Source organism: Polypterus senegalus, chromosome 4 (genome assembly GCF_016835505.1).
Source record: "Polypterus senegalus isolate Bchr_013 chromosome 4, ASM1683550v1, whole genome shotgun sequence".
In the NCBI taxonomy this organism is placed as follows: Eukaryota; Metazoa; Chordata; class Cladistia; order Polypteriformes; family Polypteridae; genus Polypterus; species Polypterus senegalus.
The window spans coordinates 208,170,657-208,242,745 of NC_053157.1; the positions used below are offsets into that span (position 1 = coordinate 208,170,657).

The 72,089-nt window shown below is 38.9% G+C and overlaps 1 protein-coding gene across 1 annotated transcript; it reads right to left on the reverse strand.

The window, feature by feature from the left end:
* Positions 1-16,814: 16,814 nt before the first annotated feature.
* Positions 16,815-49,247, reverse strand: emx1 (empty spiracles homeobox 1). The gene is made up of 3 exons (XM_039751911.1): positions 48,059-49,247; positions 41,089-41,273; positions 16,815-17,643 (listed from the first exon to the last, which is right to left on the reverse strand). The coding sequence occupies exons 1-3, from the start codon at positions 48,402-48,404 to the stop codon at positions 17,476-17,478; spliced, it is 699 nt and encodes a 232-aa protein (XP_039607845.1). The 5' UTR covers positions 48,405-49,247; the 3' UTR covers positions 16,815-17,475.
* Positions 49,248-72,089: the final 22,842 nt, after the last annotated feature.

The following is a 72,089-nucleotide window of genomic DNA, read 5'->3' on the forward strand; positions in this document are numbered from 1 at the left end:
TTGTATCATGGGTTATTCTCATCTATCTTATATTATGCAGGGGGATTATTGCAGGGAGAAAAGGGGCAAATACGAAAGTGTGAGAACCGCCGCTCTAATGCATTTCAACTCAAGATGAAGCAAACACCGTGGAGTTCACTCATCACTAGATGTGTCCATTTGTCATGCAATTCAAACCTCTGGGGCTAGAACCTTGATCTTGGACTTATTTAAAAGCTTATGACATGATCAATGCTGATGAAGCAAAAAAGTGACTTTGCAGAAAGAAAAAGAAGAGTATCTACATCTGCTGAACATAAAGCAAAGAGCAGAAGCTGATTGCATGAATAAGATGAAAAAGAATGACAGTCCCAGCATCCACAAAGTTATCAGGGTTTGCATCTTTCTTGAGGCAAAATGTCTAGATAAACTGATTGAGAAAGTGACATGGCTACTGAGTGTGAAGCAAATTACAGAAGTTGATTACATGATAGAAAAAAAATAGAATGACAGCTCTTCTTAATATGTATTAATGAATGTTTAGATGCTTTATTGTTGTTTTTGTTAATTTTGAGTTATTATGTTTCATGTTTTTATATTTTTTCTGCTGATGTAATATGTGATTTTAAAAAAATATTGTACTGTCCTTTTAAATCTACTGCTATTCCTTGTTTTTTGTGGGTGGAGCTCCTTGATGTCTCCATTCCTGGGTCCTCCCTCAGGCTATTTAAACTAATTGCTACAACCTAGGAGCAAGAACCATTGTCGTTTCTTGGAATCATAGTATGTTTTGTGTTACTCTGTCATGGATTTTCTGGCCTTATTCATTTTTCTACTCTTTATTAAATTCTGTAGCTGCATTTGTGTATTGAGACTTTGTTTGCTTTAGGATCACATTTTAGGCATCTGTTTCGAGTCTCTTTTGAGAGAGCTGTTCTTGGTGTTTTATGTTTTTTTATAATAAATATTATTTTTATAAATATTTTGTGCTTGCTTTATTTTTACATAAGGTGAGATTTACGGTTACCCTCCTCTTTTTGGACAGTACTAGCTGCTTTGCCAGCTCCTCATTTTTAGGTCCGCTCCCACACTCCTTTTGAAGGCCTTACCCATTTTTCCCTGGAGAAAAGTCCAAATCATAACACTACTGACCATTAAGCATATGCAGCATGGCAATCTTTGGGTCCTGGTGAACTACTGGGCCTGGAACCTTTATCTTGGGAATACCAAAGGTCGTTGTGTTTTCATATTTAACTGAAAACACTAAATAATAAACAAACAATGCATAAATAGTTAAACAAAAAATATGCAAAAAATAAATAAAAAAAACATAATAAAATAAAATACAAGTAGTCCCCAAGTTACGGACATCTGACATACAGCTTACGAATGGGGCCGCAGCTGCTCCTTCATCTGATGCAGGCTCCTCAGTAACTGCCACTCCATCATCTTTGGCCTGGGGATGCTGCAAGCAGTGGCTGGACAGAGGCTGGAGGGGGGTGGTTTCGCTGCGTGCACAGTGTAGTGTCCCTCGGCCGGCTCTGGTTGATGAATGGGGCAGTGGGGGCTGCACCCCATTCATTCTCAGTGGGCGGCTGGGTGCGTGGCAAGCACTTGTGCTCGTGTGCAGGATGGAGGCTTGATGGGGCGGAAAGGGGCATTTCACTGCCTGCCCACCACACAGCCTTGCAGTGTCCCTTGAACAGCCGTCCCATTCGTTCTCGGTGGGTGGCTGGTGATGCTGTAAGTGGTGACCCGGTTGTGGCTGAATGGAGGCTATTGAGGGTGAATGGGACGGCAGGGGGGCAGCATTATAGTATGACTAGGGTGGCTGCCTGAATGGGAGCGGTGGGGGGCAATTCACTACCCACCTTTGGCCGTACCATGTTCATTCTCGGTGGGTGGACGCTGCAGGCAGCATACTTTAGTGGAGGTGACTGTGAGGTGGGCTGGTGATGAATCGCCCCTCGCTGCCCCCAGTCATTCTCAATAGCAAGCCTGCTTGTACTGTTACGTTCATAACAGGAAGTTGTCTCTTGTCAGTACATCAGACGTGTTGACGATGGGTGCCTTCCTGCTGTGACAGCGTGTACAGTGCTGTACAGAAGAGCTCATCTTAACCTTTTGTCTTCACCCTCCAAGAATGTCTCTGAAACACAAATCTGATGCAAGTGCTGGTGATACAGTAAAGAAGAGAAAAACCATCATCATGGAAAATAAAGTAGAAATAATAAAAAGCTCTCTGAGGCATGAAACTCCATCATTCATTGGCAGAGCACTTGGTTACAGTCGGTCAACAATAGCATTTATTAAAATAATGTACCTGGTCCGACTTACATACAAATTCAACTTAAGAACAAACCTACCGTCCCTATCTCGTACGTAACCTGGGGACTGCCTGTACTAAATTATGTTTAACAAAGCAAAAGTACAGAAGTTTACATAAATATTTGCATGAGCCAGGGACCAAATCATATCTAAACTATAACAGTTGGTTTTATCAGCACAGTTGTTACTCATTCTGTTTTACTTTTTACTTTGCACCATTTTGATCTTGTTTTCACTTTATACTCTTTTTTTCTTTGCCATTGTGTCTGGCTGCAATGGAAGAATGCTGTAATAAAATGTTCAGTTTTCCACTGTGTTACGTCATAGCCCCTAGGACTCATTGTCACTAATGTACAGAGAGGAGCCAAAGCTCTTTAGAAGTTGAACAAGTTCTAATAGATTTTCTGGTTCTCTGCAACCCTAACCAGGATTAGCCAATTGAGATCACATTCTTAATGTCATAACCTCTTAGTTCCCCAGAGATTGATTCCTTTTAATCATTTTTAATAAAATGAAATGTGTAATTTTCATAAAATTCTCAAAATTAACAAAGTACACCATGAGTGTCTGCACCCATGATGATAAAAAGGTGGAGGTCTGCTACAATTTCTTGCTTAAGCTGTCTCATCAACTGAGCTGCTACATTGACAGCACCTGTAAAAACATGTTGCTTTTTCTCCCTCTTCCCCACTCATATAAACTTTGACACAGGAAGACAATTCACTACCTCTGTCCTCTGACCTCATCCCCACTCATCTGTCATAGACCCCAGAAATGTTTTCTTCTTACTTCAAATGTGCCCGTCTCCTACACCCTGCCTCTGAGACCTGTCAGTTGTTAGGTAAACCTTAATCCAGTGTTTCCAAAGGTTAATCCACCAAACCACTTTTCAATCATTAAACTGAATTCTGACCAACACCTGCAGGTTTCTCTCTTTTCCAAGGCTGTTAAACAATGGCTTTAGTTCTCTTTTAATGAATTCAGCAGATATTGCAGGGTACTTGTACTGTCCAGAGTCTTCTTCAGGTTGGTGAATGATACACCATCCCAACAGGCTAATGAGATTTGAATGGTGGAGGTACAATGAGTGATGAGGACATCTGGGTTCAAGACAGGGCCGGATGGGCACACGTCTGGATCCTGACATAAGATTGGGAATGTGATATCTAATCAACCTGTGCTAGCATTGTGTTTGAAATGTGTTAGGGTCGGGTTTGCTGTAATTTGGAATAACTTTTTCCTGACGTTTCCATTACTATTCCTGTGTCTAATTTAAGTTTTTGGCAATATCATTTGGCTCTCCCTGTTTTGGGTGCTGCCCTTTTGTGTGGTTGTTTTCTTGTGTGACATCATTTTGTGTCCCTGGGTGTTATGATGCTTTGTAGTTGATAGGCGTGCGATGTAAATACTGTGGGACCTGTGGTATCTAACTTCTTCTATATATATAATTCACTAAGGCAAGACAACCATGGAAAGCATGCCGAAAGGGGCGTGGATTCACTAAGCCACGGACAAGTGAGACACCTATGGCACACACAGAAAGGAGCCACGCCCACCAACTCCAAGACCATTGAATACGACGACAACTCACAGAGCCACGCCCACCAGCTCGGACGCGACGACACAGAAAAACCGCCGTTATTTATTTTCGTCTGTCATAGAGGTCACATGCAGCTCCAACCCACGTTGACTGTTAATAGAGGCATGTTTCTCGTGGAGGTGAATCGCCATATGCAGCGTGTAAAACTGTTTGCGAGGGGTATCCCATGGGATCCTTAAAACATTCCTTTACAACTGAGGTTAAAACACAATGAAGTGAGCAGTCTTTAAAAAATGAGTTTTCGGTTACGATGCACGACCGCATGCTCCATAGCAAACTGTTTTACACGCTACATACAGCAATTCGCATCCGCGACAAACATGCGTCTTCTTAGATGCTCCTGCACTTTGTTCACACCCCCCTCCCACCTCGCTACCACCGTGGTCGGGTGTCTTGGTGGATTATATATAGAAAGGCAGCCAAAACCGCACAGAGCAATGAAATGTATACGTGAGTCACAGGTGCATCTGGACTGTACAAAGATGACCACGACTCAAGTGACGAGTTGGAGGTGGGCACATGAGCAGGCAGTGTATACTGAATGAGAAATCAGCAGACTAGCATGACAGAGGGAGCGGAGTGGATGTTCTTCTCCTCTTCTCCCGTTCCACCCTCCGTGCCTGAGCGGCGCACGGACGATTGTGTGTTGGTTCGTTCCGCGCATTGGTTAAAACCCAATGAAGGAAGCAGTCTTTAAAAACCAATAAGCCCTGTGCCTCTGTTTCATTACCATCTCACCTGCTTCACCAATGCAGGCCCTGCAACAGTCGAGACGCTTTCTCGGCAGCTGATCTTCTCTGTGCCTGACGGGTTCACACAGAGGCACCACATGACCATGCGGTGTGTATGCTTTGAGAACGAGGGTGGACGCGACAGGACTATCTAAGAAGAGACATGTTTGTCATGGATGTAAATCGCTGTATGCAGCGTGTAAAACAATTTGTCGCGAATGTGAATCACTGTGTGCAGCATGTAAAACGCTGTATTGTATGTTGCCCTCTCCAGAGTTGCATCTTTTCATTCCCCTACAGTCGTATACACAATGAAGTAACCAGTCTTTAAAAACTGAGTTTTTGGTTACGACGCACGACCGCGTGCACCATAGCAAACTGTTTTACATGCTACATACAGCAATTCTAATCCGCAACAAACATGCGTCTTCTTAGATGCTCCTGCACTTTGTTCACACCCCCCTCCCACCTCGCTGCTACCGTGGTAGGGTGTCTTGGTGGATTATATATAGAAAGGCAGCCAAAACCGCACAGAGCAGTGAAAAGTCTACGTGAGTCACAGGTGCATCTGGACTGTGCAAAGACGACAACGACTCGAGTGACGAGTTGGAGGTGGGCACATGAGCAGACAGTGCATACTGGACGAGAAATCAGCAGACTAGCATGATGAAGGAGCGAGTGGACGTCCTTCTCCTCTCTTCCCGTTCCACCCTCCGCACCTGAGCGCTGCACGGACAATTGTGTGTTGGTTCGTTCCGTGAATTGTTACAATGTTGCTTTTCTTGCTGATTTATTACATTACTGATTTTTCAAATGTTAATTTTCTCCCTGTGCTTAAAAATTATTAAAAAACCGTCATGCTTATGCGGTGTATGGTATGCCGCGGGTTGGCTAGTTTGTAATATTCGAATAGCTTGTGAAGAAATATAAAGTGAATTATGTCTGCCATTACACCTTCAGTTTTACAGATGTTGGTGTTTATTATTTATTTAGCAGACACCATCATCCAGGGGTGACTTACAAAACAAGTTTTAATATATACAAGAATGATTAGAAGGTGCAAGCGGCAAAATCATCATAGAAGAAGATCAAAACCGAGCAACAGGGAGTACTTCACCTCTAAATAATTATACCTGCAACTAGACTAATACATAGTATGATATGCTGGTACATCAAACTGGATGCTCTGGGATGCATCGTTAGTGATGTACCCCAGGTTCATTGGGTATTTCAGGTCTTTCAACATCTGACACCTTCACCCAGGAGACCCAGCCAGGATTGACTAGGCCCTCGATTTGCATCTTAGTAGCAGTAGGCCATGGGTCACCCCTATTGAATCAAAGCCCTCTAGAGGATCTTTCCACAGCCTTGGTGATGATTTGGACAGATCTCATCATTGCTACTCCAGTGATGCCAAGCAGTCCCTATACTTTACAGAGTTAGCAGCCTATAAAGCCTCTACATCCTACTTCAACTGGCTGGCAGTGTGGTCACCAACCCTGTTTCCAGCGCTGTTCCAGTAGGTCTTCCTCTCATATGCCTCCTCCATGCTTTCTTCACAGTGCACTGTCAGTTTTATCATGTTCAATTGGGTCTAGGCCTCTAATAGAATGATTATGTCAAGTTGCAGTAATTTTGCAGTGGGGGATGCAAATTTGAGTTGCTTGCTCAGGTTCACCTTTAGCAGCCAGCCAGTCATATGCTGTTATGAGTAGGCACGTTGATGTTCTGAGATGTGAACGGGGCTGCTTTTCTGTTGTCACAAAAATGTGCTTTCTGAGAGAGGTGGCTATGTTTGCTGGCAATGATGGCTGAGTAGAAACTATTTGTCATTGCTTTCAGTGGCTGTTCATGTCTCCAGCAGTAGCATTCTTCTCCCAGGGCCTTTAAACAGCTGCTAAAAATGTTTTCCAGGGTCCCTTTCCAAGATCAGAGGTAGCAAGATGGGGTCTAACTCTTGCCCGAAACATGAAGATTTGCTGGGCTAGGTATGACATCAAAAACATTCTGAACTAAGAACTTTATGCAGTGGGGTTCCATCTACCAAATGTCAGACCATGTGCTCTTCCATTTCAGCATATTCTTCCACTTCGTCCAAGCCCCCTGCTGTCACAATCAAACCATACTGTTGGTACACTCTTCTTCCACACCTATTTGCGCCTCATCCTATACAATGTGCCTCTTTTCCTTGCCCTGGCCCTTATCAAATTAAGACTTGGGGAAGCTACCTAGCTCCAGTCTCTATATGCCACCATTCCCATTAGTTCCCTATACCTCAGCCATGACTCTGCCATCTTTAACTTGTTGAGGGCACTGTACTTCCTGCCTGTCTTAACCTTGACACCTGCTATTAAAACTTTGGGGTCCCTGTAGTCCCTATACTGCAGTACTTACCTTGTATGAGAGACAATATACTCTTCCATTATACTATTGAATAGTTGCTACAGCATATTAGCACTCCTTCACAAAGTTGAAGTGCTCAGGCTGAGCAAGAGACCTAGCCACCCTGCGGAGGCAGCTGCTAATATTTCTCTCCAATGTTTCAACTGTTGTTGTGGGGACCTCCTAAACCAGTAGAGGCCAGAGGATATATGGCAGTCCTGTCTTGTCCACAATGGTGAGCCAGGCTTGGTTGACATCTGGACAGCAGCTACATCTCTGAGGCTGCAGTCAAACACATTTCCCAGACTTTTCACTAGTTTCTCAGCGATGGATGGAATTTCAAAGCTGTCCAAGGAGAAGTGGAACCTTTAATCCACTTTGCCCTTTTTAACACCAGCAACCTGGATTTAGCTGGCTTGAAGCTCATCCTTCCCAGGTGAAGCACAGGTCCTAGAAAATGCATGCCATCATTCATTGGCAAAGCACCTGTTTACAATAATGTACCTGGTCCGACTTACATACAAATTCAACTTAAGAACAAACCTACCGTCCATATCTCGTATGTAACCTGGGGACTGCCTGTACTAAATTATGTTTAACAAAACAAAAGTACAGAAGTTTACTTAAAAATTTGCATGAGCCAGGGACCAAATCCTATCTAAACTATAACAGTTGGTTTTATCAGCACAGTTGTTACTCATTCTGTTTTACTTTTTACTTTGCATCACTGCCCAGAACTGATTTTGTTGTGGTTGTGAAGTCAACCATTAAGACTCTGATGGGGACTTTCACACGCCAGACTTGGACAGGGGGCCACTGTATTCCATCTCCACTGCTTTAACTACCGTATTCATGGCAGGAATGAAAAGAATGGAAGAGATTGCGCACCCAGTAATTATGCCCCTCCAGTCAATGCAGTTTCCACTAGCTTGTGGGACATTGACCCATATGCATTGGTAAGATCTAACCACAGCATGACCAGGTCTCCTTCTCTGATTAACTATGTGACTACTCCCGTGTGCTCCAGGTAGCTTGGGATACCTGAAATTCTGAACCAGTATAGATGTTACAATCAGAAGAGCCATGAAAGTCATAAAGTGACAATGTGGGGAGAAAGTGAAAGTACATTTTGAGCAGACTGAATCTAGGCACATGTGTCAAGGTCTACAGACAGTAACAGACTATAAAGTGGCTATTCCCACCACGGTGAGTACCAATATCTCTATTGTAGACAAGCTTGATATTTTCTATGTGCTCTTCAATGTGAATGTCCCCAATGCCACCCAGCAGTATAATAAACCTGCAGCGAGAGATCCACCCAGCACTGAAACAGCACTCACTCTGTCTGAACATGACATAAGCAGAGCGTTTAGTAAAATGAACACCAGAAAGGCAGCAGTTCCAGATGGCATTCCAGGGAGTTTGTTAAGATCTGTTCTTGGTAATATTTAATCTTTCTTTAACCTAGCCTGTCATGCCAACATTCTTTAAAAGATCCATTTAACAGTGTGATAATAAGCTCAGTTTGTTTAGAACAGGTCTTAGTAAAGAGGGACTTGAAAGACCCATTTTAAGCTTAGAAATGGGATAAGCATACAGTTTTCTGACCGTTTTGAAATGGTTCAGAAATGTTAAGTAAATAGTAACGATTTGAGATATAACAAGATTAAGCTTAGAATTGGACCTTTCTTAACATTAAGTTTTTCTTTTTTTTTGCTATTTTAATTTTCTTTTTTGTGTGAACTGTTTTACTTTGAAACTTAACTAAACTTTTAAAAATTAAGATATTTTGTCTGTGGAATCATTTCTGCGCGTCAGGCTTTTGTTGAATCCCATTTTTTTGATTTGAAGCTGCAGAACTTTGGTAATTTTGGGAAAACGCAGCTACAGGCACCGTTACAGCAACAAAAACCCACAAAATAATGATTGATTATGAGAAAATGGCATCATAATGATGTAAACAAAATAACAGTAAACATTAATGCCCATTTGATTAAAAGGTTAAATTAATCAAAATACAAAGTAGAAAATGAGCTGAGAATATATTCAAAATAAGAGGGAAAAATCATAAAATCTCTAGAAAAACTTAATCTATCAATAAATATTAAAATAGTAAAAGGGAAGGCAGCAACATTAGCTCTAAGAATAAATAAGAAAAGATTACACACTCAAAATGAAACAGAATTTTTAAGAGCGTTATGAGTCAATGGCCAATGCCAAAACAAGTCACAGAAGCACAAAATGGCTCCCGTATTTCTTTCAAGTGACTACGGCCTAATTAGCTGCAATAGCTGAGGACAACAGAACAATTCTGAACAGTTCCACCACTCCGGGCAAATTAAAACATAATGAACAATTACAGGGAGAACTAATTAGGAAACAAGTAAAAAAGAAAAGAGATAGAGCCTGGGATGAAGTATTTGATCAAGAATGTGACAGATACAAGGATATCAGCCAGCTTGATTGTTTAGCTGCTGGTGACAGCATTATCATTCTAGAAAGAAATGCCGTCATCGAAGTTTAATATGTGCGAGGGATACAATATCAAATGATTAGCATCATGCATTTTTTTTATAAATAAACCAACAAGATGAATTATATCAAACCTTTATTCAGGATTTGAATAGAATATTCAAAATAAATGACCAAAATACATTACTATTTTTAGAATCCACATTCGGTATTTCTGGTTGATGAATGAGAAAAAAATTCTCAGTGAACAAATTAAACTTTTTTCATTTATCTGATAAATTTTCATTAATACATACATGAGTTTCTTCCTTTGTGTTCTACAACATCTCCAAAAGGTTTTTTTCCTGAACCAGAAAAGCAGATAAACATTTTGTAAGACAAACACACAGCAAATTATGAATAATGTAACACATTGTGGTCAGTTGGAGGAGTTCCTATAGCCTTGGTTCTCACAATAACAAGGGGAAGACTTACTGTACATAAAAGTCAAAATCAATAAACCTGACTAGACAAACAGGCCAGGAATATAATTATTTTAAGGCTATTTATTTAAAAGAAACTAACAATGGAAAGAGGACTAGAAGGAGTGTGAAAACAGGCAATAATGAACAAAATTACAAAGTCTGTGCCCCTCAACTAAAAACAACTAAAGGGCTCTAGCTGTAGATCGGCTTTCTCCAGAGAACGCTCTTCTTCTCATCTCTCTCACCATCTTCTTTGATATCTATAGCATCTTCTCCGTACTATCATACATGCGTTCATCCAGATTACACTCCTAGCTGTGAGCTCACCACATCAAGTCCAAAAAGAGGCTTACGTTTCTTGTTTAGAATTTTATTTTTATTTTTGGGTCCCAGCCTGGGAATGTTCTTGGGTTCAGAAATGCTCTATGGATCCAAGGGATTTGTCTGGTGAACTTTCCCTATGTGTCCCTAAGGTGCTAAACCCCTTATTCTAATCTAAGGGTGAAACAACCCTGTAGTCACCTTATAATTCAAAGCAGGAGGCTACCTGTCAAGTAATTTGCCTCATTATTGATGATCTTCATATCCAGAGTAGCGAATTTCAGGAATTCTTCCTTTTCCAAAGTACTGGGCACATTAACATGGGCGTCTCATCTGGCACAGTGCCTAGCCAACTGCAAGTAAAGTTCTGACTATGTGTACTTTGACAACATTCACAAACACAAACATGATTCTCTGATTATGACAATTTCACCACGTTAACAGTTCCACAAATGGTCAAACCTGATACATTGCTGTCTGCAGATTAACTCTTCATTAAGGCTTGATTATAAAGAAGTGGTGAGGCGGCCTTCTGCTGTTATGCACCTAAAATCTGGAATAGCCTGCCAATAGGAATTCGCCAGGCAAATACAGTGGAGCACTTTAAAAAACTACTAAAAACACATTACTTTAACATGGCCTTTTTATAACTTCACTTTAACTTAATCCTGATACTCTGTATGTTCAATTCATCATAATAACTATTCATAGTGGCTCTACAATCCATACTGACCCCTACTCTCTCTTCTGTTTCTTTTTCTGGTTTCTTTGTGGTGGCGGCCTGCACCACCACCACCTACTCAAAGCATCATGATGCACCAACATTGATGGACTGAAAGCCAGAAGTCTACGTGACCATCATCATCAGGTCCTTCCATGAAAACCCTAAATACAAAGAGGACTGTTTGACTTATGTTAGGTAGATTGCCCAGAGGGGACTGGGCGGTCTCTTGGTCTGGAACCCCTACAGATTTTATTTTTTTTCTCCAGCCTTTGAAGTTTTTTTTTTTTTTCTGTCCACCCTGGCCATCGGACCTTACTCCTATTCTATGTTAATTAATGTTGACTTATGTTTATTTTTTATTGTGTCTTCTATTTTTCTTTTCATTTTGTAAAGCACTTTGAGCCACATTTTTTTGTATGAATATGTGCTTATAAATAAATGTTGATTGATTGATTGATTTGTAAGCGTGGCCTTGAATGTTCCAAAGATAGACCTGTAAACTCTGAATAGATGAAGGGCCGTCTCCAGAGATGGTGGGTTGTTTCTGGAATAACCTCTAATTCTGCAGGTGACAAAAATGGCTTCTTGAAAAATCAATGTGCTAAAGAGTCGTCTTTTCTGTGTTGCACAAAATTTTCCTTCAGTAATTTTTAAATCTTAGCTTGATAAAAAGCAGAGGATGTGCACTTAAGAACCAATAGTAATTACCAAAACAGATTTCAATATACTTTCTCCAAACTGACAGTAATATTTATTAGGCAGTTGAGTTTCCAATTTCAAAACCAGAATTTCAAGGAATTTCTGGGGTTTAAAAAAATTTTTTTGGAGTGGAAAACAAATATTACTACTCCTGAAAGTCTTGTTCACACTTCTGTGCTTATCTGTGTTCTTTTAATGGCTGTATAAAGCATGTAATCCATACCACGCTGGTAAAATCAGATTTATTTTTGCCTCTCTTTCACATCACAAGACACTCTAAAACACCCCATCATACACATTGCTTTGTTTTCTCAATGGGAAAACTCAGTAAACAGAAAGTCACCAAAACTGCCAAAACCCACCGCCCTGCCTTTAATTAGCAACCACCTTATCCTAGTTGAGGATATGCTTATTTCCAGTCAATTTCATTTGTTCCACTGAGATTATTTTTTTAATATCAATTGCCATAAAGACACATGAAGAATTAATGCCTGAAAATATTTCTAGATAGGAACTAAATACCTTTCTTCTTTTGTGAATGGCATGAATTTCATTGGAAAGAGAAACACAATTTATTTAGTACATTTTTTTTTCCAAGCCAGACACTGACTTTCACTGCAATGTAAATTTCTTTCCAATGTATCATTTGAGTGCTGATGAAGTGTTCACAGGCTGACAGCCGATAGCTCTGACCTCTGAATTCAAGCAATGTGCAGATGTAATTGAAAAGTAAAAAAAAAAAAAAAAGTTAGATTATATTGTAAAGTGTATTAAATAAAGGTACATTATGCTCAGACTCCATAATGCATTACTAAAATTTCTTGTAAAACTGTCTTCTCCAAAGTACTACAAAACAAAGGAATTTGGCTAGAAAAGGGAATTCAATCCAATGTAGTTTGTCCATCTGTACTCATTTACTTTTTCACAAAACTTTATCAAGTAGAGAAGGTTCTCTAAATGCGACTGTCTTCTATACTACTTGGTAACATATTCCACCTACAGTATGTACAGCTATTATTAGCTCAAAACGTTATGGAGAGAATAGTAGCACTGTGCATCCCAGGACCACAGGGCATGTCTTACTCTGAACTCTTTAGTTCTCAGCAGAGGTAGTTACATGTGGGCACAATCCATGTCTTCAGAACTCTCAGAAACATTAATAAAGTTGATTCAACAAAATTTCTTTAGTTAGATTAGGAATCGTGTCTCTGGGAAACATTACAGTACTGTGCATTTAACTTGGAATTCAGTAAGGTCTTCAAAAGGGACACCAAAATCTGAAACAAACTACCAAGTCAAGTAGAGGCATTTCTGACCATTCTGAAAGACATGTACAGATGTGGACAAATTTGTTGATACCATTTCAACTCATTGAAAGAGTGCTGTATGTCTCCTGAAAAGTGTTTAAATGAAAAGTAACTGTCCCATGTCTACCTGTATGTCTTTCATTTGGCATCAAAAAAAGCAAGTATGAAAAGAGATCAAGTATTACTTATTCATAAAGATACTCTAAAATGGCCTGGACACATTTGTTGGAATCCCTAGAAAGGACCATAAATGCTTGCATTATAATGGATTTTCAGACTAACTGTTTTCTTTCATTTGTACCAGACTTATCTGCAAAATAATCATTCAGTCTGTTAAAATGGTGAAAGGATGTCAATCTGCTGTTTGGCATCATCATGTGTCCCACACTGAACATGGACCAGAGAAAGCAAAGGAGAGTATTGTCTGAGGAGATCAGAAAGTAAATTATAGTTTGTGAAAGGCAAAGGCTAGAAGACCATCTCCAAGCGGCTTGATGTTCTGTGACAACAGCTGCAAATATTATTAGGATGTTTCAGGTCCATGGGACTGTAGCCATCCCCCCTGGATGTGGTCACAAGAGTAAAATTAATCTCAGAATGGGCAGAAGGATAATGAAAATGAGAAAATGAAAAAAGACATAAAAGTTGAATTTAAAGGTGAAGGGCTGTCAGTGTCCGATCACACAATCCACCATTTTAAGTGGCAGTAGACTCAGTGGAATAAGACCCACAAGGACGCCACTGTTGAAGGAAAAACAATAAGGCAAGACTGGAATTTGTTAAAATGCATATTGGCAAGCCGCAATGCTTCTTGGAGAATGTCCTTTGGACAGATGAGCTGAAACTGGAGCTTTTTGTCATGTCACATCAGCTCTACATCCACAGACACAAAGGAAGCTTTCAAACAAAAGACCACCATATCTAGTGTGAAATGTGGAGGAGGCTCGGCTATGTTTGGGGCTGCTTTGCTGCATCTGGCACAGGGTGCTTTGAAAGTGTGCAGAATCAACTCAAGACTATCAAGACATTGAAATGTACTGCCCAGTGTCAGAAAGCTCTGCCTCAGTCACAGGTCATGGATCTCCAAGAGGATAATGACCAAAAACACACAGTTGAAAGCACCCAGGAATTGCTAAGAACAAAACATTGGGCTATTCTGAAGTGGCCTTTTAGAAGCCCTGATTTGAATCCTATCAAGCAGCTATGGAAAAAACTGAAACTTGCAGTCTGGAGAAGGTATCCTTCAAACTTGACACAGCTGGAGAATTTTTCTCAGGAAGAGTGGGCCGAACTAACTGTGAAGAGGAGTAGAAGTCTCATTGAGAGCTCCAGGAACCACTTGTCTGCAATGATTGCAAACAAAATATTAGGTTAATGGTCCCATCATTTTTGTCCATGCCATTTTCATTTGTGTTATTATTTGGAATATTCTGTTGAATTAAAACTCTAAACGAAAGTCTGAGTTTTCTTAAATACAGAATAAATAATGATGGGTGCCTATTTCTTTTGTCAGTTTCAAGTTAATTCAGAGACAATTATAGGTTCTTCTTTTTTTGTGGAGGGGTACCAACAAATTTGTCTCCATCCGAGATACAGGAGAACTTAGCTTCTGTCTAGCCAGATGTGTCTGATGAGCAGTACTTTTTACTTTGTATATATTCATATTTGTCCACATCTAGTCATTTCTCTTTACGGTTTAATGTTTTCACTACTAGAGATGCAATACCAGCTAATTTTTGGGCTCAATGTACAGCAGTGCAGTTCTAGACATGTTTCATCTCCTAGTCATGAACTTTATTTTTTATCAATCCATGTAAAATATGCTCCAGTTCACCTTGAAACTGGATATTGTACATGTCTTTCATGATTAATTATCCAAAATTTATCAGGGGCTAGATGAGCCAGAATAACAATACTGGAGCTTTTCTAAGGGTTTGCCCTCTAAGGTTTCAAGAACCGGGAGCATAACTGACCAAGAGATGTGGAAACAGGAGGAAGGATTACATCAGGTAAGCTTTCTAATAAATACAATGAAGTTCTGTACTTTTATCCAATCTAATTATCATGGTGACATGTGACAAGTGGATTGAGACTGTTATTTTAAAAAGCTTCAACAAGAACATGAGAACTCATGATGGTAAATTTCATACACATGTTAGAAAGTTTAACTTCACAGAGAGAAGCATAAACACATGGAATAAGTTACCAAAAAGTGTGGTAGACAGTGAGAATTTATGGACCTACAAAACTCAACTTGATGTTATTTTGGAAGAATTAAGTGGCTGTCAAGCTTTATTGGGCTGAATGACCTGTCCTTGTCTAAATCTTTCTAATGTTGGTTGAACTTGAAAGTAAAGATAAGGATTTTGAATACATGACAAAACTACTTCCACCAAAACATGCTTGCCCGACCCATAATCTCATTCCCACTCTTCATTTTCTTTATTCCTGTCCTGGGCAGCATTCAGGAAAAAATATCTCTCTTATTGTCCCTCAATAGATAGACTAATGACTGTTGGACATAAAGATCTTTTGTAGGAAAAAGTCCACTTCACTTAAGTTTAGCAAACCCTTAGAAATATATGAAATTTGACAAAAAAGAGAACATCATTCAGACCATCAAGCTTGTTTGTGCTGCTAACAGCTAAACTTTCCAAATATCTCATCCAGATTGTTCTTAAAGGTTGTCAAGGTTTCTGTTTCAACTCAGTAGTTTGTTCCAGATTCCCACAACTCTTTAACTAAAGAAGTGATTCCTAGCTACAGTTCTAAATGCACTTCCCCTTAATTTCCATTGATGTCTTCAAGTATGTGAATCACTCTTACTACCATTAAATCAAAGCTAAAGGTAACAGTAATTAAAGGATTAAGTTGATCAGACGTCCTAAGCCTGTATCTATCACTTCAAGATATCCACTTTCTGAACCTGCTATTTCCATAGAGGGTGACAGAGCTGTGGTGTTTACAAAAGTGGCAGCTGTCCTACAAGTTAACCAATCATAAACATGTAAGTGTTAATTTATGCAGTAGATCAAAGCAGAGTGGCCAATCAATCAGAGTGGTAGCATATCTGATTAAATTCAGTTCGATTTCTGCATAGCACTCTTCATGGAGTTCAGCATATCTTCGGCATCTTTGGGGAAGATGCACACAAGCACATGGAGAACATGCAGACTCAGTCCTCAAGCCTGTGGATCTAAGAGCAGAGACAGAACAATACAGTCGGCTGAGTCACCCTGCCACAAAGGCCATTTATTTTCTACAATGCCAATCCGATAAACTGTTTAATCACTAGGGTTCATTTTATAAGTTATAAAGTAACAGCCATAATATTGATGAAGCAAAGCCTCAACCAATCGATCAAATAATTAACTCATTAATTTAATAAAATGATTAAAAAATCAGCCAACAAATTTCATTAATAAATTAATCAAGCAATCAATGAGCCATTCAATTAATAATTGCTTGGTTAATTAACTGATTGATTAATTGATTAAGCCACTTTCAGGAACAATTCAGCATGTATCCTATGGGTTGAACATAATAAATGCATATACAAAGAAGGTTTTTTTTATGTCTGTTTATTTTCACGTCCCCTGATACTACACAGGCAGATATCATTGCAGACCCCTGAATTGATTTGAAGAAGGTTTTTAAAAGGAAAAAAAAAGACATTCTGCACTTGAAGTAAATGAGTAGCACATTCATGGCTGAGCAGTCAGTAATAAAAGATTACACGAGAAAAAAAAATCAAGTATGTAAATTCTTCCAAAAAAAAAAATTATTCCCCCCCCCATCTGTTGTTCACCCCCATCCCCCCACCCTCCCTCGCCCTTTGATATATTTCTGTTCACCAACTGGCGTTCGGGTAAATGATAATAAGGGATCTTGGGAGGACATGATTGGCGAACCTTGGCCACAAATAAGCTCAAGTCCAGTCGACCTTAGTTTCTTATGCTTTCACTACCTGAATGGAAGGTGACATTAACTTGTTAGGTGTGAGCATGAACATTGCCAGGATGCCTTTGAAAAGCTGTAGTAGTCATTCGCTCTGGACTGTTTGAGCTCCTCAATCACCCGGGGCAGTGACAGATATTCAGGGATGGGTCCATGTTAGCCCCGAATGACCACTCAGTGTCTCTTTGCACTTTACCACATGCTCCTCGTAGTTTGGTTGAAAGGAGGTGCCCAAGGTTAGAATTCATAGGAAATGTCCTTCATTTTCTGTTTCTCCTGGCTCAAGCCCTTGAACAGCCTGCTAGGTTGACAATCCACACGCACTTCTCCAAGTCCGATCCCATCCACTCCTTTCCATTCCTGCAGGCATGTATTTCAATATATTTATTTATATAGAATATATCATACAATATTTTATAATAAATAGTGCTTTGCACCAGGAAATGTCTTCACGTGGACGAGGAGTCTCCTTGGAGGCAGAGTTCTCTGGAGCCCTCTGTTTAGGGGCTGGTCAGTCCTCAGATGTGACATCAATGTCCTCTGAACTGGACTGTTTGGTGGCAATCCTCCATCTGTTAATGTGGTGGGAGCCCTTCTTCTTCTGCTGAGACTCTGGGCCTTCCTCTTCCATTTTCTGCCTCTTGTACTTTGTCCTTCTGTTTTGAAACCACACTTTCACCTGTGAAGAAGGAAAAAAAAGCAAGGGGTCAGCATCATTGTCCTGTGTTTTATTTGCTTCCACATGGTAAGATGCCTGGCAGGACAATAGTATCTGCTCAATCTGCATAATCTCTTAGCTGTTCTGAATTTGCATCTGACATTGGGAGGCTGGTAAATAAAAATGCAAAATTTGAACAATGCTAGCCACGGCATCTGATGGGCTCTGCCCATCCACTGGCCATTTTGGGTTGCAAGGGGCTGTATATGGAACTGTGCCTGCTTGACAGGCCTTATTAAAGAGAAATAAGCCTAAGATCATTCAATCAATATGAGAGATGAATGGCTGTACTAAATAAAATATGCTCTCAAAATTAATGACAAGTCAAACCCATTTAAACAGTAGCTGCAAGCATGGCCGAAGTCGACTTGATCACGGCAATACAATTTCATATGAGGATAATTGAAGCCAATCTTTATCTAGAAACCCAAGTCCCAGAACTGCTTTGGCTGAAAATATGAGGGGTGGCAGTCAGGTGGGGGTCATGAACTGTACCTATATATAAGTTATGAAGTTAAAAAGTGAATAACCACCTTCACACAACCCTGTTCACACCATAACGTCTCAGTATTCCTCAAGAAATGCATCTCACCTAAGTATGTCCAGTTCAGCCATTTCCAAGTCCCTCAAATGAACTCTCTCAATATATTAAATACTACAGTGCATGCAGCTCATACACAGTCATTTTTAATGCTGTCAATGCACACATAATAAAACATTCTCCTGATCTTTTTATTTTATGTGCACTTACTTGAGTACTTGACTTAGAACATATGGAAATCGAACAAATGCTGGCACATTTTCTCAGTACAATATAATGTCTGGTCATACCATGGCAGAGAATTGAGCTAGTTATGAAATGTATAAGAAAACTTTGTGTTACTGAGGTTCAAGACGTGTATAGGTGTTCCTTGTGGGCTTTGTTTTACTAATTGGTGGTGTTGCTGCTTCACAATAAGGTGGTCTTGGTTCACATCTTGGTTCCTTTCTTCATGGAGTTTGCATGTTCTCTTGGTGTCCATATGGGGTTCCTCCCAGAGTCCAAAGACATGCAGGTTAGGTGGATTGACGACATTTATTTGGCACTCGTGAGTGTGTCAAGGCTTGTCTGTCATCTTTTGTCATCTGAATATAGTTGAGGCTCTTTATTCTGTTAGTTTTCACGATGTCATCACTCTTTGGAGCCTAAAGATATTTACATACCACATAGTGCTTTATATTTAATTCTGCATATCTGCGAACACATAGAGTGCTCTGTTCTAATGGCTGATGTGCTGAATGAAAACAGAGTAAACACTGTGATGAAAGTTATCATGAACAAATATTTTTGATTAATTAGGTTATTTTAATTGATGGGTTATTTTTTTCTTTAGATATAAAGCACTCTAATCAGTTAATTATTATGTAAAGTGACCAAATACTCACTGGTAGTCTGTAGCGGCACTTCTTGATTTTGCCATTAAGAGTACTGGGAGTCTTTTTCATGTGTATTGTGAGTTTTGAAATTGGCCAGTACTTGAAAAGTGTAGTACCAGCACTTCTCACAACCTCCTGGTAGTGTAATACACTTGTTAATTGGGCTGTTGTCTCCTTTAAATTGTAGGTTTTTCAAGCATTAAATCCATGAATATTGGCACTTGTGTATCTACAAAGGAGTGCCCCATAGCTGGCAAAACAGAAACATTATGATACTGTCACTTTTTACCATCTTATTATTACACTTTTTCAGACCCTTTATGTTTTGAAATTGTATAATAAGAGGACGAGGTTGGGAGCATGAGCAGATTAGAGGGCGTTGCTGCACCCACTGCACAGCAATCCACCTGGAGTGAGATCCAAGTGCAGCCATGCCATGCGTGACCCCTCAGCACCACATAAGGTTTTTTACAGTAGCATAGGAAGTGTAAGATTTTTATGTCTATTTGTTAAATTTATTTTAAAGTCATTACTTAAACTATAAAGTAGAGTAGAGTAGAGGAGTGATGGAGTGTAGCAGCCAAACCAGAGCATAAGGTGGGTCAAGACTTTAAAGGTTGTGGTTGCACTGGTTTTTGATTACAAAATTATAAAAACCGCTACAAACTTTCATGTGCCAACCAATTTAGATTTCTAAGGTATGCATAAAATGTGAGTTTAGATCTTAATGTTTGTAAAATGCTACATGTACTGGGAGATTGTATTGGTTAATTAATCTTCTGAAGCTCCTGAGATCCTAACGTTATGATCCAATTAGGAGAGGCAGGTATAAAGGCAGGGATTAATCACTTGGGAGATAGTGAAGCCAAGGTTAGAGTTTCAGCCATTTAAAAGACAGAGGGAAACTACAACCATAAAGCTGGCGTAGGGTTATCTGAACATCGGTGTACTCTGTGGAATAATTACCCATGTCAAAGTACCAAAATGCTTCTTTCCTCCTACTTTCAGCCTGTCTTCTGACTCTGTACTCATTATGTGTTCTGTTTGTTGGACTCGCTCATTATTGTAATAACTAGTTAAACAGTTTTGTGGTTTGCCAAGGTAAAAAATGTTTCCACAGACAATCTTCAGAGAAAGAGAGATGAGAGAAAGAAATAGGAAGATGCTGAGAGCAGCAGGAGAGGTCCTGTGTATTCCAGTGGAGGAATGTGTAGGCAGTAAGCCTGTGTTTGAGCCAAAACTCCCAGAAAGGGAAACATGCAAGGTTACCAGAGTATGCAATGGAGAAAAGCAGCCTGGAATTAATCATATTTTGCTCCATCATGATGCTCGAGGGCAGAATACCTAGTCTCTGGAAGGGAGGATTAACAATCTATGTAGAAAGAGTGAGGCCTTGGAAATAGCAACCATTCTTGGAAGGCACATGGGTTTAATTATACTAAGTGCCATTAGAAGATGCAGCAGCCAAGTGTCTATGGTGCAAATGGATGGATGGATGGATGGATGGATAGTGGGTCTGACTGAAAATGACCTGAAATGAGGTTTACCCCTTAACTACCCGCACCATTTCTCATCTCAAAAGTACTCATGCGTTGTACTTTATGTACCAGTGATAAATGCCTATTTATATGCACGCTGTGAGGTTATAATATAAATAATATAAAATATAGCAAAAATTTTAAATTGCACATGTTTTTAACGCACCATATTACTGAATAGTATGACACAGTCTAGGACTATCTGAAAATAAACCTGATCCACTTCTCATTCGTCACTGGTCACACTTTCGTCCACCACGGGATTTGCACATGTATCACATTTCACTTCAGTTGTTGAGTGTTCTTTGCAGACAAAGTCGTTGCAATAAAAACATCTCATTGTTGTCATACATACGTAAGTACTTGAGCGGTGTACCAAATGCACCATATGAAATTTGGGACTGTGCATCCACTCATAAAACCGGCTGGAGGCACACAGTAGAGAAACCACTGCGACACTGAACACTTAATGAATCAAGCTGAGGATAGATGGTGGATGCTGCCGGTAGGTTCAAGGAAAAAGACGGGTACAAGTAAATCGAGATCGGTGTACAAAATACACAAGCGCGAGTTGTTAAGGGTTAAAATGAACTCATAAAAAGAAGACTATTTAGTTCAGAGTCAGTAGGAGAGTGGGTTAAAATCACAACTGGCAGGAGGAAGCAGAGGACAAAGTCTGAGAGAGAGAGAGACAGAGAGAGAGAGAGAGACCCAAAAGGAAACAGGAGTGTTAGGTTGTGGTACTTTGGTGGTCAATCAAGCAGTCCACCCCACCAGATGGGTGGGAATTTAAGACAAGATTAGCCAAGCTGAGAATTAGAACAGGATGGAAAAATTAGAGAAGATGTAGTGAAATACTCTTTGACAAAAGGACAGCTGCCAAGACAAAAAGAAAAATATAGAGGATGGTGGTGAGACCAGCAATGTTACACGGTGCAGAAATTTGGTGAACTAGAAGGTAGACTGAAAGTATGCAAGTTCCAGAGATTAAAATGATGCAAAGAATGTGTGGAGTGAACAAAGTGGATTGAGTAGAAAATAAATCCAAAAGGCAACGTCTAAAGTGGAAAGGGACATGGTGGAAGATCATGGAGAGAAGACCTCAGTGAGATTTGAGACCTGTGGAGACAATTGTGCTAAGGAGGAAATTAGAGATGGAGTTGCCAAGAGAAAGAAGGATACAAAGACTGAAAACCCAATGGAATGATATACAACGGACTGGGCATAATAACGGAAACAAAAGGTGACAGAAACAGAGATAGACTGACACTGTGGTGACCCAAGATAAGGGAAAAGCCAGAAAGAAAGACGTAGAAGAACTAAGTATCTCAAAACTGGAAAATGAAAACTATTAATGTGTTTTAATTAATGTGTTTTTAATCAAAGTGGCAATCAATCCAGTCTCAGAAGACACAGTGGCCATTGAGACTGCTAGACATGGATGTTTGTTGGATGTGTAAGATGTGTTTATGAACTTTGAGCATAGATTCATAGCATTACATTCTCTCTTGTCCTGGTTTTTCTCTAAATACTCAGCCTTTCCTCCAGTATTCCAGAGAGATGTCAATTAAGTCAATCAGAGACTCTAAACGTATATTGAATGGGTGGACCTTGGGATAGACTGGTCATCCAGGGATTGGTTGCTAACTTGTGCCCAATACTGTACTGCCTGGATAGACACAAGCCCCCTTGACCACAAACTGGTTAAGAAGGTTAAAAAATGAATGAATGGATGGCTGCAATACAAAAAGAAACATCTGTATCGAACTGGTTAAAGAACAACATGTTATAAGAAGAACATACTTTTGAAAAGCTGTGCAAGTTCTAAGACGTCACCTTTTTATTATATCTGAATAAATGCTGACACAGTAGCCTAATGACTTACTAAATGGTGACTGCTAGTTTCTACACAAAACAATAAACAATTGCAAAGCTGTTAGACTCCCACCCATAATTATTTGAAAAATGTGTTTCACCCACCCTGGATAACTGACTAAGGGCTTGGTAATGAGCTACACTGGATTAAGTGCACATGACAATAAATATGAACTTGAACTGGTGCAGTGCATTAAAATGAAGCCCTTACCAAATTACAGTAAGTCATAACTCCAGAACACAGCTAGAGCTCTTGCTTAATGGCAGGGTCATGAAAACAATTAAATCATCAAGTTCATGCTTCATGTTCTACACACAGTTGCACCTTAATCTGTACTTCATCATTACTCATCCAGCTTTTGAATACATTTCGAAAGAAAGAAACGCCTTTTCTGGGTTATACTTCTCTCTGGCACTCTCCTATTGACAATATAGTAATCTACATGACAAACATAATCAGGTTTGGGGTTACTTTTATAAGAGAAACCAAGACAGGAACGTTGGTATTGGCCACTTACGCAAATCGACTGTTTCTTTGTGTAGTGCTACACTGTCATGATGCCCTTGATCTGTCAATTTTTAGTGGCTACAACTTTATGAACCCAAGTGGACTTGTCACTGTCCATGATCAGCCAGGGGAGGGAAGCGGTTAAAAAATGGTGACATATATACAGTACATGTTGTATTACAAATCAAGGGAAACAACGCAGTGGTTTTGGTCTGAGACAATTATAATTGGTCCATTTTTAATGAATACAACTTTATGAGACGCTGATGGTTCTTCAGTGTGCATAATCAAGCTGGGGACTTGCCATGTTCTTCCTGGAACTCCACACACACCAGTTCTAATCTTTTTGTTTTCTTTACTTTTGTTTTTCCTCTATTTGTTGATTAAATTGCCCCTTTACTTTCAGAATAGACCCTCCAGTCACCACTAATTACTCAGGCATGCTGCTGATTGTGGAGTGTTTAGCATTGTCACCTCACAAACAAGAGGCTTGGTGTTGCATTCAGTCACATGTTCTCCATGTGGAGCAGCAGTAGACTGCCTTCTTAATTTAAACCAACCAGGTCAAGAGGTAACCTAGAACTGAGCCAATGGTCCAAACCCTCAGCATCGCCTGAACATGCCTGGTGGTGGGCAGGTGCTTGTCGCACAAATTACATGGATTGAGTGTTTGTGCTTGATCTCCTTGCTTGTGTCATGCCCCTTCAACTATAATGCATTCTTTAGAGTGAAATCCTCCAAACTCCGAACCTTATAACAGTATTGCAAATTTCTAGTAAGCATTTTGCTTTATGCTTATTAGTGGATCTGCCTTAAGAATAGATTTTTCTACTGAGTACCTTTAGGCTTATAATTTTGAACTAGCATTTTGCCTTTGTTTATTGACAGCACTTGTGATTTTGTATTCATGATAATTTGTTGTTAGAAACAATTATTGTATTATTTATTTATTGGGACTGAGATTTAGAGTTTATGTTTTTTGAGCTTTGTGTTTTATCATTTCAGCTAAGAATCTACCATCATTTCAGTTTACCCCTTTAGTTAATTTTATTTTCTAGTCTCCTGTTTCATATTTAAGTAATTTGCTTCACATTATTAACTTGCAATAGTAATTTTTTAAATACATTTTCTTGTTAAATATGTTAATGTTAAATAACCATATCAATGAATTATTGTTTTTGAAACAGAATTTAAGTCAAGTTTTAATATTGTAAGTTACTCTACTCACTGCAGGTTGAGGATAAATCCTTGCATTACCAAAGTGATAAAAATGACTAAAACAACTGTTTCTAACAAATAAATCCAACAAACTGTTTTACAATAAATACATAATATGACATACGGACCCTTATAGGCTGCACAGAATCAGACAGGATATGGAATAGTTGACAGTATAGTGCCACTACTGTTCAGGTGCCAATTCAGAACAGGTTATTCCTAAGCTCACTAGTTCACTTGTCAGGCCTTGTCACAAGCATTACGTGTACTTTTCATTATCATATTACAAAATGGACATAACAGCATTAGAGGAACACCTCCGAAAGAGCAACCAGATTATGTTATGCTCAAGTGCTATGGGACCACTGGTTTCCTGGTGAAAAATTTGATTTCAACACCCTTCTCAGTGGTAGTTGAGTGGTAATGTAATTTTGACCTCTCATCTCTTTCAATAAAATAAAATAATGAAAAAATAATAACCAGTTTAGTAGGAAATTGCTTTTTTGTCAGATATACTTGGAGCAATTTGACATACTTTTAATGTGTTTGCTTCCTTTTCAAAAACAAAATTACATGTTTAGTTGTATTTTGTGCAAACTGAGTAGCAAGTTAAAAGCCTTTCTCTGAAAACACGAACCAGAAATTCCAAGCTGAGGCGTCACAAGTGGTAACTCTGAAAATTCTAATAGTGAATGAGCACAGCATGAAAGTCTGAAAAAGATGAACCTCTTCAGCTTAAGCAAACAAAGATTAAGCAGTGACATCACAGAATTGTTTGAAAATGTCATAGGATCAAATGATGTGAATGCCAGCAGTGTCTAACGGTAAATTTTGCAAAAGAGCATTTTTTCTTCTTGCAGAGGACCATGAATATGTGGAACAGGTTTTCAGGTAGGTTATAGTAGTTGAAGGCAAAACTTTGGAATCCTTTAAAGCTCTTGTATTTTAAATGATTGCTAAATAGGAGTCGATGAACTATGTCAAATAGCATTTTCTCATTGAACCTTTTCTTAAATGACAATGCATTCAATGCTGGAGTACATTTTTGTCTCGAGTGCCCCCAATTAACAGTTAATTTAGTGTTTTGTGTTGATGTTTATAAACTGCCTTGGCCTCTGAAACATTTCCTGTTTTACATATGCTTATATCAAAGAGTTGTACCAAAAATATTAACCATATTGGAATTACCAAGAACAACCTAACGCTATTATAATATTTCACAGAAGTATAACTACTTGTTCCATTTATTGCCTCACATGTAATACATTCTTGTTTATCAGAGTGGGGACATGATGCCTGTTGGATAAACATGCAGATAAGAATGTCACTGTTACACCACAACACTACAACTATACTTGAATAAGAGTTAACTTTGTCTGCCTCAGTTATTTGCTTATAGTTCATCTATCCATTATCCAACCCACTATATCCTAACTACAGGGTCACGGGGATCTGCTGGAGCCAAACCCAGCCAACACAGGGTGCAAGGCAGGAAACAAACCCCGGGCAGGGTGCGTACACACACACACACCCACCACACACTAGGGACAATTTAGAATCGCCAATGCACCTAACCTGCGTGTCTTTGGACTGTGGGAGGAAACCCATGCAGACACGGGGAGGCTTATAGTTCAGTGAGGGAAAATGGCTGATGAGGATGAGTTTTTTCAACAACATGTGGTGATTGAATTTCTTATGAAGGAGGAAAGGCTCATAGGTGACCCTCATATGACTTCACTGTTTATGACCAAAGTATTTCTGGCATTTCTTGAATGAAAACCACCAAACTGCAAATGTGGATTAAAGATAGATGGAAAACAACTACAAAACAACTCAATATATCAGTACCTGGGAATAATAATAGGTGAAGATGGAAAGATAGATGAAGAAATTAGAAACAGACTAAACAAGGCAAATAAAGTATACTATTAAATTAACAACACCCTAATCAGGAAGAAAGAATCAAGTATAAAAGCAATCTGTGTCAATCTATATATGTAGCAACCATATTATATGCTGCAGAATCTTGAGAAATACTGGATAAACCAACATCTAAAATAACAGCAGTGGAAACAAAGTATTTAATATATAGGTAAAACTGAAATACAGAATTTAATAAGGAATAAAATTTGTGAAGATCTGGAAATGCACCCTCTTGCAGAAATCATTAAAATTATTTAGAAACCGAAAGTGATATGGGCATATAAGGTTGAATGAAACATGGTGTCCCAAAACGGTACTCAAAAGACCAAGCGGAAGACCTTGAAGGGTATGGAAAGAAAAACTGAAAGAAGCAGGCAGGAAGAGTGGGATGATCATGGAACAAATGAAGGTCCTAGCAAAAGGCAGAATAAAACATAATTGTTGGCTCAAGACTCCAACACCGTAAGGTATAATGGGACTAAAGGAAGTAAATAAAGTACGTAAGTGTATGCACTAGCAGTATCAGACAAATCGATTAGAACCATAGAGGTCACCCAACAGCTGCCTGTACAGTGAGCATCTCAGTAAAAATCTTTACCCTACTACAACAGTATGCAGGTTTAATCGAGGTGTTGTAATTTCCTATTCATATGATTACTGGAATGGAAAATGAATATACTCCTTACATTTTGTGTGAGACAATTAATATCAATATGCCATGGTGGATAGGGCCTGAATTTGAAAGTTGGCCTGACCACATTGTTTGAACGTTCTACTCCAAAGGGAACACAAAGCCCTGTGTGCTAGAAGCAACTGAAATGAACCATTAATGGTTTTGCCCACTGGTGTATGGGAGACAGGGTTCAAATAAGACAAAGGGTAAAGCATGCAAACTTTCTGTGTACAATATGAATATTCTCGCTATTTTGATTCTTGGTTTTCCTTGAACATCTCAAAAACATCCAAGTTCGGCTGAGTGTGTATGGAAGAATGTGCCTTGCGATAGCACTGGCATGACATCTATGGTTGATTTCAGCCTTGTTCCTAGTGCTTCTGGGTTTTTCTTTGTCACCCAATGATACTGAATTAGATTATGCAAAGTCCAAATATGGGTGGATTAACAATTAAAATTTACTATATTGATTGACACATTTAGTAGGAGAGCTTCTTATTACTTTACTGGTTGGCAAAAACTACACAATAGACCAACCACAGCTTGATGTAGGCTAAAAAATATAAAAAACCCTAAATAAAAATGAACACTTGTGTTTCATTCTTCTTTGGTCCTCTGCTGCCTCATACGGGATGGCTGTTGAGTTCTAAAAACTGTTTTACAAACATTTCTGGGATTCAGGATGGCCTGCTGAAACTGTGGCCTCAGATTTGGGGAAAGGAGGTGATCTTCACTTTAGCAGTAAATTCACTCCATTCTTGTGTGCGCGTCAACCAATTTCTATGACCCGATTCTGGACACTTAGTATCTGCTAGGCCAGGATCAGCCTCTGTGTTGATTCTCACAGAGATGACACTCAACCAATCATAATTCTTTGTTCATCAGTAGGACTAGTAATATGTGTTTAGGGTCAGGTAGCACAGTTCACTGTTTTTGTTGTCTTTTCAAATATTAACCTTATATTTGTCTTCAAAAATAACTCTGTAGTTAATGAAGCTCTCAGTGTCTTGGATGCAGAACATTTGTACATGCTTCCTCGTCCTCGTGGCAACTCTGGGTCTTCAAAGATGTGCAGTGTAGATTAACTGTTAGAACGGACAAGTGTGACTGGGCCCTATGGTGACCTGTTCCCTTGTATCTGATTAATCTTGGATGGGTACCCCTGTGACCCTGAATTCCATTAAGTAAGTTCAAAAATGAGTTTAAAAATGTTAAGTGATTAGTTTTTCTAATATGTTGCTAGATAGCAGTGCTACCCTAAAATATTTTATAGGGTCATTACAGTCAAGTGCACAGAGTACAGGGAACAGGGCCATCGTAACAGCATTATAGGCCCTCGGGCAAAGCAGTGCACTGGGGCAACCTACCTACACAACCACTCAGCAAGTCACAACATACATAGATTAGCCTGGGGGTCCCCGGGCAACTGCCTAGCGTGCCCATGTGTTAAGACGGCCCTGATAGTGAAATTCATTCTTGAATGTGCCAGTGCTACATCGCAAGTCTGTAAAGTTTCGCACTGTAGGATATCCAAAGATACACAGCACTAATGGACCGCGTCCAGCCTTGTGTCTGATATACTGTAGTTATGGTAGACTGAAGCACTCATGACTTTGATACAGACTAAGTCACTTCAACAATGGATGGATGTAGTTTTAAAATGGTATAAATACAATATATTTCAATAGTCTGTTTTTATTCTACTTTAACTATTTGCTTTCCATCTTACTGGCTCGACTCATTTTGGATATTAATAATGAAGGTGCTTCCATAGTACTTCAGCAGGGTCATCTTCAGTACTTCTTTCTCATTGTATATTATTTTGTATATAATACACAGATATCTGTATACATACAATACTATGTATAGATATGTAAGATACAAAAACACACGTACATACATAAATATGCATACATATTCATATATTTGCACAGACACACAGCACATTTGCATATTAACCATATATCTTGTGTATTTTCGTGGAATGAGATTTTTGTGTACTTTTATGACTTATGGAGTAATGCAATGACCTGTAAAACACATTATTTGATCCTTACCACTGGCTCACTTTATGACTGTTCAGAATTCCCTCTATCTTTCAGTTGTAGAAATAAAGCAAAAATTATACTACGGCAGTTGATAAGGTAGCAGAGCCTCCCTAAATTGACGGCAGCTTATCCATTTCAGGGAGGACTACCATTAGACCACTTTACATGCAAAGATGGAGCCAATTGAGCATCTGCCAAAGCTTTTGAGCTTGAAGGGGGAGTTTGTGTTAACCTTGTTGGGCTTGTTTGCTTTAGTGGTGGAGTGAGTAGACATGAGAGACTCTAAATAAGAGCCAGTGCTAACTATACTGGAATCCTTCTCTTGTTTTTTTTTTTTTCTTTTTACATAAATGTTTAGGAAGTGGGAGCATAGATGTCCAAGTCAGAATTTCACTGTACTCTGTAAATGTGACAGTACCACCACCACCACTACTGCTATGATAGAGTCACAAAAGCCTGGTGCCTTCTGTATATTTGTGGGAATGAGACAGGAACCACCGCACGAACACAGTCCATCACTCATGAAGGGCCAGCTTGGGCTTGTTAATAACTTACAGTTGTCTCCATTTCTACGTCTCTAAGGAAAATGTCTAGTAAATAATTAACTGTAAGACAGCAAACACAGCATCTGCCATACAGTGTTAGACGTTTTCATTATATGCAATTACAGTAACAGAAATGACCTGCTAGGATATGCCTAAGAATTGAAAACTGCCTGCTATTTCAAGCAATCCGCTGGGGGTATGCGTGGGGGAATAGCAGCCTTGGATGATTATGGTCAGATTATTACCTCCGTGGGTCAATAGCTTTGACTGGGCCAAAGAACTAGTATTCATAATCCAGAACAGTTACCAAGTGTTATACTACAAATCTCTGTAAAGTGCAGCCAGATTGCCATCCTTCCTTATAATTAACAAATTGGACATTGCAGCCAAGTGACTTTAACAAAGCCAATTTCAAGTTGCATGATGAGCAAAAACATAACAAAATGTGACATCCAGTTCAGAGTCCCAGGGGCCTGAGTCTGTTCTGGTTACACTGGGCACTGAGCTGGAAACAACGCAGAGTGCCCGTCCATGATAGGGCCCACTCATGCAAACACATCTGCATCGCTAATTCAACTAACCAGTGGTCTTAGAAAACGTGAGGTGAAAACCATTGTTTCTGAAGGTAAACCCACTCAAACATGTGGAGAACATGCAAACAAAGCAAGGACAAGAGTTCCAGGGAACTGGATGCATGGGCCTGCAGCGCTAACCACTACCCTGGCTTAACAAAAAGAGCTAGGAAATCAGGTCTAAAGCCAGGGCACAAATGCACACCCTCACCCTTTCCACTCCTTCTGATGGCGACTTTTACGCTTTTTTGTTCTAAAATGAAGTCATTTAAGTCTGCTTGTGTTTCATTTATTTTAACAGGGTGACACAAGAAAAGATCTGTGTGTGCTTGACTTTCGGGCCTATTAAAAACAATGCAAGTTGGCATGAAAGTCACGACTCAATTACTTTCATCATTTGGTTCATTCATTGACGTGGTTATGAGAACATCTCGTCTGACTTGTGGGTCCATTGCTCAGCGGAATGACCATGGGCAGCTTTAAATCAAGTAAGAGATGCTTGGACCGAAGGCTACATCATTATCCGACCAAACAAGAAGCAGAACTGCAAGAACTCAGAAGTTATTGGTAATACGAGAAGTTTGGTTTTATCTGTTCCCTTTAAATTTTAATTGCATTCCTTATGTGTGCATGCATGTAGAAGTGTGTATGGCTAAGAAATTGCGGTAATTACAATTAGGATGACCAGAAATCGCAGCTAAAGGTAAAGGCAGGTAATAAGAAAGGAAATATATACAGTAGATTATTTTCGACATCCCATCCTAAGTAAGTAAAAAAAAACCTAATTATGAATAGTTACACACCTCCGGGCAAAAGTTTGTTTAAGCTTTTACTCTGCGGCTAATATTACTATCGATCTAGTTAAGCAGTCATTTTTGTTTCAGAGAGTCGATGGCAGACTGTTATACAGTGCGGTGTGACACGACAACAGATGAGCTGGAGAAGGCTAAGCAAACGATTACCAGTCCAAGTGATCGGTGTTACCGAAGAAAATGCATTCGTCATCGTCGTCATCGCCGGGTGGCAGCTGTGCGCATGTGCAGTGGGCTGCCCTCCTGCATCACGGATTCGGCTTCTTTAAATTCCAATCCCTCGCCCTGTCTGGAGTTCGCACTTTCTCGCCCCATCTGTACAGGTTTTACTCCTACATCAGCAGTTTAGGCTAACGGATGAATCTAAATTGGAGGGTCAGTGCGGATGTGACGGACTACAGTTTCCTGCTTTACTCTCACTTTTGCCGGGACTGGCTTTGAAAATTTTATGTTTTAGAAAAAATATAAGTAGAAGTCGACTACAGTTTTAAAAATAAAGGTGTCAAAGTCGCTCTTCAGGGTGGTACCATCAGGTTCCCAAAAAGACCATCCATCCACATAAACGGTTCCAGAAAGAACCTATACATCTCTAACAAGTTCCATAAATAATCGCGAATAGATGATGAAAGGACTGTCAAGTGCCACAGAGCTCGTGGTTTTACAATAACAATTCTGCAGATAAGAAACCGGACTACGTTCAGTTTTTCTTGATCTGTATGTATCCGGCTATGACTTTCGTGGGCAGGATGTTGTTTACATTAAAACTTCTAACTTTTCTAATGAAGCTGTTTCTGGCGGACGTAACCCCTAGCGCTTAAACGAGGCACTGCTCTTTTTCAACAATCCACGAGAGTTCATGAAATCCTTGAGGCGGAAAGTGGGATCAGCCGTGCCTCACAATCGACATCGGCCTTCAAAGCCAGGTCATTCCTGCGCTATAGAGAGTAAGTTTTCTGCTTTGTCCACTTTTTAAAGCCCAAAAAATCAAATTCATATGCAACGAATTCCTCTGAGAATTAATACACATTGCAGTAAAGTGCCATTATCCATCCATCCCGCTATATCCTAACTACTGGGTCACGGGGGTCTGTTGGAGCCAATCCCACCCAACACAGGGCGCAAGGCAGGAAACATACCCCGGGCAGGGCGCCAGCCCACCGCAGAAAGTGCCATTAAAGAACCGTTATTTTTACGTGTACAAGGTTTACGTTTTGTTTTCTTTTTATTAATATATAACTTTAAATAGGTGTAAAGAAAGGCTGCCTACAGCGCTGAGAAGAACAGAAGGTATGAGACGCAATGTCTCGGCTGTTGGGATGGATTTTAGAGATGTTAGTCCATCACAGAGTTAAAAGTCCTGATAAAGGTTATACAACCGGAGCTCTGTATCTGTAATCACCGTTTATTTTCAGCGTGGCAAAATCTTTCCATTTTTTACTCAGCTATCTGAATTGTCATTTATGACTCCTTTCATTCTTCTCCACTCCTTTGTGAATGGCTTTATATTTTTCATTTTTCCTTTTCTCGACAACTGCAGTCCAAAAGCAGGAAGCTGCCCGCAGGGCCATCTTACCAGCATCAAAGGCCCTATAGGGCAAAGTAGTGCGCTCTGGCCCCTGTTTTGACAGCAAAACAGAAACATATAGGCATCTCAAATATTGTGGGCCCCTATGCTCCTGGGGTCCCAGTCCAGTGTCTATTGTGCCCACACGTTAGACGGCTCTCGGCGCCACCAATTCTTGTGTTTTGTACCCTTGGATTTCCTCCCACATGTCAAGTGGACGGACAACATCAAACCAGTGTGCCAGTGCGTGTGCGCCTGTAACGACCTACACTCTTAGAAATAAAAGTGCCAGAGAGGTTCTTCAGAGCGATGCCATAGCTAATCATCTATGTGAAGGTTCCAGAAAGAATTTTAATTTATTTAGACCTGGTACAAATTCCATAAATATCTGTGTATAGATTGTAACTGAGGACTTCAGCTATACTTACAATGACAGGCTAAGTTCAGATGTTCTTCATCTGTTATTCTTTTGATATCAAAAATTTGTTTTGTTCACATATTAGGAACCTTTGCAAACTCCAAAGAACCATTTAAACATCCATATGAATGACATGGTTAATTAGTCAAGAAATGCATGGTGGTGCCAGAAAGCACACAACCAAATAAGGCGCCGTTATTTTTACGAGGGTAGCTCCGTCCCGTCCAGGGCGGGTTTCTTCTATCTTACCTCCATTACTGTTGGAACAGAATACATAGATACATTAATGCCTAATAGTTACAGGCACAGTAATGGAAATAACCTGTTCAGCTCTCCGAGATATTCTTTGATTCGACATCCTCGACTTTGGCGTGAAATTGTGTGTGGAAGTCAAACAGTAATGGAAAAGGAAATATCACCTTTTAAACAGTTTGACACAAATGCACGCGATGTCGGTTAGCGCGTATTTTGTTAATTTATTAAGTGGAAGAAAATAAAACATTTTGTTTCTATATAATTACTCATTAAATCTTGCAGAATGGGTAATAGTTCATCGCTCAATTCTGATCAGGCCTAAGCGAGGCTAAAGGAGGTCGCATAAAGCGCCTTTACCGGTGATGATGGTGTATGTGAAAGGCGCTATAAACAAAAAAGAAATCGGTTGGTCGCTCGATTGTCATAAATCGTTTAAGCCATTTTGTCGTTTCTAGTTCGTACTTAATAATTAACAACGCAATCCCAAAACCGTTTAATCTGAATAAGAATTGCAGGGGCGGAGCCTATCGGTGGCAGGACTGGTCAGTGGCGCCCTTTGTGCTGCCTATTTCAGGCTTGTAGCCCTTGATCTCCGAGAGCCCTTCCAGTCACCCGTTCAGTGCTCGTATGCCTATAGCCGCTGATCTAGCCCTGTTTTCAGCCGTTTACCGTTTTGACTGCGGCTGCTAAAATCGTGAAGAACTTAAGGATGAAAAATATATAACGAAATCTCCTAGGGGGGCACTCCACGAATGTCAACAGCACGTAAACTTCAAGGGCACATCACCGGCGGGCTGGGGCAAAAGCCCATATAACTACAGTAAAAGCGACGCCCCTGGCATCGGCTAACCCTGGCCCGGTCCATTTCCGGAAGCTAATTTGGAACCGCCATTAACCAATCCAGCCGTCATTATGTTAAATTAGAGTTGCGAATGCTTGTCTGCTGCCTTTTGGAAATTCAGTTCTGAGCTGCGGGATGGAGAGCGAAATTGGAGGCCTGCCGGAGATCGGGATGGGGGGGGTGCTGCAGGAGGCTCGGCTTGGCGCGGTGTCACGGCTCTTCAAACTCCGCTCGATTCATTTAAATGCGTCGGTCGTTAATTCCATAACTGCAGTGGAAAGCAATTTACACTGCATCATAATATTTCCACACGATTCCAAGTGCCTCGGCATCTCTTTTGCATTTACGCGCATTTAAAAGCCTCTATTCGCAGGCCTGTCAGGACGAGTACTTCTGGATGGCTAAAACAGCCAATTTCTGTCGTCCCGATCCCCAATCCCACACACCCCCCAAGGTACGATTTTTTTTTTTTTTAGCTTTACTGTTTAACTCCCTGGAATCCTTCTTTTAAATGTTGAACCACTTCACAAAACGTGTATTTTGACCCCTCATTAAAAATAAGAGCTCGCTCATGCGCTGCATTTCTGTTATTTGCCATGCACCTTGCACACAACTGGTGTAAATTACCTACGTATTAGAATTCAAAATTAGCTATCGCCCCGGTCAAACAGCAACAGTAAAAACTGTGAATTAAATGCTAATCACTCAAAGATAACCATAATGAATTATGTAGACACCGACAACACAGCAACCATTAGTTAAGACGCGATGGCGAGGAAGCTCAGAACGTTCTTTACCCCCAAATCCGAGCAGTTCCTCGTAACTTGGCAGCCTCCAAATTGATAGCTGATTTTTGGAATTGCTATATCTAGCTAAGCTGTTTTGTACACATGGAGATGTAGAGACGCACATACATTTAAAACTAAACACTCTTTAAAATAACGGTTCTATAATGGCATTTCAACGGAGTGTGTGGTTCCTCGTTAAGCCATCGCTTGACAAATAACTATTTCATTCTGGCAAGGATTGTTTGTCTATGAAATCGGTACTTTAGGCTTTGAAACGGATCCTAATATGGGGACCAAACAGAAATCTTGAATTTATAGTAACAGATCCAGAAAACCTGAACTTAGCCTGAGTTACTCTCCTTTTGAAACCATGAGCCCGTTTTAATTTTACAAATCTTATCTATTCGTGATCATTTATGAACCCTATTATGGATCTAAAGGTTACTTTCATGATCCGTGTTCTTTTGGGAACCAAAAATGGTTCATCTATGACATTGCTCTGAAGAACCACTCTGGCACCTTTATTTTTAAGAATATAGGATGAATACAATACAATACAATTTATTTTTGTATACCCTAAAATCACACAAGTGCCGCAATGGGCTTTAACAGACCCTGCCTCTTGACAGCCCCCCCAGCCTTGACTCTCTAAGAAGACAAGAAAAAACTCCCCATAAAAAAAAACCTTGTAGGGAAAAAATGGAAGAAACCTTGGGAAAGGCAGTTCAAAGAAAGACCAGGTAGGTTAGGGGTGCAGTGGGTATCAAAAAGAAGGGAGTTAATACAATACACTACACAGAACTGAACAAATCCTCAATACAGTATAAAATAAAAATTTTAGAAGTACGTAGCAGAATTTAACAGTAGATGATATCCCATAATATGATTTGGATATGTTTAGAGTCCTGGAGACCTCATCCATCAAGCTGCCTCCCCCATTTGGCCATTCTACAGCTGAAACAGTGCTGGTCCAGCCAATATAATGAAAGGACCCCTCTTTCCCACGATTCCTGCGATCCTCCATCAGAGATGACTTTACCTTAGGCAGGCAAAACAACTTTGCAGATAGACCGTGGCACCAAGTGCCACATTTGAATCATTGCTGTCCCATTCTTCAGTCCTCTTTAATACAATCTCCAGAAACAACCAGTAATGGAAATTTCCTTTAAAAGGTTGATTTTTCCATTTTTCCTATATACTATCAGTCAGTCATTATCCAACCTGCTATATCCTAACACAGGGTCACGGGAATCTGCTGGAGCCAATCCCAGCCAGCACAGGGTGCAAGGCAGGAACAAATCCCCGGGCAGGGTACCAGCCAACCACAGGACATGCACACACACACACACACATACACAAACCAAGCATACACACTAGAGACAATTTAGAATCGCCAATCCACTTAGCCTACTATGGGAGGAAACCGGAGCACCCGGAGGAAACCCATGCAGATACGGGGAGAACATGCAAACTCCACGCAGGGAGGAACTGGGAAGCGAACCCAGGCCTCCTAACTGCGCGGCAGCAACGCTACCACCGTGCCACCCTCTGCATAATATACTAGTTTTATTTTTGCTTGAACCAGCCAAACAGTGCCCTTCATATAGCAAACCAGCAAGAGGTGCGTTACAGTCAACCGATTTGCACATTTCCCATATTTACATAGACGAATAGTTGTGAAGAGTTCTATAAACAAGTGAGGTGAACTCAGTTTAACTGAATTTCATGTGTTTCAGAGTTTCAATGAGAATGGAAACTCTAGTCTATGCTTCCTTGGACCAAAGCAATAAAGCAAAGTCCAGTGCACGCTGGTATATCAAGTTCATTGTTGTAATTCAGACAGTATCTGAGGAATCTGAATTGTTATTGAACATGCCAACACCAAGTACACTCTTGTTACACATCTTTTAAATAAGTCAGATTCTCCCAGATCTGAAGAAATAAACACTAGTGGGCATGTTGGCCTTTGGACTGAAATCAGTATTCAAGCATAGGTCGTTTGTAAAGGCTTACTTCCATGGTGTTCTCTAACAGAGAGTGATAGCCGACATGCTGATTAAGTTGAAAGTGCCAGGTCAACCGGCAAGTGGAAACTGTGAGTGTGGCCCCTGTGATAAGACAGCGCCCTGTCCAGGGTCTGCTTCTGACTTGCACCCAGTCCAGCTGGGATGTTCTCTGGCGGTGGGTTTAAAATTGTAGTGTTTTTTCTTCTTGAGCTTGTTAGGATTTTTTTTTTTTTTTAACCAAAATACACACATTACAAATAAATTAATACCATTCAAGGTAGTTTCAGAATACACTGTGGCTGGATGATGAGCTCTCCAGATTTTTTCAGTGTTTTAGTTCTTTCAGGACAGTGAACCCACGCTGGTTTATTTTCACCAACACATTATTTTTTTTCCTCTTAGCTATTACAAACTATCCTATAAATAAATACCACTGCAAATAACCATTTAGTTTATAGTTAACTGTTCAGTTTTCAAAGGTATTCTATTATGCAAGCCCTCAGTCAGATTTGAAAGGGCCTTTACAACATACATGATGAATGATTTCTCTTAAGGCTCTCATCAAAGCATTTTCTCGAGGAGAGAAAAAAAAATATTTCTGTAAGCCAAAAATGATAATTGTCACACCTTCTAGTTTAGAGAGGGTGCTTAAGTCAATCAAACAGATAAGGCAACAAAGAAGCCGTCACTCAGAAGTCCAAACAGGCCATTAGGAGATCAGAATACGGCTGACTGATGAGAGTCAATTAAAATGAGGCTCTGCATACGTAGACAGGGCCGCACAAAGCCTGCAGTTCTGGATGTGTGGGTTGTTGTGTGTTTACCCCTCTCAAGGTTGCACACCCAGCACAAAGGTGACACGGAACCCATGTGGTATACCACTGCATCACACGGATCAGAAACTAACCAAGCAAGGACATTTACATGTTAGAGTTCATGCAATTTGTGGTGTCTTACTTCAAAAGGGAAATATGGAAGAACTGTCTTGGAAGAACAAGGCTGTCTACTGCCTTGTAGCCAGGGCTACTTGGATAACCTTTGGCTTCCTGAACCCTGAACTTCATTAACTGGATTTGAGAATGAATGAAGGAATACTGATGCTGTGCTTCACTGATGCCATACACAAATATCACACAAACATCAGGAGAGCTTCAGAAGTAAGCAGATGCTATACCAGCAGACATGGACAAGGACAAAGAGGAGATTGAAACAATAGGTGAAATAACAGTCCCCCAAAGGGAACACTTTCCATACCCTCACATTGGAGTAGTATACCATCACCAATTCAGCTCTTTGGGCTGGGAAGAAAACTCGAGTTTCTGAAACTACTGATGATATTCAAACTTTCAAAAATACATACTTCATAGACACTCACATAGAAGGAGAGGATTTACTTAGCTCTGCAGTAGTTAATATGTCTGACTTTAAGCTCTGGCCATGTCCGTATCTTTGTGGACATTCTTTGTGAGCTCTTGTGGGTTTTCTCTTTGCACTTCAGTTTCATCTTTCTGATGTTATCATGAGGGGTGTAGTTTCTAAGTCAGCTCACTACCAGGTAAACTACTAGAGGGCATGCATGACACCTGAGTAAGTTGCTCCACATTCATGTTTGATCCTTGCCTTGTGCTCAGTGCTTCCAGGCTACGTAAAATAAGTTCAAAATGTTTAAAGATAGACCAACAGGGTAACGCTGCTGTAGATGTGCCCTATTGGCGCATGCACATTACATGTAATGCTATACCAGCTCAGTGCACAGTGCAAAGTGTCTGGCAGCTCACTAGGGCTCATGGGTTGTGTAGTGTGGTTTTAAGTATGGTGTGCACAGTACATTAGTAAAGGGGAAAGTGAGCAATTAGCCAAATGTGGCTATCTTCTCAGTAAATCAGCAACTGTAACATTATGAATGTTCCAGAACATGCACACCGACCAAGTACTTAGCTGCAGTGTTGTGTTCACTTAACACCAGGGGTTCAACATTTCTCATGGAAGCTGTCATACAGTTCTCACACAAGTCCTCAGTGTGTCAAATGGGGAGTCACGCAGCCATGCTGTCAACAATCTGTGAACGGTTTTCACACACAGTTCATTGCACCTCTTCAGTTTGTATCGTTACTAGATGACCACTTCTGTTTTGATCTTTACAAGATTCTGTTCTCTCTTTAAGCCTCCATGCCATGTAAACACAACAATGCAGCTAAGTGCTTGGTTTTGTGTGCCTGCTGTAACATCTGTAGCATTTCAGTTGCTAGTTTACCAAGAAGATGACAAAATTTCATTTTTTTTTTACACAAAAGTGGACATTTTTAATTAACTGACACCTTACTTTTTTACCCTGCTAAAGAACTTAGAAATATGTGAAGGCTTGGCTCTATAGTCAGAGCTATTATAACACTTCATATAGTACACCATACACCAGTAGCCCATAACCATAGCTCATCAAATCATTGGCCAGTATCAGAATTTACTGACCATATCAAGTTTATTTTTCTCTGCCAATATATACATTATAAACATTTATCACACATGCACTTGGGAGACAACCTCAGGGCTTTTCAAGTGGTAATTCTACTCTGCCTTAGAGGGTGGCACTGTCACTTAGTACCTCTCCTCTTCCTCACTCTGTAGAATGGGAGACTGAAGGACAAGCACCTACGACTTCTCTTCCACCTACTGGCATCCTGTACCTGCCACTTCTGTCTGTCCTGCCTTATAAGCAGCTTCATTACCATCTTGGAGCAGTAAAACTAACAACCTGTGGTGTATGAGAAGGCATTTCCACAACTGTGGCATGTTTTGCCTATCCTTTAATTAACATGAGGATCATGTTCAGGTGCCCCAGCCAATTACGATCTCTCTCTCTTTTTTTAATCTATCTATCTATCTATCTATCTATCTATACCTGCCAAATAATACAAAGAGTACACAACACAAAGCATTTGTTGTATATTGTTTGTATTATTTGACAGGTACTGTATCACATATCTATAATCTGCTTCTTGCAACTTAGAGAATGTGGTAGATGTTTGTCAACTGGTTGACCAACCACAGGCATAACCATCCAGATAATCAGATTGTGACCTATATATATATATATATATATATATATATATATATATATATATATATATATATATATATATATATATATATATAGTATAAGAAAGCACGGTTTGGCTGGTTCAAGCAAAAATAAAACTAGCATATTATGTAGGGGGCCGCACGTTGGCGCAGTGGGTAGCGCTGCTGCCTCGCAGTTAGGAGACCCGGGATCGCTTCCTGGGTCCTCCCTGCGTGGAGTTTGCATGTTCTCCCTGTGTCTGCGTGGGTTTCCTCCGGCTGCTCCAGTTTCCACCCACAGTCCACAGACATGCAGGTTAGGTGCATTGGCGATCCTAAATTGTCCCTAGTGTGTGTGTGTGCGCACCCTGTGGTGGGCTGGCACCCTGCCTGGGGTTTGTTTCCTGCCTTGTGCCCTGTGTTTGCTGGGATTGGCTCCAGCAGGCCCTCGTGACCCTGTAGTTAGGATATAGCGGGTTGGATAAAGGATGGATGGATGGATGAATATATATATATATTCACACACAAAACATAACAGTTTCATTGAAATCATAATCCATTTCATTGTGATGGAGGTCAGCAGCAGGACTCTGCCTGTTCACACAGGGTCAGTTTGAAATCCCTTTAGAGCCAACACAAAACCCCCCTAACACACAGGGAGAACATGTCAACTTGACATGACCAACAACAGGGGTGGGATTTGATTCGTTGGGCAGAACTGCAATGTGTCCCTCTCCTCTTACTACAGTACATTGTAATGTTCAAGGATGGGTCCTGCCAAGGTATTTGTAGATGGCTAGAAGGGGGTGGAGTCATCTGGAGACATCCTCCATTAAACAAGGCTGTGTGGAGTGCGGAGATGAGGGTGGGAAAGCACTTATGTCTCAGGCATGCATATATAAACATGCACTGCATATATAACAAACTTATGTCTCTGCATCTTTCTATATGGAACACTTCCCTATTGCTACAAAGGATGCAAATAAAAGCTTTTTTGAGTGAGTTGTCGCCGTTTACTCAAGCTACGTTGACTCTTATAGTCTTAGGAATATGTTTAGTGTGCAAAGTTAACTTGCATTATAATCAGAATTCCAATAAGAAAAACGCAAAAAAAAATAATAAAAATAATCAATCAACCAATCAAAAACCCGCATGTGCTCAAAATAAGATAATTCGCCCACAGTCTAGAACATAGAGGACATCACATATCGTTCCCAAATGTCGAGGCTTCTCAACGTTTTGCACAGACAGTCGACCCCCGATGGCGTGGGGCTGCTCTGTACGGATGCCTATTTGTGGCAGTGGGTTTCTTTTCCTAATCGTGAGTGTTGCACCTCTGCGGCTCCTACCTGTGTTTCGGACAGGCTCAGGCTATTGGCCAGCTGCTTCCTCTCGGCTCCCACCACGTAATGGTTTTTCTCGAAAGCTCTTTCCAGTCGTAGTAGCTGTGATGGTGAGAAGGCAGTTCGGATGCGCTTCGGCTTCCTGGCAAAGGGACCGTGCAGCAGCAAACTTTCCTGGGAAACTTCACTTCCTGAGAAGACAAACACAGGGGAGAGTCAGTCCCGCCGCAGTCCCACGGGTTTGGTTTGCGCGCCTGCTTATTGGTGTTTAATGTAGTAGAAATAAGCCGCGGGGGGCAAACACCCCCACTCATTAGTTTCAAGTTTATTAACGCGTCGACCACGTAACACTCCACCTTACTACCTTTTATCATCTCCCACTTTTTTTTATCAAGAGACTCATCAGTCATATGTTGACTACTTTGAGCGCGTGCTCGGTGGATATGTGATTATTTCATAACACACTTCATTAGAGTGGCCGACGGACTCTTAAACTCTTGAAGATTTCAAGTTGCCTCAAGGGTCTTTCTCATTTTTTTTTCTTAAGCCCACTTTTCTTTTTGCCTTTCAATCCGTAGCCCCCGGTATTCAAATCTAAGAGTCTCTTTTGTGTTTCTTAACCTGACAGTTTCTTCCCTCGATTGTACTGAACTAAATGGCACTTGGGACGGGCCAGATCCACCCAATTAACACCAAAACTCACTTCAAGTGGGAGACGATAAAGGAAAAAAAATCTAGCCGACGATTCGCTTAGACTCTGTTAAAAAGACAATTCTTGGCTAATCTCCAAATTGTGTAAAACGCGCCAAAGTCACTTCACAAATGCGCTGGCAGTTGCTGTCTTTGTGGAAATGTGTGTAACGTATCTAATACATTCCCAGGGGCTGCAAGTGCACAATGCCGGCGATGGAGGATTGTAGTTGGAAGTCGGGACGCCTTCTTTATGCATACTTCTCTTTTTTTTTTTTCTAGCCACTAATTTATACACTGTGTTTACAGCGTGTCTGTTGAGCTGGGAATACATTTGTGCGCTGCTCGACAATTGAAAATGCTCGCAGAAAAGGTACAAGTCGCGTCCAATAACTCTCTTGTCATACAGTGCTGCAGTTAAACAGAGCCGTCTGGATGAAACGTAGGAGGTCATTCCTGCAATGCGAAGGCGGAGAATCATTTATTTCAATTGTACAAATAAATAAACGAATTAGTGGCTACGAAAAGTCAGATGTGATTATCACTTCATAACATTAGCAAGCTACCAAAAAGCACGCCTACACTTCATCGGTCACTTTGTTGCACAATTAACGACACCTCCGCCTAAAGCCATAAGACCCGTTTTTTAATTCATTTTCAAGTACACATAATATATACTGTTACCAAAAGTCTAGGAATCTGGCTTATAATATAATTTACATGTAAAAGTTATTGTTAAGAGCACCTTTGAAAACCTAATTTGATCTATCTATCTATCTAATTTTGTTTCTTTCGAAATAAAATACTGTTGTTATTTTTCCATTACAATGCAAACAAATAAAATACTCCTGTTTTACTATTTTGCAGTGACTCTGACAGCTCCAATTAGACACAATCGAACGTCTCACGCCTTTGCCTCCATGATTTTAATGTCCTTTATCCGCACTCGGTATTACTCTCGTGATTCGTATAATTAAAGCTGTTGAAGTACGTATTAACAAATACTATTCGTTCAGTTAGTGCACCGTTACCCCAACATCTAATTAGTAGCATGGTTAGCGCTTCTCGCCTCAATTTTGACGTTAACGTACTGACTTGCTCTTTGAATGATAAAGTTTCACGGGACAATCTTAAAGCTTCTAACTTTTTATTTTTTTTGCTCTGTATGGACCTTTTTTCTTTTGAAAATGCACGTTGAAGTTGCTGTCTTCTCGGAAATGTTTATTATTATTATTAGTAGTAGTAGTAGTAGTAGCATATTTTTTAGGTGTAGCCTTACTGCAGTTACCAAACCAGTATTCATAATGGAGCAAATTTTAAAAACGACATAGGTGCATCCCAACAATCTCATGTGAAAGAAAGGCTTAATCAAATATGTTTTGGGCTCTGAAAAACAAATAGTGGTTTAATTATTAAGTACAGAAAATAAACGATATATTTTGCCATTTTGAACGAAAATTAACGCTTCTTATGAAAAGCTTTACACACACAATTAAAAGTGAAAGTGTCAAAGTCATTATGCTGAGTGACGCCATAGAGAAACAATTGTTGGTTCCCAAAAGAAACATCCATATAAAGACCAGAAAACTCTTTTTTTTTTTAACGAGATTTGTAAAATATATAGTAAGCAGGGTTGAGATTTTTAAAGGACTCTTCGTGCATTCAACAACACAGATTAAATGTTGTTTTTTTCTCAATCTGTTAATATCCTGCTACATATACATTTCTGCGTTGTCCACAGATTATAGGAAACTTTTCAAGACAGTCTGACAGACACACACAATTCAGATTCTAAGAGTCTTTTCCCCAATTGAAATTGTTCTTTGCCAAACAAGCCACACAACCCACTAAAGTACAATTAAAGATCTGTAGAGAAAAGCCAAGCAAAATTATACCTTTTATTGGCTAACTAAAAAGATTACAATATGCAAGCTTTCGAGGCAACTCAGGCTCCTTCTTCGGGCAAGATGTAATCTGTAAATTCTAAGAGTACACAGGCGCGCAAACAAATTATATAAAGGACTGGACTAGTAGTCTTTCGTTTAATGTTTTTAACTGCACACTTATGTTGAGACAAATACAATATAATTTACAATAAAAATAAGTAAATATGATGTAAAAATCACGTATATGGTATCAATAAAACCGGCAGTGAGTGATATAAGTTCAGTTTTTGACGTTTATTTACAAATATTCACAAACCATAACGCACAAATCCTTTTTGTTTTCTCTGGTAACCATAAAATTGAGTGTCGATGAACTAAAATAAAGTGTAAAACCAGCACGACGAATACAGACTTTATTATAAATGTTTACATATCTTCAGCTGATGAGGGAAATTCCTTCGGTGAACTGATCGCAGTTAATGTTAACACAAGGTGTTAAGCACGTGGTGATATATTAATAAAGGAGAAATAATTAATAGCAGCAACACCATTTTTAGAGGGAGCAGAACGCAACACATGTTCGGCTCCAATGTTTAAACTAGCCTGAATACTCAGGTGCTCCAATTTCAATTATAAACGCATACTGTGTTCCTATATCTGGCTTTGCCAGCATATTTTAAAAGCGACGAATATGTTAAAAAAATTAAGGAAAACAAACAAACAAAACAAAACGTGCAATGAACGGTTTTATTCATATGAAATCTATCTATCTATCTATCTATCTATCTATCTATCTATCTATCTATCTATCTATCTATCTATCTATCTATCTATCTATCGTTAAGATATAGCGCTTTTCTCGTCTATGTATAATTATTTTCTGAGCTGCACATTCTTGTACGCATAAATGCATTTTAATTAACTTCAGCTTGTAGTTATCCATACCATCTCAATGTTCAAATTTTACTTTCTACTATTATTCATAAATTAGGAAAAAATCATTGATGCTGAAAAAACACTATATATTATTAATTTATATTGACAAATAAACACGTGGAGTCACTTCTGTGACAACCACTTTATGTATTTAACAACTTTAATACATATAAGTATTATTTTTTTACAGGCCATATAAAAATGCATTAAATTATGTACAATGTAAATGTGAAATACCTTAAGTTGTACTATATCGGGCCTTCACACATAATGATTGCATTTATTATTTTAGAAATGCTGTCATTAATTTGGACGTTTTCTCGTGTCTCTACAAACGGTGTTTATTTATTTATTTTCTTTTTATTAAAAGCGTAAAGATGCGAGTCTTTGGAAATCCGTATAAAAACGAGATGTTCGTCTTGTTCCAAGATTGGGGGGAGAGGCTGACCGCAGACCCTCGCAGCTCCACATGCAAGCGGGCTTTTCGGATGTTGTGAGGAGGCATACATTTGTCTGTTTTTTTTTTTTTTCGACTATAGCAGTTCATCCTCGTGTTTAACCTAATCACTCAGTCTGATCGTTTTTCTGACAAACAATAATTCTGTCTATGCGCCTGTGTGAAGCCCCGTCGCCAGAAGCTAAGAAAGGGAATTTGCTTTGCAGAAGATAACTTAATCTTTTTCTTCCCTCCAAGAACAAAGCCTGCCTTGGGTGGGTGTGTTTTGCTTTTCGAGTGATTTCCCTTTTTATTGTTTCCATTAAAAAAAAAAAAATCTAAAGTCATATTTTAGAGTTGCGAGCAAAAAAAAGTACTTATAATTTTAATAACGGTTTCATGATTTTTTTTTCAATTGTGTTTTGATTGCATTGTAATGCATTCGGGTACCAAAAAGTTCCATTAAAAAAGACCACTAAAGGCGCCAAAGATAAAACCATTTGAATCTTGGAATCATTTCTTCCAATATTTTCTATTGTTTATGTATGCACCTGCACCGATTCAATAAAAAACACAGTTCCGAGACATCCGATAATTAATTCTGCAATGTCAAGCAGTAGAGAACAGCTTATCAGCAACTGTGCCCAGAGCTGCGGCCTGCCTCGCATTTTGTGCGACCCTGTCAAATAGCCGGCCTGGACCCATCAGGAGATCGACGCGACAAGTATGCAGACCCGCGCTCTTGTACGGATGGGAAGCACACAGGTAAAGGACGTCCATTCAGTAGTAAAAGTACAAATAATTGTTAACAATATACTCAAATAATAGCAGAATTCCAGAAATGAGCACAACGGAAGTTCTTATCTTCCATCCAAAAGGAGAAATTAAATCAGAGTGTATTGATACTCCGAAACCAAAAGATCTGGGTGGGAATTAGGTTCGAACTGTTCATGGCAGACAAACATAGTCATTATTTTATCGTCATCACCAACCACCCGCTGTTAAGCAGACAGAACTCATCTCCTAAATATGTCACTCTTAACAAGAACCAGGTAAAATTACACTTTTAAACGACACTAAAGTGGTGGCTAAAGTGGCACCGCGCTCATTAGTTTAAACCTTTACTTCAATCTGAAAATGAACAGCATAGTATGAGACACAGAATTTAGGTAATAAAATTTAACAATTACAACTGTTCAATGTCTAGCAATAATGCATACGTTTAAAGCGTTCCACTCGTATTAAAATTCAATTTGCTCAATATTTATTATTAATACTTAAGTTTAAAATATTATTCTCTTAATAATGTAGAAATGATCAAAGAGCAAGACACAATTAACAACGACAACCGAATAACACTGTCCTTAAAAGTTTAAAATGAGAGACTTTAAAACAAATATGAATAAGCGACAGTTTTGAAGACAAGTAATCCTTAATATTTTGAACAAATAAACAAATACTTAGAATTAACTAACAGGCGCGATTAAGTCCACTTTCTAAAGGGAAACGGCACCGTATTTGAATATCAACGCTTTCTACAAATACCAGCGAGCCACGTGGGGGTGAAAAGACAAGAAGACAACATAAACAGCGTGGACTAATCCTCGGGGGCGCGGGGTCCGCCGGCATCTTGTATGAGTAAACAACCGGTATAGCTCTAAAAACACTCGAGAAGGGGCGCGATTAAATGTGGGAGGGAAGAAAGGCGAAGAATCATTAACTTAAGTTAATGTTAACCGCTTTTTAATTTATTAACAAATATTGCTCTAAGAATACTGGCTGATCTGTGTGTCTAGTAGCGCCTTTCAAAGCAAGTGTAATCACAAAGTGCCCGACAAAGAAATAATTACATGAACGAAACAACACAATAAAACGGACAGAAAACGATTAGTGTGCTGAAGTGCGTGTAGTGAGTGTGTGTTGTTAATGGAAGTGGGATAATAGGTGACACAATGTTAAACTTTTAACACCGCACAATTGTTTTGGTGAATGCTGTTAATTTCTGGCGTTGTAAACTCTTAAAAATAATGGCACTTCATTGCCCTTTAGCGGGTTATGTGGCTCCGCGTAGAACTATTGCTGGGCAAAGCACCACTTCATTCTGGGAAGGATTCTTTGCATATTAAGTTGTTTCTTTCTGCTTTGGAAAACTTTCTATTTAGAAAATACCGAAATCATTAATGTATGGTAGGCTACGAAGCTGGACACTAGTAGATTAAGAAAACCTGAACTGTGCCAGTGTTATTGTATTTTTTGTATTTTTAAAATCTGAACCCACTGGTATTTCACAAATCTGTTACCATCGTTACTTACTGAATGGAACCTGTTACGGATCTAAATAAATAAATGGTCCTTTCTGGGACCTTCATGTGGATGGGTCTTTGGAGGACCAAAAGTGACCCCCCTATATAGCACCTCTCTGAAGAAGAACCAAACTGGCACCTTTATTATTGAAAGTATAAGCACAGTAGACATTATCTATCTATCTATCTATCTATCTATCTATCTATCTATCTATCTATCTATCTATCTATCTATCTACGTGTATCTAAAACAACCTGAACTCTTTTAACTTTTTTAAGAAGGTCAAAGGGTAAGAAAATGCATGATCATTTATTATTTTTTCATTTTTACTGTTATATTCTTAGGTTCTATCGATTTTATTAGTTTTAAATTGATCTTAGAATCAGATCCGATGTAAATTAATAGCAATGTAAATGAAGACTTGCAATTAACAATAAACTCCCTTTAAAAAAAAAAAGAAAAAAAATTAATTCTGGTAATTGTCCGTGCTGTTGAGTTAATGCTATAGTAATGCTTACTACCTAAACTGCTACTAGCACAGCGACTAATAATAATAATAATAATAATAATAATAATAATAATAATAATCGGTTGATTATCTACGAAATGACTTTGAAGCAGCCTGGCATCGGCATTAAGCGCCGTCACTGTCATTACAGCTTCCCCCAAGACGCGTTGACACGGTCACGGAGACGAAGCACCGGTTTAGAGGGACCGACCATACCTTGAAATCTGTGCCCGAAGAATCTGTTCCGCAGGACCCAGGGGTAGAAATGCAGCGGGTCTCGGTGCTGAGGTCCGAAGAAGGAGTGCGGGTGCTGCAGAGCCGAGCTCCCGAGCTGGTGTGGGTGAACTGAGAGAGGCGGGTGGCTCACCGCCTCTGGAAACACCAGCTCTGGGCTGGGGTACAGTGACCTTCCCGTCGAGCTCTGGAAACCGTTGACAAAGGATTCTGTAGGGTTGGGGTAGCTGAGGGCCGTGGGTCTGAGGGGCTCCTCCGAAGTTAGCGGGTTGTCCTTCGCTACCAAAGATTCAATAGTGAAGCACCGCTTCGCTGCGGGCTGGAACATGATGTGACAGTTCACGGGAAAATTGGAAAAAAGTGGGATGACTTACGCAACTACTGCTATCCAAAACGTGTCAGACAGGCGGGCACAAAATGAGGGGTCGCGTCGTCACTGAGGGAAAAAAAGCAACAAAGTAACAACAAATCAAAATTAATCAAAACTAGAAAAAAAAAATCAAGACAGTGAGAATGTGACTATCCAAATGCTGAGCATAAGACACACGATAAGGCTCCGGGATCCATCCAGCAACAAATGCGTCTTCTGGTCAAGTGCAGACGACTCATGAAAGACTTGATTAAAGTAAAAACGCCGGGATGTGTGCAAATAGGAGAAACGCAGAGGTACCTGGCAAGGACATTCTGATTGGACAACCTCACCTGCCCAAAAGGTTGGAGAGGGCACCTGGAGACATGGATTACGTGAAAAGCCGGACTGGAGTTGGGCTGTTACACTTACAGCAATCTGTAGGCTGCAGCTGCTTGTCCAATTCCTGTAACTCAAAACTGTGACCCTCGAAGCACGGACGAAACAAAACATTGATGTAGCTATCGAATATTTATTTCTCGTATAGCGCACTAAAGCAGAAAGGAGTGAATATACAAAAGTAGCATTCGTAGCGCTGTTTAGCTCTCGACGCTTTAAAATAGCGCCAGCAGCTGAATATAGATGGACTAGTTAGGATGTCGTGTGGTGAAATGATTTACAGAGCCAGCTGTTCGACGGCTTTCCAGCCCCGTAGTATTATAGAAAGCGTATCTCCCTTAATATGTCAACACTGATGTCTTACTGTTCCCTTAAACAAATTAGTTTAGTTCATCAATTTGAAGTTCTCTATCCCCAATTGCGAGCTATGTCTTTAGATACACGGGTGTACATTTCGTCACGTGCACAAGCGTAGCGCCGATACGACAGGCTGCAAATAGTACATGCTAAGCAGGAAGCATTCGGAATCGTTGCCAACTAAAGTACACGATAACGCGTCTTCCACAAGTTTTGCTGAAGGACAAAGTTAATCATGCACATGAGTTTCATATAATGCCTTTCATATTAAGTCTCATCGCCATCAAATTCATGGTACAGTGCTGTTGTAACCACGCTGATGCGCAAGAAAATTTTAAAGTTGTATGTGCTTATTTAAAATTCTCATTTGCACAGACTGGCTGACATGATTAGGTTATTTTCGGTTTACTTATCCGCATACATGTTAGAAAAGGTGATTTACTCGCAGTCGTGCAATATGCCAGCCGTGCGGATTGAGCTCGTAGTTTAAAGACCAGCGCGTTAACCAACTGGTCAGATTCCCTGACTATTATTAAAAATTAAGAAAAGTATTCATAAAAAACATATTATATGAAGCAGAATCGCTAATACCAAAAACAAAAAGCGTTAAAACGCAATTTGAAAACAAAACAATATTAAAATGAATTACAAATTATTCACTGCAATCAATAAATATCCAATGCTATTATTGGGACAATAAAGTTCACAGAACCGACTTAAATGCGTCAGTATTTGTATTAATTAAATTCGGATGATATTTATCCCGTTAAGGCAAATCGTTTGTGAAAAATGAAATTATCAGAATGCAGAAAAATATTTGTGAAGCAATGACTTAGAGGGACGCCAGTCACTCTGAACCTCTCGTTCTCTTGCTCTGGCGTCTTATGCTGTGATAGATCTGTGCTCTTTGTGTTCTAACGCCTAAATATAAAGTAACGCTACTGAGACTTAATTCTGCTGTACAAGGCTCGATTTTGTTCAGGTCACACTTAACATATATATTCTGTTTAGAAAAAAATTACTGCATTAAAAAATGTCATCCTAACCACTTTTGTGACAGTAAGTTGCTCGGTAAATGAGCAAATCTGAATATTCAAAGGATAGTTCTCTACTCTTTTTTCTTGTAAAAAAAGAAAAGAAAACGATGTTTCCTCCCCGACAAAAATATTTTGTTTTACACTGTTAATGCGAAGACAGTCCGCATACATTAAAAGGTAAAACGCATTACGAATTTACATTAGTGTTTACCTATCTGACAAACACAAAGAAAATAGTCAGCGTCAATAACATAAAAGGAAAATAAGGAATTGCTTAGGACACCTAATTCACATGCAGAATATTGTACAGATTTGAAGTGTAGCATGACGCTGCATTTTACAAATACATTTTAAATAATATGAGGTTTATTAAAATATTACAAAAGTTTTCCTCCAACGTTTTCTTCATATAATAATAGCATTTCGATGTATTGATGTATGTTCTTTGTCATCTGATGCCGTGTGTCGCCTGTACTCGCGATTCATTCAATTCAATTTCAGCGTTCCCTTATTTCTAAGAAAAATGAAAGTTACATTCGGTTTTGTAAAGAAAACACTGCTTAGTGTCGAAACGTGTACAGAGAATCGATTTGGGAGAACATACATGATAAACTCAAGAACAACACAAAGTAACTGCATCAATAAACACAACGAGACGTTTGGAGCTTTATTGGAATTAAAAGAACCGTGAAAGTTATATCGAGCCTAATCCTTACTTTCAAAAAATAAAATAAAATAAATAAATAAATTTAATTGACGTCTCAAGACCAAGGCTTGACTATCAGAATGCATCTATGGAATAATATTATAACAGGGTGCCCAGTTTTGGCTATGATGCACCATATGCCATGAAACCATATACTTTAATATTGAAATCAACGTTAACAGTTTTATCTTGAAGGAAAAAAAAATATCGAATCTTCCCTTTTTCACAGAGAAGCCTTTGAGGAATGTTTGGTTGACCCCGATGTCAAAACAGCTATCTTCCTTTCATTGAATTACAAATTAGAGTACTATCCTCTCACTTTGTTTCCCAAAAGAATTAGCTGCTCGCTCCCTCCACCCCATAATAACAGACAGTCGTGGGTGCTCACCGGTGCCTTCAGTTTTATGTACCTATTATAAGGAGGATTTGCTCTAATAACGATCATCGCCACGATTCCTCCATTGTAAAGCAGTCCAAGCTTTATTAAAAAGAAAAAAAAAAAAACTAAGGGAATTTTGAAAAATACGCAGAGGGTTCGAGTATATTCGAGCGTACTAAATTTTCACGCATTTCATAGAAAATCAATTGATTATAACTTCATTTATTCGTAATTGCATATTTTCATACAAATGTGCCTTTCAAAGTGTTTTACAAACAGTAAACGAAAAAAAATGCAATTACAAAACTAAACCACAGAAATGGAAGAGTCAGTATCTATCTATCTATCTATCTATCTATCTATCTATCTATCTATCTATCTATCTATCTATAATAAACTTTTAAACTGGATATTAAAGTACATATGGACACAACTCGGTTTTAATGTTCTTCCCTTGAAAGACTCAGTTCATTGTTTAATAAAGGCTGTTTACTGTTTAATAAGTCAACTTTAAATGTAACTCATGTGAGAAAGTGCATGAAGTAAAAGTTCGGAATCGTATGACTTTGCTTCTGATTCGTATAATTCGTATCCCATACACTTCATTAGGCAGACACGCGCTGCTTCGCTCTTTCATTATCAGCTCTAGCTAAATTAGGATTTTCTTCCCAAATTATGCCGGTCTTCCGGATGGTTATCAGAGTTGGAAAGCGCAGATATCACGGTGGTATAAATATATACTGTATATATATATAACGAGAGCTAATAAAACTGTACGAGGCCAGTCACTCGTCACTAATGAAACCCTTTTTCTTAACTTGTCCTGTCCCCTCCCTCTCAATCACTTCATCTCAAGCCGTGGCCCGGCCCCCTTCCGTCTGGTGGGGGGTGGCAGGGAGAGGGGGGAGGAAGGGGCGTTGAAAGTGTTCAATTCGTGGCCACCCTCTCCTCTGTCGGGGGCCTTGAAAGCTTTTCTTTTTCACTTGAGTAACCTTCACCGGCTTCATTACATCGGCTGTGGACTATCTGCGATCAACTTTTTCCTCCGCTGGAAATTACCTCTCAGTGTTGCTCAAGGTAGTGTCCAAAAGGAAATCGGGCTGAGTCTCAATTAGAAAGAGTCATAACGAGTGACCTTTAATTGAACCGACGAGACTGCATTGGTCTAAGTATATAAAGTCATGCTAAGTACGTTTGACATGGCCATTGTGAGCGCCCTCATTTACTGGACGGATTTTTGTGGTAAATCCAAACTTAAGTTTGGCGTTATGACTACGACGGCTCTCCGATGACTGTTAAACTATAAATTACAAAGACGTTTAAACAAACAATAAAAATGATTGTAGAAAGTAAAACAGTAGACTTCTAGTACTGCGAGTATACTGTATATTAAACACGTACCATTTAAAACATGAATAACACATTATTAAAACAATGTTAATTTTTGTTATTTAATAATAAGATTTTAAGAGAAACATAGAACTGAAAGACTAGCCAATGCAGCATCAGTGAAAACTCGTAGAATAACTGACTCGCAACGCGGTGGTCTCATTCATTACGACTCTCTCCAGCTGGACCACTCATGTTGAAACCCTGGTGCCGAAGTTCACAGCCCACCGAGTCCTTATGCCGCTTCGCTTCTCGGCCCACACGATACCTGCGTAGTTTGCGTTGTTCCCGTGCCTGCCTAGTTTTTTTTCCTAAAGACATGCGTGTCCGGTTAATCTAAACGGCTACCCGCCACCCTTTGAGGGTAAGCGGATGGACAAAAGTCAGGATACGCCATGAACAACGGACATCAAATAAATAATTGAATTAATGATACAATATAATTAGAGGCGCCTCCAAGGGGTGACAATGTGCAGACCTTTCCACACACAAAATTGATAACGTTCTCTTATTATAAATAAATTCATGAAATTTGCTAGCATTTCAAAATAGCAGTTAAGCTATGGGACGTTCCATAAGAAGGAGAGCGAAAACATTTCTGTCTTTAGCGTGACACAATAACATAATAGTTTAAACGCAGGAAATAAATAATATAGTCAATGGTTGATTTAAAACCATTATTAACGCAACCATTTTTCTTTGAATATATTGTTTTAGCGATATTTCGTTCAACGATTTACTTTGTTAATTTGGAATTGGACACGTATATAATAGCATCACATATCAACTGAACTTAGCTTTTTTATTTACTTGGCTTTAAAAGTAATGCTGAGGAATGCGAATTTCCTGATTTTTTATAAGCTATATGTTTTATGGCGGACGTAAACGCGATATTTAAACAATTAGAAATAAATACATAAGTATAAATACGTAAATGATTATTGTTTTCTTATGAGATACAATATGTAAAAGTAGTCCTTTTACGTTTTCATATATTAATGTAAGAGATCTACAAGCATTTGCAATAAGGAGAAACACCCTTATCCAAGTAGTTAATTATTGCTGCAATAAATGGAAATGTCGAAGCGAGGAGAGCAAATGCCGCGCATCAGGGCTGCGAGGCAGAGCAACGTTTGGATTACTGGCTGAATCCACGTAGTATGTGGCTTGTAAAAGATGATAACGACTTGACATGCTACCACTCTAAAGTAATATCTATCCAATACAAACAAACACACAGATATGACACAGACAGACAGACAGACAGACAGACAGACAGACAGACAGATAGATAGATAGATAGATAGATAGATACCAGCAATTATCTGGCGAATGATGGGAACAAAACCTGGACAGGGCGCGCTCAGGGTGAACACACACACGCATATGTGTGCCAGTTTGGCAATTCCAGTTCACCTATAGTGCATGTCTTTGGACTATGGAAGGAAAACCCTAGCACCCGGGAACTAAAGATCTTTATTTACAATTATATTACAATTACAGTCTTAATTAAATGACATCCGTCTATAACATATACAAACATTTACAACTTAGTGGATTTCTACTGTCGTTTTGCCATTAGACACAATTTTTGTTAGAACATAAAACATCATTTGGTTAGTTAATTTAGAATATGCAAATTCTGTTGTTAATGATAAACTTGAACGAGATAGATAGATTGACTCTGCAGCACTTCCATAATATATTTCTTATTCATAATAAAAGCGCTTGAGCATCAGTTTCATGTAGTTAATATCTGTAAAAATGAAAAGAACAAACTCTCTTCAATGTGCAGTGACATCGGTAGCCTATCAAAACCTGAACTGAAAATCACATTTCATGTCGTTCATCTAAAACGAATCGCTTTAATTGTCGGAGGATCTGGCAGACGACCACTAAGTAATAGTTTGTAATCTTAATTGTTACTAAGGATATTAAGCAAGGTTCATGATAATACTTTACCAATATATTGCCCGTAACTATAAATACTGATGGGCAGTGAAATTGTTACTTGCATATCCGACTAACATACAGCTCGTGCCCGTCGCTAGATTATGATTATTGTTTAATGCCTCATCCCGGTTATCCATTTTAAGGGTTGCACTAAATCGATGCATATATGGGAACAAACCTGCCACACTCAGGTATATATTCATACTGACTTTATAGAATCTACATAAATCAATATCAGGTCACTGGGACACTGGAGGAATACCGTAGAAGAATATCCACGCATATACAGTGAGAACATTAAAATTTCCCCGCTATTCAAAATCAAAAGCTCCCAGGCTGTCTACCTACTGCTTTTAAAACTTATATATAATAATACGAATACTAATACTAATTGTAATTAAAGAAGAATAAGAATAAGGATCATACACTCATAGGGTCATTATTCTTGTACATAGGAGCCTAGCATGAAATTCGTACGTCGCCAGCAAGTGTTAGGAGTCTGGGCGCTGTCCGTGTTGAGTTTGCATGTTCTTCCGTGTCTGCATGGATTTCTTCAAACAACTGTGGCTTATGCAACTCTTACGTCTCCACACTGTGAATAGGTGAGAGGTGAGTGTGTGTCAGTGAGTGGGTCTGGTGATGGATCAACATACTGGGAATTATATTATTATTATTATTAGTAGTAGTAGTAGTAGTAGTATTAGAGTTTTATACGATTTATTTAAAATATAACCTTTTTACAATCATTTACCATACAACAGCCCATTTCTTGATTAATTGTGAACTTGACTTTACAGCGCGCACTATCAACCGATAACAGATTTTGCAACTGGTGATCTTACTGAAAAGGCCACGTATTTTGTATTTATATTTTCACTATAGCGCCCCTAAGAGGTGAAAGTTCTCTCCTGCTCATAAACTCTCCTCACGGCTGCAGAGCGTTGAAAGCGAACTCATTAAGTGGATGTGGCAATCTGCGCAGCTGCGAAGAAACCCGCGAGCCAGCGTTCAAATCATAACTGGATTAGAAGTCTTGTCAATGCTTGTCTCTTCCTGGGAGAAAAATGTCATTAAAACTTGAAATAATTAGCTTAAAGAAGCCCGACTGCGTGTTCGAAAATACGGGAAACTAAACCGCAATGTCATAATCTTCAGATGCCGATAATTATTTCCTTCTTAGCAGCATTTAACTCTGATGTCTGTCGCTTCCAGACGTCGCTTTTCAAAATACAGCGAATTAAAACCTGGCTAATGATGCAGCTATTTACAAAATATCTACCAGTGTTGTCGAAACCGCGGGTATTCAATACATCATTGTATTTTAATGGTTTAAATAGAGAGACAGAAAATATCTTATTTTTTGTGAAGGCATTTATTTACATAAATTAATTAGTGAAAATATTTTACGTTTGAAATAACCGTTAGAATGCATCTTAGATGCTTATAAAACTTGAGTTGGATGAAATTATTGTTCCTCACAGCCCACTTTACTTCTGTTCTTCTAGAAATCTAATTTATAAAGTCAAATTTATGCTGGCTGTTATTCCATGTCAGTTTCTATAGAACAGACACATCCATAAGCACAAGTTGTGTACTTGTTTTAAGATTAATAACGTGCCGTATGATTCATTCAAAACAAAGAACTCATATTAAGTTTAGACAACTCCTTGTGAGGGTAACGTCAAAGCTTCATGGCTACAGTTAAACATGAAAAAAAAAATTTGCCTATAGAGAAGTTTAAGTATTTTTTTTTTAGAATTAAGCCTTTCCGTCAGAGATGCTTAGTGATCACCAACACCAAATGTTTCATATGTGAAGTAAAAGAAATCTGCATACAAGTGCATTGCAACATATTAACATGATTGACTTAGAAGAATTCGTGTTTTAATGAAACGTTCCAAGTCACTTGTAGCCCCATTTATAGGTAATTATTCTTAGAAACCCGCTTTAAAGAACAGAACGTGTTTGAGTGTTCCGATTTATTAAATGCAGTCAGTTGTTTAGGCAAAAAAGAGAACGAACTCTTCAATTCCTAGAGCGTCTTTGAGGTGAAAATCCGATCGGGTTCTATAAGTGAAGCCAGTCCCTTTTTTCCCCGGACCTTCACTATATTCATACAACTGGAAGGGTTACTGGTATAAAAGCTGTAACATGACTGGAAAATTGTATTACGGTCGGCATCCCGTAGTCATCTTATTTGTGTTGCAGCTGACCCTGGTATTTGGTGTGTATTTAACGAAGTAGCCAACTGAAGACCTGTTTTTATTTCTCCAATTACACACTAGTGTCTTTCTCTTCTCATGCATTTGTGCATCTGGGCCTTCCACTTCTTTTACAATCCAGGTATGATCCAATTGGCCGTTTCTATCAAGACAGTAACAAACGGCTTTGTTTGAAAATTTTATTTTTTTGTCAATCTGTCACATGGAAAAACGTGTTTTATTTTGTTTTATCTTTAAACCCAGAAATGAACATTAGGAATTTCAGCACCTTACACCCAGGTGAACAGGCTTTAGAGATGCAATTAGAAAGGTTTCTCTAATAACCAATTAGCACTTAAACATGACGACACGGTGGGTAAGTTAACTGCTGGGATATTGAAGGAATGGTAAAAAGCGGCTTTGCAGATAAATGTAACATAATAAATTCATTAATTAAATATTAGTCATTTCAAGCAGTAATGTCTTGGAGATATTTTTAATTCAATGGAATGCTGTCTTCATAATAAAAATGTGTCAGTTTTTATAAAAAAAAAGAACATTTCTGAGTGTGTTATGGCAATTAGAAGGAACTACAGATCTGCAAGAAGAAAACGCTGGGGCAAAAACCCTGTTATTATAATAACTGTCCAAATAAAACTTTTGCTCGATGGAGCTAAACAAAAAGTAAGGGTCCTAGCTCGAGGAACCTTTTCTCCACTGTTAAAGCCTGTGAGAGTCACAATGTAGCTGCGTCCTGCAGAGCGTTCTTGTAATGAGTGACGCCTCCTTCCAGAAACTGTAGGATATGTGGCAAGGACCGGAAGGGGCGGAGTCAGTTGCCATCACTGGGGTGTTTTCTCGGCACTGCAGAGGGATAAACAGAGGATATGGTTGGCACCAGCAACCCCACTCGACCTGGGCAGTACACTCCTAAAAACAAAGCTACCAAAGATGTTCTTCTGAATGATGCCAGGAGGAACCACCCACATGAAAGTTACAGAAAGGAGCTTTCACTTTGATTCATAACAGGTCTCATAAATAACCATGAACAGATTATAAGAGATTTATGAAATACCAACAGGTTCACAATTGCAACGTAGAGCAACACAGGCTAAGTTCAGATTTTCATGATCTGTTTTTATCTTGTTAGATAGCCTATTCTGTGTATTAACGATTTCTGTTTTTTCAAAGCTAAAAAAAAAAAAACATTATTTGCAAAGATTCTTTGTTTATAAATATAAATTGGCCAATAGCATAATAAAAAGTTGAAAGAACAATAGTGAAAGTTATTTGTTCAGGCTTCACCTCTTAAGCCATCTGGTATCAAGAATTCAATGCACTACATGCTAAAATGATAAAAATTTTAGCACATTTTTGAAACATAAAAAAGACTTAAAAAAAACTACAGTCATATGAAAAAGTTTTAAAACAGGCCTCTTAATTCTTTGGATTTTTGTTTATCATTGGCTGAGCTTTCAAAGTAGCAACTTCTTTTTAATATATGACATGCCTTATGGAAACAGTAGTATTTCAACAGTGACGTTAAATTTAATGGATTAACAGAAAATATGCAATATGCATCATAACAAAATTAGACCAGTGCATAAATGTGGGCACCCCAACAGAGATATTACATCAATACTTAGTTGAGACGTCTTTTGCAAACTATAACAGCCTCTAGACGCCTCCTGTAGCCTTTGATGAGTGTCTGGATTCTGGATGGAGGATTTTTGACCATTCCTCCATACAAAATCTCTCCAGTTCAGTTAAATTTGATGGCTGCCGAGCATGGACAGCCTGCTTCAAATCATCTCATAGATTTTCAATGATATTCAAGTCAGTGGACTGTGATGGCCATTGCAGAACATTGTACTTCTCCCTCTACATGAATGCCTTTGTAGACTGTGTTTTGGGTCATTGTCTTCTTGGAATATCCAACTACTGCATAACTTCAACTTTGTGACTGATGCTTGAACATTATTCTGAAGAATTTGTTGATATTGGGTTGAATTCATCCGACCCTTGACTTGAACAAGGTCCCCAGTCCTTGAACTAGCCACACAGCCCCACAGCATGATGGAACCTCCACCAAATTTGACAGTGGGTAGCAGGTGTTTTTTTTGGAATGCGGTGTTCTTCTTCACCCATGCATAGAGCTTTTTATTATGACCAAATAACTCAATTTTTGTCTCACCAGTCCAAAACACTTTGTTCCAAAATGAATCTGGCTTGTCTAAATGATCATTTGCCTACAACAAGCGACTGTTTGTGGTGTGAGTGCAGAAAGGGCTTCTTTCTCATCACCCTGCCATACAGATGTTCTTTGTACAAATTGCACTGAATTGTAGAACGATGTACAGATACACCATCTGCAGCAAGATGCAGGTGATCTGTGGGTTGTCTGTAACCATTCTCACAATCCTGCGCATATGCCGTTCCTGTATTTTTTTGGCCTGCCAGACCTGGGTTTAACAGCAACTGAGCCTGTGGCCTTCCATTTCCTGATTACATTCCTTACAATTGAAACTGACAGTTTAAACTTCTGAGATAGCGTTTGTAGTCTTCCCCTAAACCATGATACTAAACACTCTGTTTTCAGATCTTTTGAGAGTTTCTTTGAGGATCCCATGCTGTCACCTTACAGAGGAGAGTCAAAGGGAAGCACAACGTGCAATTGACCACCTTAAACACATTTTCTTATGATTGGACACACCTGTCTATGGATTTCAAGGCTTAATGAGCTAATCCAACCTATATGGTGTTGCAGGTAATCAGTATCGAGAAGTTACATGCATTCAAATCAGTAAAATTACAAGGGGTCCCAAATTTTTGCACAGCCAGATTTTCACATTTCATTTAATTTCTTACAACTAAATACTGCTTCCCTAAAAATCTTTGTTTGGAAAACACCCCAGGAAATGAAAGACATACCACTGTTATCTTTTTTTGTTGAAAGTAGAGTCAATTATTATGCAAGCTGAGAGGGGTTCCCAAACTTTTTCATATGACTGTATTTTATTAGTAAAGTAAACAAACTTTTTAAATTTTCATGTCTTCAAAGTTGGTACAATCGTTAATGTTACTGGCCCCATATTTTTAAGTAACCAGATTCTAGATCTCGCTCAGCTTCTGTCTATGTAGAGTTTAAATGCTCTTTCGCATTTTAGTGAGTTCAATTTAAGAACAGTCTGTTACTTAGTCCATTGTGGGTATGTGTAAGAATGATACTCTGTGATTGAATGACATGCAGTCCAGGATTGCTTTAATATCTACACCTGATGATGCCCTGCAGGACTCACGCTTTTTCTGGCCCTTGAATTGGATAAAACCTGACATGAAGATGCACAGATACTGGTTTGCTATGTATATGTACCCTTAAAAATACTGTTTCTGTAATAGCATTTTACTGGGCTCTGTGGTCCCCCATAGAACCATTGCTTCACAAAGAACTGTTTGATACTAGGAAGGGTTCTTTGCATATAAATTTGTTGTTTGGGCTTCCAAAAGGTTCTTAATATGCGGACAAAATAAATCTTTAATGTATAGCATGGGGCGGCACGGTGTCGCAGTGGGTAGTGCTGCTGCCTCGCAGTTAGGAGACCCAGGTTCTCTTCCCGGGTCCTCCCTGCATGGAGTTGGCATGTTCTCCCCGTGTCTGTGTGGGGTGCTCCAGTTTCCTCCCACAGTCCAAAGACATGCAGGTTAGGTGCATTGGCAATCCTAAATTGTCCTTAATGTGTGTGTGTGTGTGTGTGTGTGCGCACCCTTTGGTGGGCTGGCACTGTGCCCAGGGTTTGTTTCCTGCCTTGCGCCCTGTGTTGGCTAGGATTGGCTCCAGCAGATCTCCGTGACCCTGTAGTTAGGATATAGTGGATTGGATAATGGATGGCTGGATGTATAGCAGGCCACCTAACAAGATACAAACAGAGCAAGAAAATCTGAACTTAGCCTGTGTTGATGTATGAAGTAAGAGACCTTTAAAAAATCAGGAACCCATTAGTATTTCACAAATCTATTATAATCTCTTCATGGATATTCATGGGCCCTGTTACAAGTCTAAATAAATAATTTAGCATTAAATTAGAATCAATTTTAAAGAAGTTGCAGCTTTTATCATCGTTCATAGTCCATTCATGTGGTCTGATTTTTGACTAATTTGCTGCAATTCCAAGGCAAGAATAAGGAAATAAACCAGGAGAAATGTATTCAGGGATACCCAAACAAAACAAACCTGTTAAATTTGATGATTTACATCAGCGTTTCTCAACCTTTAAGTATTTGCGACCCGAGTTTTTATAACAGTTTTAATCGTGCCTCCCCAACGTTTTTTTAAAAGGAGCCCACTAATACCAATTTGTTCTTTTTTAATTAATGATATATCATAAATGCATATTTTATTATACCTACTTAACTTTTATCGACATTTATCTAACTCTATATTTATTTTTCTAGTATCAGAATGTAGTTTAAGTTAATTTGTTTTGGTTTCAATAGATGTATTTTTCATATCTTTGATTCTTGTTTTCTTTTTTTCACATCTTCGCTCCCCCCTTTTTGTTACTTCGTGCCCCCCCTAGGGGGTCCGTCCCACAGTTTGAGAACCACTGATTTACATTAACATATTGTGGGGAAACATCAGTAAAATGAAAAAGACAAATTCCACTTTTGGGCTAAAGTTTATTCACAGATGTTCAGCCCTCCACCTCCATCTCAAGCAAGTGTGGAAAATAATACTGGAATATCCGCATGAAAGCAGCCTTCAGTCTCTGATGGTGTACGCATTATCTGCTTTTATAAAGAGCTATACACGCACACACATACACGCACAAGGCTGTGAAAAAGTATTGGCCCCTTCCTGATTTCCTTTTTATTTAGAGTTTTTAATAATACTTTGTTTTGGGGGTATCAACCAAAAGTTAACACTGCATATAAGGAATCTGACTGAACAAATAGCATATTTTTTAAATTCATGTCAATTATTGAACAAACATCATCTGGCTGTGTGTTAAAGAATCCCTTATACTTAATAACTCATTTCTCCACGTTTAGCTGCAATGGCTGCAGCCAAACTCTTATTTTCATTCAATATTAGTCTTTTACATCACAAGACCACCATGTTGTGCCCAAGGGCAAAAAAGAGGAACCAGGAGATGAAATGTAGTCAAAACCAAAAACGAGTTTGAAACCTTAATGACAAAACCTTTTAGCACCAAAGCCTTATCACTAACCAGAAATCAAAGTCAGAGAGAAAGCAGCAAGACTGCAACACAGAAATTCGAGAATGCAATATGCACTAAGTGTGATGGTGTTTTCATCCAGATCACAGATAAGGAATGAATACTAAATCTAAAGGGTCGCACTGATGACACAAGGTGTGGTGACATCCAAAACAATGTTCCATGGCAACCGGGAGCAGTGTGCCAGTAATGGCAACCATAACATGGCAGTACCCAATTGCAAAACAAAACAATAATGTTACGGCAATGTAAATTAATCAATAGATAGAACTTTATTTGTCCCCAGAGGGAAGTTTTACATTTATATCCAGGAAATATTATAATGCAAGGAAAACACACAGAGAAGTTCTAGCGAAAGAGGAACCTATAGTCCCCCATAGATTTTTGTTCTAAAAAATTATCAAAGTAAACAAATCATAACACACCCTTCCTTGCAGAATTACTTTAATTCGGAAACATTGATATGCTTGTGAGTATGAACTGCACATTTCAGGTCCTGCCACATCATCACTATTGGGTATAGGCCTGAACTTTGTCTACACCAGTTGAAAACTTTGATTTTGCTGACAACCATTTTGATGTGGGTTTACTTCTCTGTCCTAGATCATTATGCCATTGCAAAAACCCAACTAAATTTCAGCTATAGTTCTTGGATGGATGGACATTCACTTTAAGACTTTTATTATACAGAGCAGAATATTTGGTCAGTTATGGAAAGTCATCCCTATCTTAGGAAAACAAAGCATCTCTGCACAATCTCACTACCACCACCACCTCTTTTGATTTTTGGTATGATGTTCTTACTATGGCATGCTGTGTTTTGGTCAAGTTGTCCAAAAACATTCAAATTTTGTCTCATCTATCCATAGAACATTCATATAAATGAGAGATGTGCATTTGTGTTCTTCTTGGTTAACTGTGGTTTTCATCTTGTTGCTTTCTAGTGAAGCCCAATTTTGTCCAGGATCGTTATGATCGTGGGATTATGAACACTGACGTTTGCTGAGGCAAGGGAGGCCCGAAGGTCTTTAGATGCTTTAATAGGAATATTATCAGACTTCCTGGATGGTTTTACACTGTAGCCTTGGAGTGACATTGACAGGTAATCCACACCTATGAAGATTCATTGCTGTTCCAGCTATTTTCCAGTGGGAGATTATGATTCTCACTGTGGTTTACTGGGGTCTCATAGCCTTAGGCTACAATCACATTACTATGTGTTCATTTAAAAGCAAAAGCATTAATCTCCACATTCCTCTTTCATCCTCATTTCCCCAGTGTTTTTACCCCTTGAAAACTGAGACTTTTGAAAAGAACATATAAGTCAGACAACACCAGCTTGTCATTGCATAATGAACAGGTAAAAATGTAGATTTCTGAAAATACAGACTCTAATCGCACTCTGGTTTGTTCATGCTCCTTCCCTGATTGGATCTCTGATTGGTGATCCTTCACAGAAGAAAACCACATTCCAACCCAGAAGGTACAGGAGAGTTGTCTTCCATGGCACTTGTTGTCTTCCTTACTTGCATGCACCTAATTTGCAAGTAATTTACTGATCAGTACAACTTTAGGATAAATCCCTTCAAGGATATTTCAGCTGATGTGTGCATGCCCAGTACATGTGAACATCTATGTCAGGTGTGTTTTTGGTTTTAGCGTGGACAGAGATACTTTCATAACAGTTGTGAAAATGCTAATGTGGACAGAGATTGCTTTCATTTACATGAATAAAGAATGGCTTTGTTGCCCTTTATGGGTATCAACAACTGTTGTCAACTTGACTTAAAATAAGTGAGGTTTATATTGAAGTAGTGTTGGCTGTAATCAAGACTGGTTGCATTCAATCAGCTCACTGTAATCACCCCTTCAGGATCACTTACATGCGAAGAAAGTTTCCATTTTGGAAATGCTATAATTACTCATGTGATTGCTCATCATTTATCATTTAAATAAAGTTCTCTAGAGGGAAAAAAAAATCCCAGAAAGTATACATACTGGGCAATTCAAAGCTAATAGTGGCCTGGTTTGGACAGCAGCGATTTTCTGTGTACTGAGTTTTCCTATGGAGAACACACAATAATGTGGATGATAGTGAGTTTTCTCTTTGTGTGGAAAATATGCAGCATGGTACACTTTTTTATAAAATGTACTGCAGTCCTCTGTGGTGATGTGAATGAAACTCACAGACTTGATTTTACTGGTGTGACATGCTAATGTCACATCTACTGAAAAGACCACAGGTAAACACGGAATGAGGGTTTAGAAATCAGCATTCTTTACTATACACCCCAGAAACTCCAAGAAAACTCTTTAGGTGTTTTCGCGTTGGCAAAATCCCTGGCGAAACCAAATTTTGTCAGTTTTGCAAAGCTATATTGGAAACTTACCACTAAGTATTGGACAACCTTACTTAAGAAATTAATGAAAAATATTAAAAAATGTGCTATTTGCTTAGTATGGTGTTTTTTTTTATCTGATAATAGATTTTGCTTGAACTCCCCTAAATATTCATTGTTTTAAAAACCAATAAAGGAAATCAGCACGGTGGCAAATACTTTTTCATAGAACTCTATTTGTGTTTCCTTCACATCCTTCATTCTGATTTGTTCCTGTGACATGAACTGAATATTTTCAACCAGCACACTTTCCCACTCTCTAGATGTCTTATCTTTCTATATAATACGTTACCATGGCTGTTCATTTGTCTGTCCAGGATTTTAAATCACAATACAGTTTATTTTTGTATAGCCCAAAATCACACAGGAAGTGCCGCAATGGGCTTTAACAGGCCCTGCCTCTTGACAGCCCCCCAGCCTTGACTCTCTGAGAAGACAAGGAAAAACTCCCAAAAACCTTGTAGGGAAAAATGGAAGAAACCTTGGGAAAGGCAGTTCAAAGAGAGACCCCTTTCCAGGCAGGTTGGGCGTGCAGTGGGTGTCAAAAGAAGGGGGTCAGTACAATACATAGAACAGAATAAATCCTTAATACAGCATAATAATAAAAATTTTATAAGTACGGAGCAGAATTTAACAGTAGATGATATCACATAATAAGATTTGGATATTTTTAGAGTTCTGGAGACCTCATCCATCAAGCTGCCTCCCCATTTGGCCATTCCACGGCTGAAACGTTGCTCCGATGAAAGGACCCCTCTTTCCCATGATTCCTGTGATCCTCCATCAAATCACCTGTAGCCCGCAAACCGTTTCACCTATTGACCTGAAATTTGGTACACATATACTAAATGACATCTACTATCCGCTTTCGGGGTGATGGTTTTTATTACTCTTTTTATTTTTATTTTATTGTATTGTAGAATCAACTCTCAGCAGCGCGCAGCAGGGCGGCCATACGGCGCATGCGTATGGGCGCCATTCTCATTCCCTACCACCTTCGCTAATAATTCTTGAGGCAAATTGAAGATTTAAGTGCCATCTTAAGTGAAAAATGAAAGAAAACGTACTAAGTAATTGCAACACAAAAACTAACTTAATCAGTTTTAACGCGAAAAGATGCCGACGAAAGAAGAGAAGCAGCGGGCCGCTAGGGTGGAGAAAAGAAGAGCTGCTCAGGAAGCAACAAGTGCATCAACTTCTGAGGAAACGAATGCTAAACTGAGACAGAGAAAGAGGATAAAAACTAGGAATGCTCAAGTGTATTCACTGCACGTTATCGTGCATTACGCCATTATTGGTATTCAATACTAAAATTATTCTAAAGTGATACCCATCACATATTCAACATGTTTTAAACACAGTTACTGGGTAACATCTGGTTATGGGAGACAACGTTTTTATAAGCTAACATTCTCCAACCATCTTAATCTAGTTCAGAGTTGTTCATGGGTATGTGCGGAGTCACTATTCCAGCAGAACTCAGTGCACAACAGGAACTAGGCTGTGCATGGTCCATTTACACATACCCAGAAGGGGCTTATTAAGAAATGACTTGTCCATCTTTGGGGTTCTGGATGACAAAATGTGAAACCTCAAGGAAAACCCCTACAGATATGCCTACTGGTAGGGCTGTCAACTCTCTTTCTCTGGAAATGAGGACATTTGGGTCAAAAAAATTCCCTTTCCCTATGGTGCCATAATACATCTTTATACTGTATTATGGTTTTTTAAAATGATATAAGCCTTTATTAACAGTTTATCACTATAATTATGATATGATGGCCACAGTCACGGTCACTGGAAAACCAATAAGCCATTACATACAGTATTTTGAACAAGTCATACCTCTTAAATTAACAAACTTCATTCCTTCCATTCTTATTGGGATAGTTTAACTGTCGTAAACCTATAAAAATGATGTACATGGTAAATTCACTTCTAGTAAAATAAAAAAATAATTTTACTCTTTTCAATTTAGTTTGTTTGCATTTATCTACATTGTTTTATATTTTTCCAATGAAGCTATTTTTCTCAGTAAATCTGAAATAATCTGATAAATCTGATAAAACAAGGATATTTGTTGTTCAAGTATTCTGTGAACTTGTACTTTCTTTTTGGCATAATGGGTATTCCTAAATTTATGTAAATGAAAGAATTATGAAAATGTTATTAAATTACTTGAAGAAGTGACTTATTACTTGATCAACTGATAACTGAAAAGATATTGTATTTATATGGCAGAATAAATGTGTGATTTCTTTTGATTAACTGAATCTTTAATAGTTGACTCATTTATTTACAATTTAAAATCCATTTTGGGACAATGGGTGGTAATAACAGTTTTTCGCATTAACATATTGCAAAGCATCACTTACTTGCACTTAAATAAGACGGACTGTACCTGGATGTATGAAACTTCTTGTTTAACCAAGCTACTGAAAGAAGAATGGAAAATAAGATCTCACATAGAAAACGTAAAATTGTAATTACAATTTTGAATAAATTCACTTAGTTACAGTGAATTAGGATTACAAATAATTAAGAAATGGAAAAGCATTTATAATGAACTGTATACTCACCAAGAAGATAATGCTGAATTCAAAAGATGAAGTGACAAAGCCAAGTTGGACAGACATTGACTATTCTTGTCAATATCGGAGTGGTTTACTGCTGGAATGGAAGTGAAGATTCTGAGAAAAAAGTGTGCGCACCACTTCAGTAAATGCCGATTGGTGTACAGCTTTCAAATTTTGCCTATGATAAAGATATTGATATTTTCAAATTTTAGGATCCAAAATTCTGGACATTTTCAAAATTTTATAAATTCCTTCTAAACAGTCCATGACACATTAAAAATGAGGACATGTCCGGGAAAATGAGGACGGTTGGCAGCCCTACCTACAGGAAAATGTTACTGCGACTTAAAGAAGTTCTAATTTATGTGTCATTTAAGAATCAACTTTGTTACGGATGTTTCTTGTAAAATTTGTTAGGAGGAATAACTTTAGACTAAAAGGAGACAGGAAATACAACTGGGGTTAAAGGAGTTAAAATTGAGAATTTGATTTGAAAAGCATGTTAGGTTTTTCAAAATCTCCTTCTATTCTTGTTTTAACCTCCTTCAAAACTTACTTATTGTTGGACTGACCAAGGTGACTTACAACATTTGAAATATGATCAATTCATTTTCTTTTATTCTTCCAATTGGGGCACAGGCAGATGAGGTAACTTGCTCATGGTCAGACAATGGTGTCAGTAGTGGGATTTGAATATGCAATCTCAACATTTGAAGTCCAACGTCGTAAACACTATGCCATACTGCCTGCCAGTTGTTCCTAAGTGACTTTGACCTAATTGGAGCACAGGAATATACATTAGAAAAGCTAATGGTGTTTTTTTAGAAGCAAGGACTAGAATTTTGTAATCATAGTAAAATGTTTTATTACAATAACAGCATTTATTTATAAAATAAAAATAATGTAGCTCAAAGTGCTTTACTGATGAAGAAAGAGAAAATAGACAAAGTAAGAATTAAAATCAGAAAACACTAATTAACATAGAATAAAAGTAAGGTCCGATGGCCAGGGAGGCCACAGACATACATTTCACCATATATTACAGAGCACACAATGCAAACATTTTTATATTACAAAAAGAAAAAAAAAAAAGACACTACTTGGAAAATTTAAATACTTTGTGTGACTTTGCTGAGATCTCTGCTGAAACTCAAGATGAGACAATTGTTAGACTACTGGGTTATTTTTATCCGGAGAACAACCCGATACGTCTCCATTTTATTTCCTTCTAATCTCATTATTGTCAAGGAGAAACTAAAAAAATATTAAGACAATCTCTGTTTTTTTTTAATTTTTCATTTCTATGGGTGAGGAGAAGATGCAAAGTCCACACAGACAACTCAGGAAGCTGAAATCATGACGCACGTGAATGAACACTAGACCTTCTTTCTATATTTGATTTTTTTTCTGCACACACTGTGCCTCTTGCAAATCCATCTTGATTTTGATTTGGGTTTAATGTTTAATCCTTTATTTGCCATTTACAATTTATTGCATTAAGAATTTGTCATTATTCGTATACCCCAACTTACTCTCCAGAGAAACACAGAGTTTGGGGTCAGTGTGCAGGGTTGGCTATTTGTACAGTGCCGCTGGAGCAATTGCAGGTTAAGGGCCTTGCTCAAATGCCTAACAGAGTAGCATTTCTTGTATTACTGCTGGGATTCAAACTTTTCAGTATTCAATGTGCAATATCTTAGAATGCATAAGGGGCAGGAAAATCACCAGTTCCTAGCGCGATAGATGGATCTAACCATTTTCAAATGAAATTTTATTTTATTTGTCACATACAAGTTAGATATACAGTACAATATGCAGTGAAATGCTTAGTTGCTCAGCTCCAATAACTGTGCCTTTAAGAAGAATATAAACAGACAATAACAATAATACATGACTTCCATCCATCCATTATCCAACCCGCTATATATCCTAACTACAGGGTCACGGTGTCTGCTGGAGCCAATCCCAGCCAACACAGGGCGCAAGGCAGGAACCAATCCTGGGCAGGGGGCCAACCCACCGCAGTATTATACTGAACTGTGGTGGTGAAACAGGCAGGGCATGCACACACACACCAAGCACATACTAGGGACAGTTTAGAATTGCCAATGCACCTAACCAGCATGTCTTTGGACTGTGGGAGGAAACCAGAGTACCCACGCAGACACGGGGAGAACATGCAAACTCCATGCTGGGAAGACCTGGGAAGCGAACCCGGGTCTCCTAAATGTGAGGCAAAAGCACTACCACTGCGACACCATGCCGCCCATACATGACTTTTTTGACTTTATCTGAAATAAGTAATAGAATTTAAAATATGTGATAAATAATAATTAAACCTTTATGGAAATGCAGAATTTTGTGAAATTCAGTCAATTGATATTTTGGTTGTTTTAAATTAATGTTCTCATTGAAACATGTCTTTAAACATCATAACATTTTTAAAGCACTTTCAATCAGTGGCTGTTTATGTTGCTCTTTCCACACTGGTCTGTCAATCTGATGTTCTAATGAGCACCGAGAGACAGACAAACCACAGCAGGTGAGCAGTTCAGCCATTAAACAAACAAAGAGTATTTCATAGTGTCACACATGTGCGCTTAGGAGGCAGTAAATAAGCCCTGAGGTGAGTGAAACATCACGAAATGTAGGGTTGAATTATGGTACTAACGCCTCTTTCTCTTTTTCATCAGACCAAAAGAAGAAACGTAACCCAATAAACTTACCTCACACACTTTCGAGTTTACAAAATGGCCGCCAAACATCACTTCCTCATCCGGCTCCAGCTCGATGACATCACTTTCGCCATATCATCACGTCCGGTCTCCTCTTGACAACGTCACATCTGTCTTGTAGTTATGACATCATCTCCTGCCACATCATTTCCCCCAGCCATTTTATTCCATTATGAAAACGCCATGTCTGTATTTTCTTGTGTCAATTGCTGTTTGAGTAAATTGATCGCTATTTCTTCATTCAATTCTTTACTTTGTCTTTTGGACATATACGGGGATGGTCCCCAACTCTTTTTCCATTGTGGAAGTCTTTTTATTTACGACAGTAGTTTTATTAAGCCCAAGAAATCAATTAATCCTAATGTGAAGATGTCTGAGAGCTTAATGACTGCAATTGCTACATCTCGTTGCTTTGAAGATGCCAAATTACATGAGTAAGATTTGCAGGAGATGACACATTACACAACTACCTCCTGATCTTTCAATATAGTTTCAGTTTTTCAAATTGTCAAGAGCTCATTCTGACAGCCAACTGCTGTGCTAGCTGACAGCACTGGTGCCTGTACAAATGCTTTCCAGGTACAGTGGTGCCTTGGACTTCTAAATGAATTTGTTTCAGGAGGCTGTTTGAACTCTGAATTGTTCGAAGTCTGAATCAGTTTGGACTTCATATTGATAGTTCACAATGATAGCTTCCAAATTCAAATTCCACATTTGCAATCAGTTCCAGACCTTTTAATTGCTTAATAATTAACGAAATAACAAGGTAACTGCCTACATGTGACTATGGAACATCTTGTCAGTTAATTGTCCAAATACTTATGAGCCCCTGGAAATGGGTCATTATGCAGAAAATTGGCTGTCATTCCTAAACTGCTCATACAATATTTTTGGCAAACCCCTTAAATTAAAGCTGAAAGTCAACACTTCAACCACATGATTGCTTTATTTCAAATTCATTGTGGTGGTGTACAGAACCAAACTTAAGAAAATTGTGTCACTGTCCAAATACTTATGGATGTGACTATACAGAAGAGACGCGTGCATTACATTTGTCATTCCAATAGACATTTGTGATAATGCATTTTATTCTACACGTTTGTGACGCACCATCTGATATAATGACAAATGCAAGGCATTTTATTCCTACATGCATTACAAAATATATTCCAATAGATGGTGCACTGCAAATGATAACACCGAGGTCCATGTACATTAATTAGATTATCAACCCATTTTAGAGGGGTAGCACAGCTAGTTCAATGAATAAAATGAACATTTTCATATAACAAGCCATGTGTTATATAAATTGTTCTGGTGGCACATGGTGGCACGATGCCCGATTAAGTGAATTCATATTAGTGTTTTCACTTTCCTGGCCTCATGCTTCATAAATATAATTTTGCAGACTGTACATTTTCAGGGACTGTGTGAATTTGCAGATGGCTGGCAACCCTAGGAGATAACTTCATGAAGCGCTTCTACATGCCTCAGAGTTTTTTTTCATTTTTGCTCTCGGATGAATGCACATGGTGTATATTTAACTGCGTACTGTGATGAAACCCACTCAGGTGGCCACAGTGTATATACACAAAGCCTTATTGTCACATTTAGAGGTTACACTGCTAATGAAACACTTTACGTGGGAAAATAATGCTATGATTCCAACAGGCCTGCAATAATGCTGGGTGTTTTCAGTGACAGCCTATGAGAACATAGCTGTGATGTCTCTGATGGATTTGTGTTAGGAGAAGGTAAGACAGGGACAGAGGCAGAGCACAGCATGTGCTATTCAACTTGCTAATATTAAATATGAAGCAGACCATGAAAATATACCACATAGACCAGAAACACTAAAAAATTATTTCTTAGAGGAGGAGCAAAGCATCTAAACAAAAGAATTACAAAATACCTCAGCTGGCCCAAGTTCTTCTCCTCTTTAAGAATGTCAGGATCATCTTTGACATCCACCTTAAAATATCTAAAATCACTTACCCCAGAAGCACTTCAATGGGAGGTCCTCTGAGACATCAAGCCCTTTAATCAGTTCATCATTATGTTTACAGTTTCCATATAAAGTATTCAAACCCTTTGGAAGTTTTCACTTTTTATTGTTACAGAACATTAAATTACAGGTGAATTAATTAGGCTTTGTTGATACTGATCAACAGAAAAAGACTGCAAAATAAAAACAGATCTCTGCAAAGGGATTTAAATAAAACACAAAATAACTGATCACGTAAGTTTTCACCTCCTTCAAGTCAGTATTTAGTAGATGCACCCTTGGCAGACATGA

Excerpts from the sequence above, each read along its gene's own strand:
- emx1 (XM_039751911.1), bottom strand. The coding sequence starts at position 48,404 with ATGTTCCAGCCCGCAGCGAAGCGGTGCTTCACTATTGAATCTTTGGTA. Across the intron at positions 41,274-48,058 it reads CTTCGGGCACAGATTTCAAG|GAAGTGAAGTTTCCCAGGAA; the intron begins GTATGGTCGGTC and ends TTGTCTTCTCAG. Across the intron at positions 17,644-41,088 it reads TGAGCCTGTCCGAAACACAG|GTGAAAGTGTGGTTTCAAAA; the intron begins GTAGGAGCCGCA and ends CCTTCTTCACAG.